Below are 72,089 nucleotides of genomic sequence, written 5' to 3' on the forward strand. Positions count from 1 at the left end.
TACAATGGTTTAAAAAATTTAAGTGCACTCAGATTTCTTCCTGAAGAGGAGTAGTAAAGCCCACAGCACCTGTCACCATTTTAGATATGATTATCTAGAAGAACAGTAGGTGCAGACAACACATCAATCCATAGGCATTGGTCAGAACTAACTTCACATGAAGCCACACTGTTGTTCATGGTATTTGTATTTGCTTGGGGTGGCACATGTGGCAGTAGGAAAGAGAGATGTCCCAGGCCTTTTGTGAGGACTTGCAGACAATTTCTGGGCTGTCATTCACAGGCCAGAAGAAATGAATGTAAAACAGTCATTAAACAGTTTTAGTCTTTTCCCTCCATTTGACTGTCTTGTAGGCTTAATCAGTGCTCTGTAGACTCATGTCATGGCACACTGATTCTCCAGGATGCCCATGCAATTCTCTGCTTAACAGTGGAGTTGAATGCTTCCAACAACAGTAGTGCTTTTTTCCCAAAACTTGTTTGTAACATTTTCATTATTATTGTAATCACTTAATTTAAGTTAAATGCTTCCAAATATTGCACAAAAAGAAAAATTAAATGTAAGATGACCACAAAAGATTAGGGAAAGTGATGGTATTTATATTTATCAAGTCCTTTTAAAATATATTTAAGTTAATCTTGTAATTTAAAGAAATCAAAACTGATAACATAAGTGCCCTGAGAACACAGGTTAGATAAGAAAAAGCTGAAATTAAATTAGTTAAAGACCTATCTTGGTATTTTAACAAATAAATAAATATGATGTATTTTAAGTTAAATATTTATGGAAATACATATTTATTCTTTCTAACATTACTTTTTACATTAACCATTTTAAGTTTTTCAGTGTCTGTCAGTTTAATTTAATGAAATAAATGGAGTATGACATAAATATACTCATTATAAGGTTTGTGTGTTTCAGGGTGAAGGTAACACATCATATCAGGCCTTTCTCTACCTACTACCTTATAAAGTTCTGCCCTTTGTTCCACAATCAGAGTCATTGCAACTAGAGACCACAACCCATCTTGGTAGGGTTTGAGTTTACCACAATGGACTTTGATTTCTTTTTTGACAAGGAAAAATGAAGGAAGGAAGGAAGGAAGGAAGGAAGGAAGGAAGGAAGGAAGGAAAAAAAGGAAGGAAAAGAAAGAAAGAAAGAAAGAAAGAAAGAAAGAAAGAAAGAAAGAAAAAGAAAGAAAGAAAGAAAGAAAGAAAGAAAGAAAGAAAGAAAGAAAGAAAGAAAGAAAGAAAAAGGAGAGAGGGAGGGAGGAGAGAGGGAGGGAGGAAGAAAGAAGGAAAGAAAGGAAGAGGAAGGAAGAGGATATTTACCCTGTTACATAGAAACTTTAACAAATTCTTATGTTTCAGAATTTGCAAAACTGAAACCTGATACCTTTGTGGATTATGCTTTATTACATTTTAAAATGAAAGGGAAATATATTTTTCTCAAGAAAATTGAGGCCTTATGGTGTGATTTTGTATGAGAAGGAAATAATTGCAGGACGTTGAGCTTTGTATTATAGCCTCCTTATAATCCAAAGGTGACACTCGTGTTTGGAAAATGCCAAAATAATTTAATGATCTATAAGGTACTCTTACAAAAATAAATGCAACGAATTTAAAGGTAGACTTTATACTATGAAAGAATTGCTATCATTATGAAAAATATCCAACCTATCAGAAGAGCAATTTATACTTTCAGAAAACTTGTCTCAATTATAAAGCAAATATGTTAATGTATAAAGTATTGCTTGTGGCACCTGGGTGGCTCAGTGAGTTAAACATCTGACTCTTGATCTCAGCATTGGTCACGATCTCACATTTTGTGAGTTTGAGCCGCACATCACGCTCTGTGCTGATGGTGCAGAGCCTTCTTGGGATTCTGTCTCTCCTTCTCTCTGCCCCTCCCTGGCTTATGCTCGCTCTCTCTCTCTCTCTCAAAATAAATAAATTAACTTAAAAAAAGTTAAAGTATTTCTCAAGACTTTTGAGACACTGGTGACATATTATTTATACATTGTCACAGGAAAAGAGCCAGTATTGCTTTCCCTGGTTAAGTACTTTGAAAGTAATCTCCCACATTGGATCAAGTATTATAACGTCATACAAATCAGTTTTTTTTTATCATTATATATCTTAATTAAGCCATGTTGTATATAAGACATTATTTCATTGCTTCTTTTTTGTTTTCCTTACTGTGTATAATTTACACGTATATTTTGTTTTCATTTGGGTGTAACATCCAACATTCATTTCCCATTATCCATAACACTCCATGTAAATTACTCATGTGAAGTATCAAGAAAATGGTCTTTAATATCTGAAAGCACAGATTCAAATTCTGTGCTTTGCCACTTACTTTATTCCAGCAGTCTACATAGAAAATTCAAGGCATCAACAAGCATCCTAGAATAAGTGATTCAGCAACATTGCAGGATACAAGGTAACACACAAAAATCAATTATATTTCTGTATTATGTTACTATATATTAGTAAGGAATAAGTGGGGAATGAAATTTAAAACAAGATACCATTTATAAATTGAATAGAAATGACATACTTAGGTTTAATTCTAAATTAAAAAGAACAGTGAGGGTGGTTTGCATGCTAAAAACTATACAACACTATTTAAATAAATCAAGGATTATTAAAAATGGGGAGTCATACCATGACAATCAGCTGGAAATCTCAACATAGTAAAGAACTCCACTCTCCTCAGACTGGCATACAGATTTAACAAAATTCCCATCCCAGAAAAATATTTGCACATATAGAAAAACTTATTTCAAAATTTTTATGGAAAGGCATCAGAAATATAATAACTAAAACAATGTTTAAAAAATAAGAATGTGAGAGGAATCATTCTACCCAATTCCAATACTTACTCTGGAGTACCATTAATCAAGTCTATGTGGTATTGGCAGAAAGGTAAACAAATAGATCAATAGAGGACATAGAAAACCCAGAAACAAAACCACACAAATAATGCTGAGCTGACATCTGGCAAAGTTGCCAAGGTAATGCAATGGAAGAGAGTCTTTCAACAGTGGGCTGGAGCAATTGGACACCCATAATAAATAAAAATAGAAGAGTGAACCCTGACATAAGTCGCACACATTACAGCCATTAATCAGAATGGATCATAAACTTAAATGTAAAAGGTAAATGAGAAATATTTTAGAAATAACACATAGGAGAAAAACTTTAGGATCTAGCATTAAGCAAAAAATCTTAAACTTGCAGGAGGTTAGATGGTGGAGTTGTAGGAGGACCCTAAGTCTTGTCTTGTCTCGTGAACACAGCTAGATAACTATCAAATCATTCTCAATACTCAATAAATTGATCTGAGGACTGATAGAACAAATTTCACAACTAGAGAAAGAGAAGAGGCCACTTTGAGGAAGGTAGGAAGAGATGCAGAGATATGGTTTTAGGTAGAAATAGATCATGGTGCTGCAGAAGAGAGGGAGCCCTGATCACAGAGAAAGATGAGAGAAAGTGGAATATACAGAGATAAGCAAAAGGAGAACACTTCCCCAAAGCCATTTCCTGGGAAAAAAGAGAGGGGCTGAATTTTATTTTTACAACAAACATGGCTCAAACACTGGAGTTTCAGAGGTCCCTAGGCTTGGCTATGATAGAGACCTGAGGACATTGTTCTATTCCTAGAGTGGAGGCAGACAGACAATCCAGAGCAGACTGAATGATATAAGGATCACCTAACGGGCACCACAAGAGACTGTTAATACTTTTGGAGTGCATCTATAAGAGGTGGCATTGCTTCTCCAGGGGAAAAAAAAATGTCAGGTGCCATTCCCCCCCCCCCCACCCTTCACCATAGGTGCAGAGACATCTACTGAAGACAACTAACCTAGCCTGCTTGTTCTAAATCCCATGCCCCTGCACTCTGGCACAGCTGCCTTTCTGGGTCAAACTTGCATTAGTCCCAGTGCAGGGAGACCTTTCTTAGAGGATCAGTGCAATTCTCTGCCACACCAGGTCCCTGAGTTTGGAATTTTAAAGCAATAAGACTGGCTAGGGTACAGCCCAATGTGAGATGTGTTGCTCCAGGCAGGTAAGTGGCTGAGAGACAGACAATGTGAAATCAGAAATCTGAAAAATGCCTGTGATGCACCAAGGGAAACTATTAACTCCTCTGAAAGTGCTTCCCCAAGAGTAGTAAGCACGGCCTCCTGTCTCCAGGGACAAAAGAACAGGATGGCATTATTTCCCTTCCATGCTCCTCAGCATAAACCAACTTGAGGAAATAGCACAGTGCCAACACTGCTGCCTAACCTGCTTACACCAAGCTCTGCTCTCTTCCACTCCACTGGTACTACTTTTCTAGGGCAAGTGTACCTAACAACCAGCACAGTGGGCCCCTCCCCGAGAAGACCAGCATAAACCCACACACGCACCATGTCTACTGACCATAGGGTTCTGCATAGCTTCAGTTCTAGTAGAAATAACATCAGGTCTCTTTAAGCAAGGTGAGCAGAAGAAAACCTCACTAAAATTCACCACACTCTTGCCAAGGTCCAAACACTCTTCACTGCAGGCAATGAGAAACTCTCCAGAGGACTGACATGAAGGACAGAGCAGCTATAATGCAGGAGGAGAATGTATGCAGCACACACCAGAGACACTTCCTGAAGTGCCAGACCCTGGACATTGTATGACCTCTTCTTCATAAAGCCACTACTTTTGGGAGCAGGGAACATAACAGGCTTTCCTAACACACAGAAGAAGACAGAGACCTAGACAAAATGACAAGATGGAGAAATTTATCACAAAAGAAAGAATAAGAAAAGGTCACAGCCAGGGATCTAATTGAAACCAATATAAATAATATGTCTGATCTAGAATTTAAAGCAACAACCATAAGGATACTAGATGGGCTTAAGAAAAACATGGCAGACATCAGGGAGACCCTTATCACAGAGATAAAAGAGCAAAAATGAATCAGGCCAAGTGAAAAATGCAATAACCAAGATTTGAAACCGGTGTAATTACCACAAGGATGGAATAAGCAAAGGAATGAATAAGTGATATGGAAGACAGAATTATGGAAAATAAAGAAGCTGAAGAAAAGAGCGAATGAAAAATACTGGATCATGAAAGTAGACTTAGGCAACTCAGTGACCCATCAAACATAATATCATTCATATCCTCGGAGCCCCAGAAGGGAAGGGAAAAGGGACAAAGGTTTATTTGGGGAAATTATAGCTGAAAACTTCCCTAAACTTGGGAAAAAATAAACATCAAATGCATGAGGCACACAGAACTCCCATTAAAGTCAACAAAAGCAGGCCAACACCAAGACGTATCATTGTTAAATTTGCAAAATATAGATATAAAGAAAAAAATCCTAAGGGCACCAAGACAAAAGAATTCCCTAACTTACAAGGGAAGACAAATAAGGTTAGCAACAGAACTCTCCACAGAAGCTTGGCAAGAAAGAAGAGAGTGGCATGATATATTCATATGCTGAGTGGAAAAAATCTGCAGCTGAGAATACTCTATCTACCAAGGCTATCATTCAGAGCAGGAGAGGGTAAAGAGTTTTCCAGACAGACAAAACCTAAAGGAGTTCATGATTACTAAACCAGCCCTGCAAGAAATATTAAAGGGGATTCTATGAATGGGAAAGAAAGACCGAAAGTGGCAGATCAGGAAGGAACAGAGAATTTCCAGAAACAACAACAAAACAAGTAAAATCACACTGAATTTGAATCTATCAGTAAATCACTCTGAATTTAAATGGACTAAATGCTCCAGTCAAAAGACATAGGTGTCAGAATGAATTTAAGACAAAAACAAAAACAAAAAACCCATCAGGGCACCTGGCTGGTGCAGTCAGTGGAACATGTGACTCTAGATCTTGGGGTTCTGAGTTCAAGCCCAACTTTGGATATAGAGATTAATTAGAAATAATTTATTTTTAAAAAAGACCTGTCTATATGGTGCTTACAAGAGACTCATTTTAGTCTGAAAGACATCTTCTGATTAAAAGTAAGGGATGGAGAACCATTTATCATGCAAATGGACATAAAAACAAAGCCAGAGTAGCAATACTTCCATCAGACAAACTAGATTTTAAACCAAAGACTGTAACAAGAGATGAAGAATGTCATTATATCATAATAAAGAGGAATATCCAACAAGAAGACCTAACAATTATAAATATTTATACCCCCAACTTTGAAAAACCCAAATATATAAAACAATTAATAGCAAACATAAAGGAACTTACTGGTAATAATATAATAATAGTACAATAATAATACAAGGATACAATAACACCCCCACTTACATCAATGGACAGATCATCTAAGCAGAAAATCAACAAGGGAACAATGCCTTTGAATCACTGGACCAGATAGACTTAAAAGATATATTCAAAACATTTCATCCTTTTTGAGTGCATGTGGAACACTCTTTTCGAGTGCACATGCACATTCTCCAAAATAGGTCACATAGTAAGTCACATATCAGGCCTCAGCAAGTACAATACCATTATCTTTTCTGACCACAACACTATGAAACTTGAAGTCAATCATAAGAAAAAATTTGGAAGGCCCATAAATACTCCAAGGTTAAAGAACATCCTACTAAGAATGAATAAGTCAATCAAGAAATTAAAGAAGAAATTTTTAAAAATACATGGAAACAAATGAAAATCAAAACACAGTAGTCCCAAATCTTGTGATGCAGCAAAAGTGAGAATATACAGGCCTACCTCAAGAAGACTGAACCAAAAAATTGTTAGAACTGATAACATGAATTCAGAAAAATCTCAGGATATAAAATCAATGTACAGAAATCAGTTGTGTTTCTCTACACCAATAAGGAAGCAGCAGAAAGAGAAATCCAGGAATCTATCCCATTTACAATTGCAACAATACCCATAAGATACCTAGGAATAAACCTAACCAAAGAGGTGCAAGACTTGTACTCTGAAAACTGTAAAATACTGATGAAAGAAATTAAAGATGACACAAAGAAATGGAAAAACATTCCATGCTTATGGATTGGAATAACAAATATTGTTAAAAATTTTAAACTATCCAAGGCAATCTACACATTTAGTGCAGTCCTTATCAAAATACCACCAACATTTTTCACAGAGCTAAAACAAACAATCCTAAAATTTGTATGGAACCACAAAAGACCCTGAATTAGCCAAAGCAATCTTGAAAAAGAAAAGCAGAGCAGGTGGCATCACAATTTGGGACCTCAAGTTATATTACAAACCTGTAGTCATCAAGATAGTTTGGTATTGACACAAAAACAGACACATAGATCTATCTATGGAACAGAATAGAAAACCCAGAAATGGACGCACAACTATGTGGTCAAGTCATCTTCGACAAAGGACAGAGTATCCAATGGAAAAAAAGACAGTCTCTTCAACAAATGGTGTTGGGAAAACGGGACAATAACATGCAGAAGAATAAAACTTGGCCACATTTTTTATGTCCTACACAAAAATAAATTCAAAATGGATGAAAGACCTAAATGTGAGATACGAAACCATCAAAATTCTAGAGTACAACAGAGGCAGCAATCTCTTTGACATCAGCCAGAGCAACTTCTTACTAGACATGTTTCCTGAAGCAAGGGAAACAAAAGGAAAAATGAACTACTGGGACTTGATCAAGATAAAAAATTGGGGGGGGGGGGCGCCTGGTTGGCTCAGTCAGTTAGGCATCGGACTTCAGCTCAGGTCATGATCTCACAGTTTGTGAGTTTGAGCCCTGCATGGGGCTCTGTGCTGAAAACTCAGAGCCTATAACTGCTTCGGATTCTGTGTCTCCCTCTCTTTCTGCCCCTCCCCGGCTCATGCTCTCTTTCTCTCAAAAATAAATAAGCATTAAAAAAAATTTTTTTAAAAAGATTTAAAAACTTTTGCATAGTGAAGGAAACAGTCAACAAAACTAAAGTGCAACATTCAGAATAGGAGAAGGGATTTAAAAATGATACATCTGATAAAGGGTTAGTATATAAAATCTATAAAGAACATTTGGGGCGCCTGGGTGACTCAGTTGGTTGAGCCTCCAACTTGTCTCAGGTCATGATCTCATAGTACATGGGTTGTGACATCTCAGAACCTGGAGCCTGCTTCAGATTCTGTGTCTCCCTCTCTCTCTGCCCCTCCTCCACTTGTGTGCATTCTCTCTCTCTCTGTCTCTGTCTCTCTCTCTCAAAATAAATAAACTTTAAAAAATATTTTAAAAAATAAAAACTATAAAGAACATCAAACTCAACACCCGAAAAACAAATGATCCGGTTAAGAAATAGGCATAAGACATGAATAGACATTTTTCTAAAGAAGACTCAGATGGCTAACAGACACAAGAAAAGATCCTAACATCACTCATCATAAGAGAAATACAAATAAAAACTACAATGTTACCTCACACCTGTTAGAATGGCTAGAATTAACAATGCAGGAAACAACAGATGTTGGTGAGGGTGTGGAGAAAGGGGAACCCTTTTTCCCTGTTGGTGGGAATGCAGACTGGTGCAACCACTCTGGAAACATGGAGGTTCCTCAAAAAGTTAAAAATACAGCTACCCTGTGATCCAACAATTGCATTCCCAGGTATTTACCCAAGGGATACAAAAATACTGATTTATAGGGATACATGCATCCAGATGTTTATAGCAGAATTATCAACAATAGCCAAATTATGGAAAGAGCCCAATGTCCATCAACTGATGAAAGAGCCCAATGTCCATCAACTGTAAAGAATTTGTGATATATATATATGTGTGTGTGTGTGTGTGTGTGTATACATATATATATATATACACATATAATATATATGAATAATATTACTCATCCACAAAAAAGAATGAAATCTTGCCGTTTGCAATGATGTGGATAGAGCTAGAGTGTATAATGCTAACAGAATTAAATCAGAGAGGGAGAATACTATATGATTTCACTTATATGTGGAATTTAAGAAACAAAACAGGTGAACATGGTGTGGGGGAGAAGAGAGAGGCAAACCATAAAGCCAACTGTTAGTATAGAGAACAAATTGAGGGGTGGGGGGATGGGTTAAATGGGAAATAGCTATTAAGGAGGGCATTTGTTGTAATGAACACTGGGTGTTGTATGTAAGTGATGAATCACTAAATCCTACAGCTGAAACTAATATTACACTGTATGTTAACTAACTGAAATTTGAGTAAAAACTTGAAAAAAGAAAATTAACAAAAGCTTACACTTGATATCAAAAGCATGATCTAGGGCACCTGAGTAGCTCAGGTGGTCAAGTGTCCAACTCTTGAAAGCAGCTCTGGTCTTGATCTCAGGGTCATGAGTTCAAGATCTGCATTGGGCTCCATGCTGGGTGCAGAGCCTACTAAAAAAAAAAAAAAAAAAAAAAAAAAAAGAAGGAAAGAAAAAAAAAGGAAAAAAAAAAAGCATGATCCATAAAGGGAAAAATGATAAACTGGACTTCATCGTAAATGAAAAATTTTGCTTTCTGAAAGATCTTGTTAAGATGATGAATAGACAAGCTAAAGACCAGGAGAAAATATTTGGAAACCATACATTTGACAAGGGAATAGTGTCTAGAGCACATAATGAATGACGTCTCCAAACTCAACATTAAAAAAAAGAAAGAAAAAACTGAAAAAATGGCCAAAAGACATATGCAAACATTTCCCTGAAGAAGATATGCAAATGGAAAATTATTACATAAAAATAGTCAATAATATTAGCCATTGATTGAATGGAAATGAAAACCACATATCACTACATACTTAAAAAAATGGCCAAAATTAAAAATAAAAAAGTGGTAACACCAAATGCTGGGAAGGATGAGGATAAACTGACCTACCCATTCATATATTTGTAGTGGGAAAATAAGATATGGCCAATCTATAAAATACTTGGCACTTTCCTAAAATATTAAACATGCAACTTTCATATGATCAGCAGTTGCAATTTTGTGAATTTTTCTCAGAGAAGAGAAATGTATGTTTATACACACACAAACTTAATGATATTTATGGTATATTTATTTATAATAGCGATAAAGGGGGAAAAACACAATTGGATGCTCTTCAATGGGTAAATGATTACATTGTGGTACATGGATACCACAGAACACAGTAATGAACTACAGATATTTGCAACCCACTTCAGATCGTCTGTCCCCATATCTCTGCCCCTCCCCTGTTTGTGTTCTGTCTCTCTCTCAAAATAAACAATTTAAAAATTATAAATAATAAAAATAAATTAATAAATAAAAATGAAAAACCAGTGCAGAGAGAATATAAGTAACTTGCTCAAGTCATGAGAATTAGAAATGGGACTCTATCTAGATTGTTAGGCCCCTCTATCTGTGCCCTAAACCACCTTATTAAATGTGTTAAAAATTCAATCTTGGTAATATGGAGACTAATATTAATATATCTTTGCTTTACCATGTGTTATTGCTTTAAACCTACTAAAAAACAATCGATGAGATTCTACAATACCTTTAAATGGTATATATAACAACTGACATTTTGGCTTAAAGATTACCTTTCTTAATAATTTGATAATAACAGAATAACAACAGCTCTTCATTGCATATCTATCATGTGCAAAACAGGTGCTAGGCACATCACTTACATGATTTCTTTAATCTTTGTAATAACTTCATGAGGTAACTATCATCATCCTCATTTTATCTCATTTCATCTGAGTACACTGAGATGAGTTCAAGTTATTGTGTGTAGTAAGTGTAAGAGCTGAGAATTTATCCAATTCTGCCTGATTTCAAAGCTCATGAGCTTTTCTTTATAACTTATTGTCTCTAATCACTTGTGTTAAGCCTTCTGTTAATACCGATTCTGGTAATTCTAATTTGTCATTTGAAATACTAGAAGGAGAAAATAATCCATATATTTTTCACTTTTGAATAATGTTAAGTCTACTATCAGTTCTCACACTTTAATCTATATACTTCTTATTAGAAAATAAAACAAAATATTTTAATACTAGTAGTTTTCGGCCAGCAAAAACTATTTGCATAAATTAGTAAACACACAAGATGCAGCACCATGAGCAACGGGCAGCAGAGAATTAAAAAAGCAAATCTAACCTTTTAAATATTAGAATGATCAGATACACAATATAAAAAAAGAATATACTTCAAAAAATAAAAGGCTTAAATATGAAAAAGAAGAACTATTTGGAAGAAGGACCAAGCAAAACTACTAGAAATAAAAATATGATAGTGGCAATTTAAACTTAGTGGATTATTTTTAGTAAAGTATCATTTACTCCTGTAGAGAATAGTAAGAAAACAAGAAGACAGACTGAAAGAAATTATTCAGAAACTATTCCAAAGAGACACAGCCATGTGCATTCAATGAAAGGTAAAGGATATGGATGATAAAATAAGAAATTCTAATTGGAGCTTCAGAAGAAGAGATGAGGCCAAGTTACAAAAGATAATAATTGAGATTTTTCCAAAACTGATTCAGAGTATTATCTACATTGTATAAAGCCCGCAAACAGCAAAGCTACTTCTAGCCGGGACAAAGTCAAAGTACAGAGCGCCATCCTGCTAGGTTGCTTTCTGTTCTGATTATTTCGTGCCTGTGTGATTTTATTGCTAAATGTTTTTTTGTTTTTTTTTTTAAGATTTTAGTTTAAATTCCAGTTAGTTAACATGCATTGTAATACCAGTTTCAGGAGTAGAATTTAGTGATGCAATACTTACTGTGGTACTTACCACAAGTGTACTCCTTAATCTCTATCACCTATTTAAGCCATACCACTTGAGTATCATAATTTAATGACTGTTTAATGAGTCATCCCTGAGAAGTTTCCAGTTGTAATGAATTGATGATACACTGAACAATGATCAGTTCAAACATGGACTGTTGTAGTTTTAAAATATAGCCACAAACTCTGGCCCCTTGGTGGCTCAGTCTGCTAAATGTCCAAATTTGATGCAGGTGATGATTTCACAGTTCGTGGGTTCAAGCCCTGAGTAGGGCTCTGTGCTGACAGCTCACAGCCTGGAGCCTGATTCAGATTCTGTGTCTCCTTCTCTCTCTGCCCAACCCTGCTTGTGCTCTGTTTCTCTTTCTCTCAAAAATAAACAAACAAAATAAAATATATATATATCTCCACAAATTCTTTTCCACTGTTACCTTCTAAATGTAAAGCCAAATCTCCTACCTCTGGAATGTTTATCAGGTTTAGAGACTAACAGACAAAATATGGCCAAGGTGATGCTATGCTCAGACCTCTTAGACTAGGTCATAAATAGTATGTACCTTTTGCTTGGCTCTTTCTCAGATTGCTTGCTTTGGGGAAGGCAGGAGGCCATGTTGTAAAGACATTCAAACAGCCCTATGGAGGGTCCTACAAAGAGTGAAATTGAGGCTTCTTGCCAACTTGCTAGTACTAACTTGCTGGGCAAGTGAATGAGCCACATTGGAAATGGATCTTGTATCCCTAATTAACCTTCAACACCTGAGATTTTTTTGGACCATTTAATTGCAATCTCATTATGAATACTGAGACACAATCTCCCAGCAAAGCCACTGACAAATTACTCTACATAGTGGGAAAGATAAAATGTTTATTATGGTTTTGCTCCACTAAGCTTTGTGGTAACTTGTTACATAGCAATAACTAATTAATATAATAAAGTGAATGGCTCTTTATGAAAGAAGCTAGTTAAAAGAATTGAGCTAGTTCATCCAACACCACAGTGTGGAGGATTGGGAAAAGGGGCTGTAACAAAAGTGGAAAAATAATAATAACTGATTATTAGTAACATTATGAGAAGGATATTAGGATAATCATTTTTTTAAGTTTATTTATTTATTTTGAGAGGGAGAGAGAGAATGAATGAATGAATATAAGTGAGGGAGGGGCAGAGAGATAGGGAGAGAGAGAGATCCCAAGCAGGCTCTGTGCTGTCAGAGCACAGCTAGATGTGCAGGGCTCGATATGCAGGGATGGATCTTGCAAACAGTGAAATCAAGACCTGAGCCAAGATCAAGAGTCAGAGGCTTAAGTGACTGAGCCTCCCAGGTGCCCCAAGAATAGATCTTTTAAAAACTGTTAGAGTTTCCATGGAACTTAGAAAAAGAGAAAAATTCTAACCTAGCATCATTCATAGATATAAATTTACTGTCCTAAGTTCACACATCGCTTATTTTGGGGAAGTAGGATATAAATTAGTTGTCCTGTGTTTATTCAGTCTCTTTAATCAGAGGTAACAAAATAAAGGAGATGACCCAATCTATCCTCCTCATAAATAAATCAGTGATATTTTCGAGGAACAGTAGTCTTTATTTCTGGAATGGTCTTAGGAGGATGTACTTGACTAAGTATGAGGTAGAGTAAATGAACTCAAAATCTATGGTTTCTGAGACATAAATAACTGGAAAATGTCACATTATCTATGGTATAAAGTGGAGATATTTCAAAACCTAAATTCTTCCTGTCTTGATAAAGTTACTTGCTAATCTCCCCTATTTTTCTGAGCCAAATTATTTGTGTCCAATAAGGGAAAAAAGACCTAGATACTTATGTGTGATGTCTTAGGTCTGCTTTGTCCATCATCTTAATTACCTATATCTTTGAAATTATCAGTAAAGTTTGATATTGGGTAAGACCTAAGTTTTTTATGAGTCTTATCTGAGAATACAATCTTTCATGTTGTTCAGCCTAGAGAATGCATTTTTATATGTGTTGTGTGTTTGAGGGTTCCTGAGAACCCCCAATGGTTAGGAACCCTCTTGGGCTCAATGACTTGCTAGAAAGGCTTTTAGTACTCAAAAACTGTTATACTCATAGTTATGGTTTATTACAGTAAAAGACTAAAATCAGAAATAGAAAAAGGCATGTAGAATCCAGTAGAGACCAGATACAAGCTTCCATTTGTCCTCTCTCAGTGAAGTCATGTGGAAAGTACTTAATTTTTCTAGCAATGATGCATGACAACATGCAAGGAGTGTTACCAAATGGGGAAGAAGCTTACACAACCCTTGGTGTCCAGTAATTTTATTGAGGGATGGTAGTGTAGGAATGTCTGACCTTCAGATTTTATTGGGGGTTGGTCATGTAGGAATGGCCAACATGTGGTACTTACCACGTGGTCATGGCTGACTTTAGTTTTCATTCCCTCTAGAGATTAAGCTGATGACACATGTCCCAAGGTTTCCACCATAAATCACATGTTTAACATAAATTGTATGGTTTGGCCCACAGATTCAGATAAACAAACACACTCTGTGCAAAGCACGATATTCGAAACAAACACACTCTGTACAGACAGGATAAGGACTTAGGGGTTATCTCCCGGGAGATGAGAAAGAACCAAACATTTCTTTAGAATGGTAAAATTTGGGCAGCGTAGTCTTGCTAGGTTAATCCTTTACTGTATAATCTGTATATAATATAATCATAATTTCTTATGTTTTAAACTGGAACCTTATAATTGACAAAGATAGGTAGGAGACTAAAATCGACAGAGCCGACCTTCAATAAAGAAATTCCTATGGGTGCCTGGGTGGCTCACTTGGTTAAGCACTGACACTTGGTTTCGGGTCAGGTCATGATCTCATGGGTGGTGAGTTTAAGCCCTGCTTCAGGCTCTGTGCTGGCACCCTGGAGCCTGCTTGGGATTCTCTCTCTCCCCCTCCCCTACTTGCTTGCTTCCTCTTTCTCTCTCAAAATAAATAAATAAACATAAAAAATTAAAATATAAAATAAAAATAAATTCTTAAATGTTTTTCTTCTAGAAGAAAAAGGATCTAAGATGGAAGGTTTGAGACATAAGAAGAAAAGAAAGAAAAGAGACACATCTATAGGTAGATTTAAACAAGTGACTATAGAGAATAATAACAGTAAATATTTGGGGGCTAAAGAAAAATGAGAACCAAAATGTATGAGAATAATAGTTTAAGAGTTTGGTTAATAAGAATTTAAGTGTTCTAACCTCTGTTTTTTGTGTGGAAGAAGGAGAGTAAAAGTATCAATCAACCTTTATTTTTTTTTAAATGCCAATGGTTAAATAAATTCTCAAGCATCTCAACCAAAATGGGTAGGAAGGAATAAGCTAATTTAAAAGAAACATAAAAGAAGAAGAAAAAGAATGGGATGTCTGTGTGGCTCAGTCAGTTAAGCATCTGACTCTTGGTTTGGGCTGAGGTCATGATCTCACAGTCCCTGAGTTTGAGCCCTGCATGAAGCTCTATGCTGACAGCATGGAGCTTGCTTGGGATTCTTTCTCTCTCTGCCTCTCCATCTGCCTCTCCCCAGCTCATGCACACATGTTCTCTTTCTCTCCCTCTCTCTCCCTCAAAATAAATAAACTTAAAAAAAAGAAGAAGCGGAGGAGGAGGAGGAGGAGGAGGAGGAGAAAAAGAATATAGATAAGATATATCTATTACTCTCACCCCCTTATTCTCCCTCTCTCTGTGGACTGCAGAGACAGTCCATATTGGACCAATCATTATGCTCATTTTATGATGGCACATCATTCTCATCATAGGTCTGTGAATACCTCACTTTAAACAATTCACTTACCCATCTCAAGAGTGTAATGAACACCTTCAAAACTACAACCCCTAAACAAACAAACAAACAAACCCCTAGGACGTACACTACAATCTATGGAGAAAGGTATGATCCCTACCTCATATCCACTCCCATCTTCTTCAAACAAGAGGAATATTTCCCTGAACTCCTTCATCAACTTTTCCTCACTTTCTTTCCTATTTTCCCCTAAGTGGTTTAACATAATCTCATTATAATTTGTCTGTGTGCTTGTTTATGCTTCATAACATAATCTCTTTACAATCAGGAAACATGTCAATCTTGTTGACTGTAGATTCAACAGCACCTAGAACAACATGAGATACATCATAAGAATTTAAAGTAGTTTTTTGTTGAATAGATGAATAAATTCATACTTTATTTTTTTAATTCCCAGTATTCAACCCTATGCTTATTAGACATACCATGAACACTTGTTAAAATGAACACGTATGCATGCATTAAATCATTTTTCTTTTTCTCATACTACATTAAATTCTGAGTGGTCTTGACTAAATACTATGTAATTTTTGTTACTGTTTCATATTACCTAGATCAAATTTTTACACAGAGTAGTTATTGAATAATGAAAATAATGGGAAGGAAAATGCCTTATTTGAAAATCAGAGTTATATTGGCACTTTAAAACATCAAATATTTTAAAAATATACACAAAGAAGTAGTTCATCTTTGATGAATGGTTTATAGATCTATTTTATTTAAATTGCTCTATTTCCTTTCCATACTTTAGTAAGGGACAGTTAGGTTTTTCCATCTTCCTAATTGTCTTTTAAAGCAAGTGTACAGCTGGTATAAATGCAAAAAAGATAATAACTTTTTATACTATTACTTAGCTTTGCTATATACAAATATGAGATTGCTTCTTAGCTAACCCATGCAGAAGTCATTTCTATCCATTTATTTCTAGGGTACTTATTACTACTGAATCTAAAATAAATATATGCTACTCACATTTTTCAGATAGAATCTTTAGGAAATATGTTACATATAATATTGTCTTTTCTCAGAGGAAGCCTTATAAGGCCCAGGTGGGCTATTTTTATATACGGGCACATTAAAAATAAATTACTAAGAAGTTCTGTCCTGTGAATGAATAAAAAATGTAATCGCAGCAGCTTATAAATGTAAACTACTACTTGTAGAAATTTCAGAATGTAAGGCATGCCAAAGGCCAAGTATTAATCTCACAAGATTTTAGGAAGCCTGTGTGCTGTATGTAGAAAAGGATCACAGCAAAGCATTCAGTTGCCCGAGTTCTACAATCAGTAGATGGGGGTTCAACCTCAGGACTCGGTTTGACACTATAATCCATTGATCCAATGACTCTTTCACTACTAATCAACAGCCTCATATTCACATTACCTTCATCGCCAAGCTTAAGTTTCACAATCCATTATTATCATTATTCTCCTGAAAAAAATTTAACTGCCTTACCTCTTTCTTGATTTGTGATACTAGCCTGTCACATCCAATTCTTTTAGAGCCATTTCTCTACCCATTACATAGATCCACAAGTGATCCTTGCTTGTTTCTTGGAATAATTGTTTTAATGATTTCACCACTCACTGATAATTCATCTAATTTCATTAGTTTTCTTGGTTTTCATTATGTGGAGACTCTCCTTTATTTTTTATATATATAAACTTCTAATTTTGAGATAATTGTGGATTCACATGCAGCTGTTAGAAATAATTCAGTGAGATTCTATGTACGTATTACCTAGTTTACCATCTTGAAACTCTAGTACAATTTAACAACCAGAATATGGATATTAATACAGTCAAGATTCAGAATAGTTCCATGACTGCTAAGATTCCATGGGTGACTCTTTCATAACCATGCACACCTTTCCTTGATGCATGGTAAACACCTTCTATTCTTCATTTGATTCAGCATAACTACCTGGTGATTCATCCAATTTGTGTGTGTAAAATAGTTTGTTACTTTTTATTGCTGAATAGAATTTCATGGTATAGATGTAACACAATTTTTCAACTATTATTTTTTTAATTTTAGCATGATAATATCCAAAATGATATAAATAAAGAATAAGTGTAGATTTTTAATATGCTTTTTAAAGAGGCAAATATGAGTAAGTATTTTAATAAATTTTAAAAAATAGTTTAGATTTACAGAAAAATTAAGATTGTAATCTAGAGAATCACCATATACAACATACCTAGTTTCCTCTTTATTAATGTCTTACCTTAATTAGTATGGTATATTTGTCAAAATTGAGGAACCAAATTGATATATTATTATTAACTAAAGACCGTAGTTCAAATTTCTTACGTTTTATATCATGTTCTTGTACTGTTTCAGGATTCCATTTAAGATACCATGTTACATTTATTTGTAATGTGTACTGAGTTTCTTCTGGACTATGACAATTTCTCTGACTTTGCTTGTTTTGATGTCCTTGACATTTTTTAGGAGCACTGGTCAGATATATTATACATTTATGCATTTTGTTTTAACATATGTTAACACACTTGTAAAATGTCCATCAGATGAAATGTATCTGTTGTCTTTCTCATGATTATACTGAGGCTATGGGTTTTTAAGAGGAAGAATACAGAGGTAAAGTGCTAGTTTCGTCACATCATAACTAGGGTACATGATATCAATACGACATCACTATTGATATTAACAATGATCACCTGATAAAGAGGTTTCTCCATTGTAAAATTGCCATTCAAACACAGTTTGCAGTTAAGGTGTGAGGGGCTAGTATCTTTGTGAGGGGGAAATATCTACATAAATTATTTTAATTCTACACTGAAGTTTGGTGTCTGTACCTCAGTTTAATATTTCATTCAATAATTTATTTATATCAGTATTAACTCATGGATATGCATTTTATGCTTTAGGATATAATCCAATATGACTATTTTGTGGTTCAAATTGTTTCAATATCGGCCATCGGGAGCTCTTTCAGTTGTTTCTTAGTACACTTTTTTCTTGTTTCTTAGTTGAATCACATCAGATTTCTTGCTTGGTTTGGTTTCTTATTTGTTTTTAGCACTTCTTGAATTACTGACATTACAAGGTGGTCCAGGCTCTTTTGTGTATTCTCCATTGCAGTCCTAGAACTGGTCATTCCTCCAAGGATCCCTGGTTTATTTTATGGGAGAATGGTGTTAGAAATCAAGATGTAAGCTCTGGGTATGGATATTGCTAGGTGGTCTCATTGCTTTTATGCCTTCTCAACTGATAGAACAAGGAACTATGTGTGTATACTAACCCTTTCATGTGCGCATATGTATAAATATTTCTGCATGCAAACAACTGTGTCTGTATTAAAGTCAACTGATGGTTGCATACTGATACTGATGTATCCATCTCTAACCCAGCACCATATGGGTCATTCTAGTCCCCCATCCCCACCTTGCTTGTCGTTAACCTGCCACTCCAATAGTGAGAAAATTGGCTCCCATTATCTGCATTCATGTACATAATTGTTTATTTCCAGTATATATGTGGTATACTGTTTTTCAGATTCAGTATATAGATGGCATACACTTGATAATGGTTTCAGAATTGTTAACTTGTGACCCCATAGAAACAACTTTAGCTATTAGAATTCAGTGCTTATGTGCAGGGTTTTTTTTTTTTTTAACCTTAAAAGTTTTCAGACATTTCCAGTGTTTCTTAGCACATTTTTCGCCTGCTCGTTAAGTGAGTCTAGTTTATACACTTTTTGTAGTTACATTCTTTTGTCACAGTCTGCGTACCATTCTGGGATTCCTCAATCTCTTATATTATCTTTTAATTTTCACACATTGACATTTGTTCTTTGAGCTGGAAACTTACTATTTGTTTTGGCAAATGCATAATGTCATGTATTCAACATCACAGTATCCATTCTATGGATTTAACACAGTTTATTCATCCATGAATCTATTGAAGGACATCTTAATTGCTTGCAGATTTTGTCAGTTATTAATAAATATCCTCAAACATGTCCACATTGAGCATTTTGTGTGTATATAGTTTATCAAACATGCTAGATAGATGCCTGGGAATATGACTGCTGAATTGCATGGTAAGACCTCGGTTAGCTTTGTAGGAAACTCTCTTACTAAGTGGTTGTACAATTTGTATTCCTGCCAGCAATGATGAGTTTCTGTTGCTCCATATCCTCACTAGCTATTAGTATAGCAGTCTTTCTTTAATTCTAACCATCACACTACATGTGTAGCAATATCTCATAATTGTTCTGTAGTGTGTTTCCCTAGTGACAAATTATATTAACCACCTTTGCATATGTTTATTTTCCATCTGTATATCTTCTTTGATAAAGTACCTGTGTATATCCTTTACCATTTTGAATTGGGATATTTTCTTAATGGTCAGTTTTAAGTCTCCTTTGTACATCTTGGATTCAAGTCTTTTATCAAATCTATGAGTAGCAAATATTTTCTCCTGATCAGCGATTTATTTTTCTACTCACTTAAAAATGTCTTGCATAGAGCAGAGGCTTTTAACTTTATTAAAACCAACTTATCATTTTTGTCTTTCAACAGTGTTTTCCATTTTGTCTAAAATGTCACCACAAAAACCAAGGTCATATAGGTTTTCCCCTACATTTTCTTGTAGAAATTTTAGTTTTGCCTTTTACATTTCGATGTGTGATGCATTTTCAGTTAATTTTTGTGGAAATCATAAAATCATCATCTCTGTTTATTTTTTTGCACATGGATGATGAGTTGTTTCATCACCTTTTGTTGAAATGAACTATCTATTCTCCATTGAAAAGTCTTTACACCTTTGTTAAAAATCAATGTAGTGTATTTATGTTATCCTTGGCTATTATGCTTCATTGATCTATGTGTCTATTCTTTCATCATTACATGTCTTGATTACTTTGACTTTATACTGTCTTAAAATAAGGTAATGTGATTCCCTCAACATTGTTTATGTTGTTATTGTTCTCCTATTCAGCTTCCTCCTTCTCCTGTTCCACTTCTCCTTCCCCTGTTCCACTTCTCTTTCCTCCTCCTCCTTATTCTACTTTCCCTCAAACATTTTACCGGATATTATGTCCTTTATCTTTTGATGTGAACTTTAGAGTAGGTAGCTTGATATCCACAAAAAAAGCTTGCTGGGCTTTTAATTGGGATTGTATTAAATCTATAAGTCAGGTTGGGAATAATTGCACTCAACAATATTGAGAATTCCAGTGAATGAACACTGAATATCTCCCATTAATTTAGATCATATCTGATTTTTTATCTTTTTTTATAGTTTTCCACATATACATCTACACATATATGACAAGATCGTAGTCAAGTATCCAAATTTTGGGTGGTATTTTGAACAGCGTTTTTAAAATAATACCAAATTCAGGGGTGCCTGGCCAGCTCGAAGGGAGGAGAGTGCAACTCTTGATCTTGGGGCTGTGATTTTGGAATAGGGAGGATTCTGGGAAGATGGCGGCGTAGGAGGACGCTGGGCTCACAGCGCGTCCTGCTGATCACTTAGATTCCACCTACACCTGCCTAAATAACCCAGAAAACCGCCAGAGGATTAGCAGAACAGAGTTACCAGACCCAAGTGCAGACGAGAGGCCCACGGAAGAGGGTAGGAAGGGCGGCGAGGCAGTGCGCGCTCCACGGACTGGCGGGAGGGAGCCGGGGCGGAGGGGCGGCTCGCCGGCCAAGCAGAGCCCCCGAGTCCGGCTTGCAAAAGCGGAGGGGCCTGACGGACTGTGTTCCGACAGCAAGCGCGACTTAGCGTCTGGGAGGTCATAAGTTAACAGCTCTGCTCGGAAAGCGGGAAGGCTGGAGGACAAAGGGAGGGTGAGCTGCGGAGCCCCCGGACGACAGAGCTCAGTTTGGCGGGGAACAAAGGCGCTCGCCAGCGCCATCTCCCCCGCCCATCCCCCAGCCAAAATCCCAAAGGGAACCGGCTCCGGCCAGGGAAATTGCTCCCTCCGCGCGAACACCCAACTCTGTGCTTCTGCGGAGCCAAACCTCCGGCAGCGATCTGACTCCCTCCGGCTGCCACAGGGCCCCTCCTGAAGTGGATCACCTAAGGAGAAGCGAGCTAAGCCTGCCCCCCCTGCCGCCGTGCACCTTGCCTTCCCACCCCAGCTAATACGCCAGATCCCCAGCATCACAAGCCTGGCAGTGTGCAAGTAGCCCAGACGAGCCACGCCACCCCACAGTGAATCCCGCCCCTAGGAGAGGGGAAGAGAAGGCACACACCAGTCTGACTGTGGCCCCAGCGGTGGGCTGGGGGCAGACATCAGGTCGGACTGCGGCCCCGCCCACCAACTCCAGTTATACACCACAGCACAGGGGAAGTGCCCTGCAGGCCCTCACCACACCAGGGACTATCCAAAATGACCAAGCGGAAGAATTCCCCTCAGAAGAATCTCCAGGAAATAACAACAGCTAATGAGCTGATCAAAAAGGATTTAAATAATATAACAGAAAGTGAATTTAGAATAATAGTCATAAAATTAATCGCTGGGCTGGAAAACAGCATACAGGACAGCAGAGAATCTCTTGCTACAGACATCAGGGGACTAAGGAACAGTCACGAGGAGCTGAAAAACGCTTTAAAGGAAATGCAAAACAAAATGCAAACCACCACGGCTCGGATGGAAGAGGCAGAGGAGAGAATAGGTGAACTAGAAGATAAAGTTATGGAAAAAGAGGAAGCTGAGAAAAAGAGGGATAAAAAAATCCAGGAGTATGAGGGGAAAATTAGAGAACTAAGTGATACACTAAAAAGAAATAATATACGCATAATTGGTATCCCAGAGGAGGAAGAGAGAGGGAAAGGTGCTGAAGGGGTACTTGAAGAAATAATAGCTGAGAACTTCCCTGAACTGGGGAAGGAAAAAGGCATTGAAATCCAAGAGGCACAGAGAACTCCCTTCAGACGTAACTTGAATCGATCTTCTGCACGACATATCATAGTGAAACTGGCAAAATACAAGGATAAAGAGAAAATTCTGAAAGCAGCAAGGGGTAAACGTGCCCTCACATATAAAGGGAGACCTATAAGACTCGTGACTGATCTCTCTTTTGAAACTTGGCAGGCCAGAAAGAATTGGCACGAGATTTTCAGGGTGCTAGACAGCAAAAATATGCAGCCGAGAATCCTTTATCCAGCAAGTCTGTCATTTAGAATAGAAGGAGAGATAAAGGTCTTCCCAAACAAACAAAAACTGAAGGAATTTGTCACCACTAAACCAGCCCTACAAGAGATCCTAAGGGGGACCCTGTGAGACAAAGTACCAGAGACATCACTACAAGCATAAAACAGACAGACATCACAATGACTCTAAACCCGTATTTTTCTATAATAACACTGAATGTAAATGGATTAAATGCGCCAACCAAAAGACATAGGGTATCAGAATGGATAAAAAAACAAGACCCATCTATTTGCTGTCTACAAGAGACTCATTTTAGACCTGAGGACACCTTCAGATTGAGAGTGAGGGGATGGAGAACTATTTATCATGCTACTGGAAGCCAGAAGAAAGCTGGAATAGCCATACTTATATCAGACAAACTAGACTTTAAATTAAAGGCTGTAACAAGAGATGAAGAAGGACATTATATAATAGTTACAGGGTCTATCCATCAGGAAGAGCTAACAATTATAAATGTCTATGCGCCGAATACCGGAGCCCCCAAATATATAAAACAATTACTCATAAACAGAAGCAACCTTATTGATAAGAATGTGGTAATTACAGGGGACTTTAACACCCCACTTACAGAAATGGATAGATCATCTAGACACACGGTCAATAAAGAAACAAGGGCCCTGAATGAGACACTGGATCAGATGGACTTGACAGATATATTTAGAACTCTGCATCCCAAAGCAACAGAATATACTTTCTTCTCGAGTGCACATGGAACATTCTCCAAGATAGATCATATACTGGGTCACAAAACAGCCCTTCATAAGTTTACAAGAATTGAAATTATACCATGCATACTTTCAGACCACAATGCTATGAAGCTTGAAATCAACCACAGGAAAAAGTCTGGAAAACCTCCAAAAGCATGGAGGTTAAAGAACACCCTACTAACGAATGAGTGGGTCAACCAGGCAATTAGAGAAGAAATCAAAAAATATATGGAAACAAACGAAAATGAAAATACAACAATCCAAACGCTTTGGGACGCAGCGAAGGCAGTCCTGAGAGGAAAATACATTGCAATCCAGGCCTATCTCAAGAAACAAGAAAAATCCCAAATACAAAATCTAACAGCACACCTAAAGGAAATAGAAGCAGAACAGCAAAGGCAGCCTAAACCCAGCAGAAGAAGAGAAATAATGAAGATCAGAGCAGAAATAAACAATATAGAATCTAAAAAAACTGTAGAGCAGATCAACGAAACCAAGAGTTGGTTTTTTGAAAAAATTAACAAAATTGACAAACCTCTAGCCAGGCTTCTCAAAAAGAAAAGGGAGATGACCCAAATAGATAAAATCATGAATGAAAATGGAATTATTACAACCAATCCCTCAGAGATACAAACAATTATCAGGGAATACTATGAAAAATTATATGCCAACAAATTGGACAACCTGGAAGAAATTGGGGCTGTGATTTTGAGGCCCAGTTGGATGTAGAGATTGTTTAAATAAATAAAACTTTAAAATAAAAAAATAATGTCAAATTCAAAGTATTTATTCTTCAGATATGTAAAAACAATTGACTTTTGACCAATGACCTAGTATCTTGTCATGCTGTCCTGTTTGTTTACTAGTTTCAAGTTGTCTATTTTAATCAATTCTTTGGGGATTACTATATAGAAAATCATGTCATCTATGAATAAAAACAGTTTTGTTTATTTATTACTAATCTTAACACATTTTATTTATTCTTCTTGTTAGGAAGAACATATTTTGTTCAAAATCTTAGGGAGCAAATGGTTAGTTCTCTACCTATTAAGTATGATGTTAGCTGGAGGGTTTTCATTTATAACTTTTATTAGATTAAGGAAGTTCCTTTCTCTTCCTTGTATTTTTTTAAATTTTTAACATGAATGGGTTTTGAATTTTGCCAAATATTTTTCCTGCATCTATTGATACGAAGATATAGTTTTTCTTTTTTTTTAATTTTTAAATGTTTTATTTATTTTTGAGACAGAGAGAGACAGAGCTTGACAGGGGAGATGCAGAAAGAGAAGGAGACACAGAATCCAAAGCAGGTTCCAGGCTCTGAGCTGTCAGCACAGAGCCCAACAAGGGGCTCGAACTCATAAACCACAAGATCGTGACCTCAGCTGAAGTCAGACGCTTAACCAACTTTGCCACCCAGGCGCCCCTAGTTTTTCTTATTCCATCTATTAATGTGATGCAGTGCATTGACTGATTTTTGAATGTTGAAACAGCTTGCATTCCTTGTATGAACCCCAACTGGTCATCATGTGTTTTCCTTTTTATATATCGTGACATTTATTTGTTAAATATTTTTGTTTAGTTTATTTATTTTCTGAGAGAGAACACAGGCATAAGTGGGGGAGGGGCAGAGAGGGAGGGAAAGAGAGAAACCCAAGCAGGTTCTGCCATGTCAGCACCCAGGCAATGCAGGCTCCAACGCATGAACCATGAGATCATAACCTGAGCTGAAATCAAGAGTTGGATGCCTAACTGACTTAGCCACCCAGGCCCCCTATTTGTTAATTATTTTTATAATTACAGTCATGAGAAATATTGGCCCATAGCTTTCTTTTATTGTAAAGTATCTATGTGGTTTTCATATTTTAATAATTTTGGCCTCATGAAATTGGTCAATAGATATTCCATATATTTCTATTATCTGGAAAATATTTTGTTACCATTTCACCTTTAAAATTTTGATAGAATTCATTAATGAACCATCTGAACTTGATGGTTTCTTTTTCAAAAGATTATTCATTATTACTTAAATTTCTTTAATAGATCTAAGACTATTCAGGTTACCTATTTCTCTTTGCATCAATTGTGTTAGTTTGTGTCTTTCAAACAATTGGTCCACTTCATCTAAATTATCAAATGTATAGAGATAGAGTTATTTGTATTATTCCCTTATTACCCTCATACTGTCTATGGAATCAGTAGTGATATCTTTTTCCTTTCTGACACTGATAATCTGTATCTTCTTTTTATTTGATTAGCCTGGATAAAAATTTATCAATTTTATTGAACTTTTCAGAGTGCCAATTTTTGGGTTAATTTTCTTTCTCTGCTGTTTTCTTGTTTTCAACTTTTTTGATATGTGCCCTAATTTTAGTATTTCCTTATTCTTGCATTAAATTTATATTTCTGTTTTTCCTATATTTTCCAAAAGTATGTGCTTAGGTTAAAAATTTTAGACCTTCCTTATATTACAATATATTAATTTAATGCTTTAAATATCTCTTTAAGAATTATTTTAGCTGTATCACAAAAATCTGGCTAAGTTCTATTTTCATGAACTTTCATGATATTTAAAGTTACTTTTGAGACTTTTTTTAACCAGGCTCATTCAGAAATGTGTTATTTAATGTCTATTTTGGTTCTTCCAGCTTTCCATTATTAATTTCCAATTTCATTACATTTTGGTCTGAGAATGTTCTTTGTGTGATTTTTAGTCTTTTAACTTTGTTAAGCTATGTTTCATGGTACAGAACATGGCCTATCTAGGTAAATGTTCCCTCTGAGCTTGACAAGAATGTGTATTTTTCTGTTGTTGGATTTAGTCTATAAATATCATTTAACTTAGGTCGAGTAATGGTGTTATTCAGGTCTTATATATCTTTACTGATTTCTGTCTACTTGCTGTATCCATTATTGATAATGGGGTGGTCAAGTACTCAAATAAAATAGTGGACTTTTTCTATTTTTCCTCATCCTCCTTGTGGGCCCCAGGTTTCCTTGGGTTCTTGGATTCTCACTATAAAAACTTGGTGGAATACCTATAAGAAAAGCCCAGGAAAATGTGAGGGCTCCCTTAAGACTGTAACCTCCAGGATTTTTCTCACTCTTATGTTAATCTATGCTCAGCTTCCAGCAGTTCATCAAAGGTACTGTTAAAATGCCCTTACCAATTTATATCTCCAGCAGCTTCTGCTCTAGATAAGCAGATATCAGTTTTTGTGTCTCTCTGCTTGTGCCTTTTTCTCCAGATTTTCAGTGGCTATTTGCTTTAAGACTTCAGTTCTCTATAGGTTCCAAGAAATGTCATTGACTCAATTTTTCCAGATTTATCTTGTTGTAAGGATGGGAGTGATCACTCCCAATTTCCTTACATGTTAGATCTGAAACCAGGAGTTCTCTCCACATACCTTTATGAATGAACTTCCAGTTATTTTTAGTATAGTACAAAGGACTTGTATCACTTCAAAGACTTATTGTAGGGTTTACATGTATCAATGACCTACAAGAATCCTGTACTTGCCTCCAGCAACTTGCTGTATCCAGAGAAACAGAAAAAGAAAAACGAGAGAAAGAGAGACAGAGGAAGAAAGACAGAAAGTTCTGAAGGAAAAAAAAAAAAAAGTATTGATATGAGACTTCAATGTTTGCAATTTATGGTTGAAAATAATGTTAAATATTTATTTTAACAATTAAAAAATGTTATAAAAAAGTGACTCAGATTATCTAATCCAACCATCTGTAAGAAGATACATTTAGTATAATCTTTAATATCATGTAAAATAATTTGTTAAATTAATTCTGGTGACAATTAATTAACATACCTCCAAACAGTTACAGATATATTTTCCCCAGTTTTACCTTTACAACAAGAACCAACCACGATATTTTAAACTCTGTAGAATAAAAATTTTATACCTTTCAGATATTATCATTATTATGACATGTTTTTCAAGCAGCATTTCAAGTAGTGTAATTAATCAGAGACCACACACACATAAAAAGATTACCAATGGAAGCCTTAGCATTCTTAAGTAAGCATGTGGGGCAATAATAGGAAATTTTATAATGTTTTGGGTTCTGAAATCCTGTTATACTTGGTCTCCAGCTGTGCCTTGCAAGTGCCTGCTTTTCATAGTGAGTCCTAACAGCAGGAAAGCTAGCCAAGAAAAGATTTAATAAGCAAAAATGTCCTAGCTTTTAAGGAGGCTATGTTCTGCAAGCATTACAGTTACTGCTTCTACTGTAGGTTTTATTTATTTTCAGATTTTTAAACATTTGTTAAATGACAATTGAGCCTTTGATGACTGATTTTCAACTAATCAGAGTATACAACTTTAGCCTTTAAACCAAGCCTTTTTTCACACCATCCTCAACTATTTGCCTCAGTTGAGAGCACAAATGATAGACATTCAAATACACAGTGACAAATGGCTTTGGATGTTAGAGATCTTCTTTTTCTGTTCTGCTTACTAGTTTATTTTACAATTATAAATACATACCTTTCCTTGATCTACCAGCTATGTGTAGAAAAACAGAAATAATTGTCTTCTGTATGCCTACAAAATACACCAGGGATTTTTTTTCTTTAATTTGACACTTTTAATGTTACAAACAATAAAATAGATTTTTTTGAAACCTAGAAAACTGCTATTTTAGAAACCTAGAAATTTCTGGGGGTTTTTATTAAAAATTTTAAATGTTTATTTTTGAGAGAGAGAGAGAGAGAGAGTCAGGGCATGAGCAGGGAAAGAGCAGAGAGGGAGACACAGAATGTGAACCAGGCTCCAGGCTCTGAACTCTGTCAGCACAGAGCCCGACCAGGGGCCCGAACTCACAAACCATGAGATCATGACCTGAGCTGAAATCTAGAGTCGGAAACTTGACTGACTGAGCCACCCAGATGCCCCTAGAAATTTCTGTTTTTAAAAAAGGTAGCACTTAAAGTAGATTAAGAGAAAATATATACATTAAATGTCAAAGACAAATGAAACTTACCTAAAAAAAAAAAAAAAGGAAAATTCAATACGGATTGTTTACCTCTCTTAAACTTTGAAAGAATATGGAATTCTGTCTAAAGGATAATAACTTCCTGTCCTAATTAGGGAACAATGAAAAAACAATGAAAGTTATGAAAAGTTCATGTAAAAGTATAACCTCTCCAAATAAACAAAGAAACAAACAATAAGACCACCTAGGGTCATGACTGTTACAAAGAAATTTCAATGTAATTAAGTTCAACTGCAAATCTACTTGATTTCTTGCTGTGATATCTTTGTCAGTTGGAGGTCCAATCTCTTTATATAAATAACTTCTTTAATGGGAATCTCACTAATAATCAATTTTAAAAACATCAGTAGAAACTCTGAGGTATCCTGCTGAAATTCAGGTGTATTTTGACTAAATCAGTCTTTCTTTAGATTTCCTAGGAAATTACTTCTAAAGGTAGAAGAATTAGTTTGATTATCTCAGAGGTTCTGTAGACATCATCCAAACATCCTTTCACATGCCCAAATCATCTTAAATCTTTGGGTTTATCTTTGAATTTTAAGGATATTTTGCATTCTGTCACAAAATGTACAGTATTTGGTTTTGAACCAATCTCTTAGTGATTGAGATTCATATATCAAATAAAAATAACTAACTATACCACAGTTCATATATCATATATTCATATTCTTGTATCATATTCACATTCAGTTCATATTCATATATCAAATAAAAATAAATAATTGTGCCAACTTTGGTTTTGTTTTCTGGGAAATTCTCTCCTTTGTCTCCTTGTCAGAGTATTCTCAGAAATCGGCCTCCACAATAACATTGAATTTGAAGAGTAGCTTTTCTTGTGCAGTGAAACACATTCTTAAGCATAAATATTTTTTTTCTTATAGATGAGAGAAATTTCCATAAGTTCTATGTTAAACCAGAAAAGGAGGTAGGGGAGTATAACAGATCTCTAAAAAGTGAGACAAAGGAGGACATTTGTAAAAATAAGCACAAAGAACAGGAAAAATCAGTTTCATGATGACAAAAAAAAAAAAAAACAGGAAAAAAATTTTAACTGACAGAAATCAAGATAGATTCTTTGAAGTTCAGGCTTAACTCTAGGTATCTTAATTAAGAAAAAAAGTGGAAATGAAAATGTAGTTTAGCCAAAGTATGACATTATCCTAAGCAGAAATGAATATCACATATCCTTTTCCCAACTTACTCATTTGAAATTATGAATAAAACAACCTTTTATAAAAATATAGTCATGTGGGACAATAAATTTCAAAAAAAAATATTCAGGTATTCTAAGGCAACAGTGTAAGCTTGTGGCAGTGGTACAACTCACGCAATGATAACATTTTTGTGCATGTTCCATGCTGAGGGCATTTTTCAGCAAATGATCCAATGCATTCTTTCTAAGCCTGTTTTCTTGGGTTTAAAAGATAAATAGCCTCAAGGAAAGTAAATTATTGTCATCTAATTTTGGGCTTGAAAATAAATACATACATAGTTGTGACAATTTGCTCAATTCAGTGGTGCTAGCATAGCCTCAGTAGCAAATGGAGATTTAGATGTGTAGTTTGGGCCATTGGCATTCACTGGTGCCCATTAAACGTGAAAGGAAGATGCTAAGTGCTCCCTCAGGTATAAAGATGATTTGATTTGCTATTGCTGGGGTGGCATGTGCTAAGATAGAAAAGTGATTCCATTTCACATGTGAGCTAACTCCTAATGTTGAGAGAAGTAAGTTACATGAGGGACTTTCAGAGATCATAGTTTAGGAACTGAAGGAGAATAAACAACTACACGTATAACCCAGAGGGAAGGTGTTGTAATAGACTGTAGGTATCTGAGGTGGGTGGAAATCAAAGAATGTAAGTAATGACACCAGTGAAAGCAACAAATTGTCAGGCTTAGGTTCTCCTGGTCATCAGTTAACATCTTATACTCCCTGCAGGATACTGATCCTTTTGTGTGTTTTCACAGTTGCCAGAGGCTGCTTTGCTTTTCTGGGCTACCTGGGCCTTGTACTTGTCACTGAGCCAAGGATGCTTCGTGTTGCCCTGGGCCTGATGCTACATCTCAGGGTTCATGCCAGGCCCTCTCTCTCTTCCTTGCTCCTGGGAATCAAGACAGGGGTTGCTGTTCCTCATTAGGCGGTTTTATCAGTCCCTCACTTATGTTTGTTTTAACAAATGCATTAGTTGCAAACCAAAATATATTTTTGTGAGAATCCAAAAAAAAAAGCTGGGAGAGGGCCTAACATTTTTACCTATACAGGTAATTTTTTTGTTGTTGTTTCCTTTTACTTGAGTCTACTTGATACACAAAGTTACATTAGTTTCAGGTGTACAACATAGGGATTCGCCTTCTCTATACATTAGACTGTGCTCATGGCAAGGGTAGTTGCCATCTGTAACCATACAGCACTGTTATAATATCACAGATCATATTCCCTGTGCTGTGCCTTTTGTTCTTATGACCTATTCATTCCATAACTGAAAGTGTGTATCTACCACTCCCCTTCACCCTTTTTGCCCGTCTTCCCACATGCCTTCGCTCTGGCAACCGTCAGGTTGCTCTCTGTATTTATAGATCTGATTCTGTTTGTCTGTTTATTTATTTGTTTCTTGTTGCTTTCATTAACATATAGTATTATATTAGTTTCATGTGTACAGTATAGTGATTCAACACTTCCATACATTACTCAGTGCTCATCATGATATGTGTAGTCTTACTCTCTTTTACCTATTTCACCGATCCCCTCCCACCTCCCCCCTGGTAACCATCAGGTTGTTCTCTATACTTACAGTTAAGAGTTTGTTTTTTGGTTTATCTCTTTTTTACTTCATTTGTTTGTTTTGCTTTTTAGATTCACATATGACTGAAATCATATGCAATTTGTCTTTCTCAGTCTGGCTTATTTCACTTAGCTTAATACCCTCTAGATCCATTATATGGATAAAATTCTTGTACTGAACATGTCTCTTAAGTGAGGAAAACATATTTTTAAAAATCAGAACAACCTTGAAGGAGAAGAACTAAGTTGGAGCACTGACACTACCCAACTTCAAGACTTTCTATAAAACCACAGTATTATCCACATGCAAAAAAAAAAAAAAAAAAAAAAAAAAAGAATATAGACTTTGACCTTACACGCTTCACAGAAATTAACTTAAAATGAATCCTAGACCTGAAGGGTACAGAATATGCCAGCCCAGAACACACCTCTTTGGCATTAGAATTATTTTGAGTTGATTATTTTTAAAAGCAACAGACAGGAGAAGCTCTGAAAACAGTAGAAGTTACTTTTGTGTGAGGGAAATTTACATATTTGAAGGAAATCTTTATTTGAAAGGCTGGCTCCCTCCCTGTACAAGGAAAATAAGGATGACTAAATCATAAGTAGCTATTATCTATGAAGAAGGCAGCAACTCAAATCTGCATAAAAATCCTTACTTTTGTTTACCTTACTTTTCCTGGTCACCTCATAACTGGTCTCCCCACACCCTTCTTTCTTTGATTTCCTGAAGATGATACTTAAGCCAAAATTCTAAGCCACCTCTTTGAGAGATACTCATTTTCCTCTGGTTATCTATCTCCCATGGTATATATGAGATATGCATGTTAATAAGCTTCTGTTTATTTTTCTCTTATTTATCTTTTTGAGCTTAGAAGGATAAAGGGATTATTATTTTTCCTCCACTACAGACCTACTGTAAAACACAAAGCTATAAAATTCCTAGAATATAACATAGGAGAAAACCTAGATGACCTTGTGTAGGGTAATAAGATTTTATTTTATTTATTTCTTTTACATTTATTTATTTTTGAGACAGAGAGAGACAGAGCATGAACGGGGGAGGGGCAGAGAGAGAGGGAGACACAGAATCTGAAGCAGGCCCTGGGCTCTGAGCTGTCAGCACAGAGCCCGACGTGGGGCTCGAACGCACAGACTGTGAGATCATGACCCAAGCTGAAGTCGGAAGCTCAACCGACTGAGCCACCCAGGCGCCCCAGGTAATAAGTTTTTAAATAAAACATCAAAGACAAGATTCATTAAAGAAAGAGTTGATAAGCTGGACCTTATTAAATAAATTTTTAATTTTTGCTCTGCAATAGAAAACATCAAAAGAATGAGAAGATATGCCACAGATGAGGAGAATATATTTGTAAAAGACGCATCTGATAAATGGCTGTATCCAAATTATACAAAAAACTCCTAAAACCCCACAATAAGAAAACAGTGCAATTTTAAAATGGGCTAAAGACACTAACAGATGCCCCAATAAAAAGATACAAATCTAAATTAAGCATAAGGAAGGTATTCTTCATCATCTGTTATCAGAGGAATACATATTAAAATGAGACACTACTACATACCTATTATATTGGTCAAAATCCAGAACACTGATACCACCAAATGCTGACAAGGATGCACAGCAATATGTATGCTTATTCATTGCTGGTGGGCATGCAAAATGGTATAGCCATTTTGGAATACAGTTTAGCAGTTTCTTGGAAAATTAAACACATATTTACCATTTAATTCAGCAATTGCACCCCTTGCTATTTACTCAGAGGAACTGAAAACATGTTCATACAAACATCTGCATAAAGATGCTTATAGCAGCTCTGTTCATAATTGCCCAATCTTGGAAGCAACCAATATGTCCAATAGTAGGTGAATGGATAGTAAACTGTGCTACATTCAAACAATGGAATATTATTCAGAATGAAGGGAACTATCAAGCCATGAAAAGACATGGAGGAAGCTTAAATGCATATTGCTAAGTGAAAGAAGCCAATCTGAAATTCTACAAACCATATGATTCTTACTATTTGACACATTCTAGGAAAGGCGAAACTATGGAGACAATAAATAGATCAGTAGTTGTCAGCGATTAGAGAAAATGAGGGATGAACAAGCAGAGCACAGAGGAATTTTAGGGCAGTGAAAATACTTTGTATGATATCATAATAAAGGGTATATATCATTATACATTTGTCCAAACCCATAGGATGTACAACATTAAAATGAACTCTAACGTAAACTATGTACTTTGGGTGATAATGTGTTCATATAGGTTAATCAGTTGTAACAAATATACCCATCTGATGGGGGATGCTGATAATGGGAGAGGCAATGCATCATGGGCATATGTGATGTATGGGAAATATCTGTCTTTCTCTTCATTTTGCAGTGAATTTACAACTCCAAAAAATAGGTCTTTAAAAAAATATTAATGTTTTCAAATTCAGCTAATTAGCAAATGTCTATTTTCCAACACCCTGTTGGAAGATAAGAGAGGAGGGGAAATTACTTTTCCCTTTGTGAAAAGGTACTTCTGTATCTTTTACATATTGTTATTATTGTTCAAAATAATAAATGCAAAGCAGATTTAAAATTAGATACAGCATCATTCATATGGAAAAAGGGAGTATGTCATAAGAAAAGCCTGTTTTATTCATTGACCAGGAAAGTCCTTCTGAGTATTGGTTATTAACCTTGGTAAAATAATTCTGCTAATATAATATTTAGTATCATATATAATCTTCTTTCCTTCCTTCCATGGCTACTGCCTAGCAAAGTATGGTGCCTCAACTCTTTCAGGAAATTTTGGCTTCCTTCTTGATATTTTGATGAGGCAAGAATTTTAGGACTTCCCTCTGTCAGAAGCATCCCTGTGCTGAGCTACAGTGAACTTCATGGAAGTGCAGAAACTGTGAGCAAATCTCACATGGTATTGCCACATACTGATATTTCCAACTTGCCATTAAAATTAAGTAACCTTCATTACTCCCATTCTATATAAGAAATCTTAGATGGGACATGGTTTTAATAGTAGTTCAGAGCCTTGTGAGGAGATAGGTATTTGCTAGCAGAATTGGAACAAGAAAGTCTCAAGGATAAATACAGGGCAGATATTGACAGTGAAGAAGTTCTCTTTCAGATCCTTTTCTTTTTAAATAGAATCTAAGTGATTACATAGAAGCCACATATTATAAGAGCAAGGAAGACATTAGAGTAAATTTAGAAAACAGTAAATGCATAGAAGATTATCAGCATCAAATTAGATATCCATGTTATTGACTCTAATTATATGCTAGGGAAATTTGTGACAACTGGCATTGTTTTCCAAATTTACATGCCTCCAAAAATAAATGGGTGATACACATTTTTTATATTCATCTGAACCTTTGCATGAATAAAATGCATCTCAAATATGGTGTCATTTGCTGTGCCTAACTTTGTGTTGTGTTTTGTTATTTTAAATCAATGTAATTTTGCCCTTGATTTGTGTGTAACACAATACAAAAGCAAGTACGTGCATTGAAAATGAAGACATTTTTTCATAGAATATTTCCCAATAGAATACAAGAATGTTGGTGTTATTCTCCTATTTTTATTATTTGATAGCTAATAAAAGGGTGTATAAGATTTGGAATCTTCAAATATGCTAAGCATTGATTGAGATCTATATAACACAAAGTAGTCTGTGTAGCACAAAATCTCCAAATAAAAATACATGGTCAAATAAAAACAAACCTTTCCCTGATTTAAAAATGTAAGGTTAACATTGCCCCCTTCTGGCTCCATATTCAAATAAGAGCAACTACTACAATGTCTAATAGCACATTCCATCCCATAAAGCAGCAAGTCTGAAACTGAAAAACAATCTGTAATACCATAGTCAAGAAAGAATAGGAAGAAGATCTATTTCACCTGAAGGTTCCAGGTCAGATTTAGAGAGAGTTCTATTAGCATTTAGCTCACATAGACACGTTATGAAGACCTATCACTGAGCAGAAATACATGATGTTAAGATTATTGTCACATAATTTTATTTCTAACTACTTTCTTTTCCTTTTTCTCAGTCATGCCCCCTCCAGCTGTCACAAACACAAAGGTAATAGAACTCAAGAGAGGACTTAAACCCATATCCAAAACTAAATATTCAAGATGTAATCCATAAGGAAGAAGTTCCAGAGATGGTTCACCACTGCTACTTCCAAACATGTGGCCTTAGTTCCTAGAAAACTCAAGAAAATCAAGTTCATGCTGGTTAACCTAGAGACCATGGCACAAATTCATCTCTGTAATATCAGAGACTTGATGAAATATTGTTAGTTCCCATACACCCCTCAGAAAATAATAAAAAGGAAAACATATACACACATTTGAGTAAAAATTTTAAAATCCTAATAGATCTTGTGACAGTCCAATATTTTGGTCCCTTAATTCCTAGAAAAGCAATCAGAAATGTTCTTTCTGTCATCCTTAAATTCTAGAAGAGGCAAAGAGGAAAATCAATCCTAGAGTCATTGTTAAAGACTCTGAGGCCTGCTCTAGCAGGGATGAGGTATAATTACCAATATAAATATGTCAGACTAGTTCTTATTGTGAAATACACGGGTCAGTCTGAACATTTTGGTAAATCTATGTGAGTTTTATTTATTGTTACTCTAGAGATATGGAACAGTGTAAGCTTTGCCACTGGAGGGTCCATCTCACCTTGCATGGGGGAGAAAGTGCTACAGAATAGTGTTCAGGATTATATGCCTATAGCAACGGCATCATTGTGTAAAGGTGATTCCAATCCCAAAATGCTTTCTACCTGTGGGCCTCCCTAAGGGTCATGAGAGCATCACATCCTGTGCAATGTGAGTTTATTGCCCAAGTCTAGGTCCCAAAATAGTTACTAGGGAGGTGTTCAGAGATTAGCAAGGTACCAGTCCTCTCTCAGCCCATTTCTGTCTCGTTGCCTCTTTAAAGTAGAGGCACTTGACCACACAGCTCTCAGAAAATTGAGAGAAACTATCCATCTTCAATTCTCTCTTGTAGAAAGAGGTAAGATTAATTACTAGCAACAAGAAACCCTGCATCAAGTGACTTAAATTATTGGAAGATACACTGTCAAAAGCCCATTCTTCATTCCTGTTTTGTTTTTTTTTTTTAAGAAATTCATATGATAAAAAGCATTGTGTATGCACTCAAGTCATATGTTACTAGCTTACTCTGCCTTAAAATTCACATGCACTTGGGGCACCTGGATGGCTCAGTTGGTTAGGCCACTGACTTCGGCTCAGGTCATGATCTTACAGTTTGTGAGTTCGAGCCCCGTGTCGGGCCTGCTTTGGATTCTGTGTCTGCCCCCTCCTCTGCTCACACTCTGTCTCTCTGTCTCTCAATAATAAATAAGCATTAAAAAAATTAAAAAATAAATAAAACCAATTCGCATGCACTAACTATCAAATTTGTATTTGTCATTATAAAACATAAAACTGCATGGCCTTGGGCTATGAGGATAAGCAGCTCTTATCAGGTAAAATTTATTTTTACTTTGGTAATTGCCAGGACAAAGGAGGAGTGCTAGACTCTACCTGTTCTGGGAAGCACTCCACATCATCAGTCTTGAAATGGGGAGTACACACTTTCCATGATTTCCTACTGTGTGTTTCACTAAATGTTCGACATCAAAGTTCTTGGGACTCTTAAGCTGTACTTAGCATCTCTTGACCAGACAGGCTTGGACAGAGCTCATCCTACACATGTCCGGGTCAGGGGAGATATAATAAAAGCAAAGGGTAGTTAATGTTTAAAATGAATATACAACCCTAAAAAAGAGACTTCCCTTTTCTAACACCTGATAGATTTAGCATAAAGAAGTTCATCATTACAATATGTTCATGTTGTAAAGCTCAGGAACATATCATTTAAAGTGCAGATGCTGGCTAGTGGTTTTGTCCCAAACCACCTCATGTGCAAATTCAAGGGTTTGCTTTTTCTTTTCTTGTTTTTGTTTTGTTTTGTTTTTTGTTTGTTTTGTTTTTTTTTAGTAGTTTACTTACTGTGTATATTCTGAAGGGCAGTAAATTAAGACAGTATATAGAATGATAGAATGACGGATATCAACGACACTTCAGGAACTCTAGAGAGTTTGCCGACTAAGCAATCATTTAGAATCTCTCAACAACTTCTGTCTACGCATAACTAAATCCAAAAGTATAAGAAAGGGAATGAAGACAATAGAGTCATCTCTGTTTCACAAGTTCAGAGCCACAGAAATAGTGATGGCTTTGGGGAAGAAAGGACAGCATAATGGGTCGTCAATCACTATCTCTCTGTTTCTGAACAAAACGGTTTCTGACTTAATAGAATATTATATACTCTTGTTACTAAGAAAATGTGTAAGAAACACAAGATTCAGAAACTGTTAAACCTAGCATTTCACTTCACTCAGCAAAGAGACATTGCAATACTGAATTGCAATGTGATTTAAATAGTTTCAGTTTAACTGATAGCTTCAGTTTTCTTCATATAATTTCATTTGCCATAAAGCAATAGGAAATACTGACTAACCACTATGATGACCAATGAAATCCATGATTTCATCAGGTTGTTTTTATCAGATAATTATGAAAATAAAACAACATGCTGACTTTGTATAACAACTGTGATATGTTTATGATAGCTACTTATCTACTGTTTAGGATGTATTTTGTATGAAATATATATAAACATATATCATAGATATTGTATATTTTCATTCATATGTGGAATTTGTGAAACTAACAGAAGACCATGGGAAAAGGGAAGGAAAAAAAATAGTAACAGAGAGGGAGGCAAACCATAAGAGACTCTTAAATACAGAGAACAAATGTAGAGTTGATGGGAATGGTGATGAGCATTGAGGAGAGCACTTGTTGGGATAAGCATTGGGTGTTGTATGTAAGTGATGAATCACGGGAATCTACTACAGAAGCCAAGAACACGTTGTATACACTGTATGTTAGGTAATGACAATAAATTACATTAAAAAATTAAAACAAAACTTTTGATGACAATATCTGACTTTTCAAGGGGTGAGCTAATTTGAAAAGAAGGAGATAAAAAGAAAAGCCAAATTACAAAATGGAAAGAAATTATTTTCTGATGTTATCATTTGAGATCCTGAATCCAGACTCACAAAAGTTAGCCACATCCATCACTATGAACTCTAGAGTTATGTTAGTCCCAAATTCCAATTTAAAAATAGCATCTAAATTAGTATTTTATCCTGTACAGTTGGAATAGCCCCAAATAACAGGATCTTAAATACAATTATATGCACAGAGATTATATTATTTATATAATCTATATAAATCAGTTCCGTTCCTATACTTTGCTTAGTTTTTTAATGAAAATATACTACTATTACCTGGCTCATAAATCATGTATTTCATCAGAGAGACATGATTTTCTGTCCACATTCCACATCTGTACATGTTGACTTTATTTATAAATCTTATGTGTCTGATCTTGCAATAAGTTACCTTATCTAAATCATTTTACCCCCTTAGTCAATAAACTTTCTCATATAATCCCAGTTTTCCAGATAACTAATAGAGTTTAGCACCTTTCTCTTAATTTCTAATTTACCTAATAAATTATCTCACATGCAAATTGTTCTTCTTATAAACAGTTGGTCTCATTCCTTGTTGGAGATCTTTCATGCATTCAAGCAGTTAGCTCTGTGTGTCAGTCTCAAGTCCCAGTTTTGGATCTATACTCTCCAAAATCTTAAGTTCATCATAGAAACAAATGATTATGAACCATTCTTTTTGTTGATTTTGGATTGGCTAAATATGAACAAATTTCTAAGATAAAGGATGGCACCTGAATGAATGGAAGATAGGAAAAATAGAAGAACTGGACAGATAAAAGGTTATAGGCAGTTAGGAAGATAGATATGTGAGAGTAGCTACAGGAATTACAGAAAAGATTCAAGGAGGGAAAAATAAAAGAATGTCTCAATGGCATCAAGGGCTGAATTGAAGTCTTGAATCCAAACATCTTTAAAATATCCTAATCATCTTAGTTACTGGGTTATCTAAACTATGAGCAGTAGAACACATTATACCAGCTACAACCCTTTTACTGAGGAGATGAGACAAGGATCCCTAGACAGGGGAAGCCATAGGCTCTTCAACAACTGAAAGCATGATCTGATATAAAAACAGAATCAAAATTAATTTATCTAGTCCAAATTATTTTAGGGAAACCTGAAAAAAAGCACTAAAAATTTAAGGTCCTAAGAAAGCTAAAATTGAAAGGTGTCAGAGACACCATGACCTAAAACTATGCATACAAGGGGGTGCTTAGGTAGTTCAGTTGGTTAAGCATCTGACTCTTGGTTTAGACTCAGGTCATGATCTCACAGTTTCATGAGTTAGAGCCCCATGTCAGGCTCTGGGCTGGCATCAGGGATCCTGCTTGGGATTCTTTCTCTCTGCCCTTCCCCCACTTGCCCTGCCTCTATCTTTCTCAAGATAAATAAATACACTTTTAAAAAATAACAGAAAACTATGCCAACATAAAATAATCATCTTAATGGTAGAACAGAGGCTTTGGCATAAACTCAGAGGGAAGTGTTTCCTTCACTCCATCTACACCAACTTGTTATTCTAAAGATCAGGATGCCCAGTTACAGAAGCAATAGCAGCAATGCAAGAGGCTCCATACCAAATTCTTTGAAAGCAAGACACTGGAAGTGACAAGCATTAAAACAGACCCAAGTTCTAAACCATGTAATAACTTAAACCAGAAACTATCAGTAGCATGAACGGGTTTCTTTAGCTTGCAACCAGAGGTGTTAAACACATATACCCAAGTGAAAAAAGTAATAAGGCAGCAAAATTCATTACATAATCACTGTTCTTTTTTACAAGTTCATATAAGCATATAGCAAACCTGTTAAAATACTTGCCTCTCAATGAGCATAATTATAAAGGAAAGTTGGATGTGAGTTACAACTGTATATTAATAATACTATGGCATAGGCATTATCAATAAGCATTATAAGGAGCAACACAAATATATTCTGTACTTGACATACAAATATCTTATGATAGTTTTTGATATGTCATCACTCAATGTTACTTATATGAGGTCCCATGTAAAAATTAGTGCAAAGGAAGCTATACTCTATCTAGAAGAGTTTGTGTGTTCTTCTATTCTGATAAGATAGAAGTTCTTTAAGGGAGACTCTACTAAGAGGGATGGTGACAGCCTAAGATAATATAAGTCAGACTAATAACATTACCCTCTTATGGTATGTATGTTTCATTCCTTCTCTTTTTGGGTAGCCTTGGTTTGCTCAGTCTATATATATTTAAACACCTTCATTTTAAATATATCTTTTATTATAAATAAATCTAAATACATTTTGGATAGAAATTAAATATAAACAAATATATAATATTTGATTATACTAAGTTGCTATTTTCAGATATACATGGAATAGCACATTTTTCCCTAGATAACACAGAAATGTTTTTCAAATAATCACTGCTGCATTCTATAGGTTTTCTTCTTTGCCTCTTGCTATATATTAAGAATAGCATTTCTATACTTATTTTGCCTTATTTTCTGAATTACGTAAAAGGGGATATATATGAAATCTGTTATGTAAAAACATAGTAATTAGTAAAATAATGTGAATAATAGCCATTGTTGAAACATGCTTACTTTCTATTTTTTTCCATGTTTTAAAGTTTTATTTTGTCATTGCAAACATTTTTGTAGTAAGGATCCCCCCTTGGGTTTTGGTGTTTTCCAATTTCATTAAGTTTGGGATGGAAAAAAGCTCATTCTTCCCCCAAATACGTAATGCGGTTTCCACCATGTATTAGGTACTTGGCTAGAGTGAAACGGTATTCCATATAATTTGGTGAATAGCTATGAGATCAACTATTTTTTACAGCTTAACTAGCATAGGAAAAAGAAGTATACTGAGAGGTAGGAAGACAAAATGTTAACTCAATATAATTCCGCAACTAAAAAATGACAGCTTATCCTTGTTTCCTACAAACTTTGCATCAGCCTACTGAAAACAAAGTGAGAAAAGTTCTCTGAACAATTTGAAATTTTAGATAAATTAATAGTATCTTAGTAGGAAAAAAAAGTAGAGACAGATGTCAAGGTTTTTTTTTCCATCTACCATCAAATGATTCTGCAATCTAATTTTGGGTTCTAAGTAAAATGATCATCTTTGCTGCAATAATAGTGTAATTTTAAGATATTTAGTTTAGATTCTGAACTATTCATACTAATAGTTTACACAGTTGACATTTTAGTATATAATGATTCTATCTTGTTTAAGTTATTGTTTTGTGGCCCCCAAGTTATTCAGGTCATCTAAAAATAAATATATCACATGTTCCTAAAAAATGGTGTGAAAGAAAAAAATAGTGGCTTCATTTTGCTTTATTTTTCAAGTGAACATTTTCATGTATTAAACCCTAACATAAAAATAAAGCTCCTCATTTTTTTAAATGCCCTTTACATGAAAGACAATTACAAATATATCAGCTTAAAATGGAAACATTTTATATGGTGTGACATTAGTTTTTGGTCTCTGTAACATCCCCAATAGATAAATGTTGATATATCATAGTCTCTGCTACCATCAATAATAAGTCACCAGCTGTCATGAACCTCCTAAACCCTATGTTGAACCAATGAACTGGATGAACGTGTAAAGCAAGAGCCAAGGTAGAAGCTGTAGCCATTTATCTGCTTTCTCAATGCTCTGTTTTTCATTAAGTTTGATGCACATATTGAGATCAACTCCAATATATTGTGTTTGGTAATTAAAGGAGATTAGAGATTGTGAAGGATACTGAACAACTCATATACACACAATCACACACACTATCACACAATCATGGAGTATCAAAATATTAATTTGGGGGGTACCTGAGTGGCTCAGTCAGTTGATCATCAGACTTTGGCTCAGGTTATGATCTCATTGTTTGTGCTTCAAGTCTCACATTGGGCTCACTGCTGTCAGCACAGAGCCCACTTCACATGCTCTGTCCCCTTCTCTTGCCTCTCCTCAGTTCTCTCTCTCTCTCTCTCAAAAATAAATAAAAATTAAAAAGTAAAAAATATACATATTAATTTTGGCTATATTGAATTGTAAAATGGAAATGATACTATAAGGACTATAAATAAGCCATTCATTTTGCCAGAGACATGGGTTTAAGAGAGCTGTCACTGAGAAGCATTACAAAAAATTTCATATAGCAATTTCTTGAGAATTCAGGAGCAGTGATTTTAAAATCTCTGTTGGGAAGCACATACCATACTTTCAAATTAAGCCTGACGATTGTGCTTGGAAACATTGTCACACAGAACTGGTTTTGTAGATTAGAGTTTCCAAGTAGAAGACAGAAGCATATTGTTCTTATGTATGCCCGTTCTGAAATCAAGCAAAGCTGGGCCATTCACTATAATTTCTTTAAGTAATAAAGGCTTTACAATTAACCGTAACTTATAAAAGAAATCTCTAGGATCTACAACTCTGGTTTGTCTGAATCAATGGTTTTCACAATATTCAAACATGACTTGGCAAAAGTATAAATACATCTTGGGAAGCTTGGATAGGATATTTTCAACTGTCATGGAGATTTTTGTCTGAGGCAGCAATTCTTACCAGCATGGGCAATGAGTTTTTAGTCCACACACTTCTTCAAGGTTTACTAAACAGTTATCAAAAATAGCCCAGCTACCACTATGCAGGCTAAATAAAAGAAGGCCAGAGATTCATTGAGGAGGAAAAAACATTATTCTTTGTAGCAATTAGTGGGAGTAGAGAGTGCAGGGTCATATTCTCTTACACACCACACCTCAAGGCAAGTGAGCATCAAGGGAATTTGATGAGACTGTGACCCAGGTGGTGGCATTGGGTTGGTTTCCAGAGGACAGACCAGGATTTTATTTCTGGCTGGACAATTGCTAGTCTGTAAAAAATATCTAACCCTGTCATGGCACATCACTAAGTACAATGAAAGAATATTTGGTAAATGTGGTATTGTCCTCTATTTGGGTTGGACATACAGATTTGGATTTGACTCCCCTCTGAATTCTCAAGTTGAGTAGTTGGTTGTGACTGCTTATGGAACAGGACAAGGAAAGAGGAGAGTAATGAATGTGACTTGTGCTTCCAGGATTTACTAGGGCAACAATACCTGAATTTCAGTTGCCTTTGCTCTTTGATATGTATATTTATCTCCTAGAGAGTTGACCCAGAATATCTGCTTTCCAGGCCCAGGTATTCTAGTAGAAAGACTGGAGGGGTAGTGTTGGAGGGCATGAGTTTGGGAGAATGTAAAGAGGTTTTTGAATAGAGTATTATGGATAGCAGGTAATAGTTCAGTGCAGCAGTCCCCAAAGGAAGGGTCTCAAAATTACACAAAAGAGTCTCATGCAAGAGACAGCCAGAATTTGGTCATGCACCATATAGTGCTAGATTATATTAGCACCAAGCAAAGAGGAATTTGACTTTCCTGTCTTATTCACCCTTACTCTGTCCCTGCCCTGGATCCCATAAAAGCCAGAAATAGCAAAAGGAGTAGAAAAGTAAGATAATAAGGAGATGAAAAAACAGACCATGTCCCCTTTCCTATTGTTGGTCTGAGAAGCCTATGGATGACCTGAGTAACAAAGGGTATTAAATGTGAATTGGATGAGAGGTTAAAGTTTTGATTCAAACTTGTTAGGACTTTTAAATAACTGAAATAAAACTGCTCTAAGCCCTGAAAATGAATAGAAAATTTAGGGAATATGTTTCACATGTTCACAAACAATAGGGAAGAGAAATTTAGGAAAGTGAGTTTGAAGACTATGGAGGAAATAAAATAAAGCTATTTTCATATTGTGTCCTACTTAAAATATTTTTTTTCATGATTAGTAAGATTGCAAAATGTGTTCAAACCATTGGCTGAGATCAGGTGTTCCCAGACCCATCCACTGACCAGAGTCAGTTACTGTTAACCTTTTGCTTTTCCATCAGGAGACAATAGAAATAAGAAAAGTGTAGCAAGTTTATGCAACTTAATATATGCAACTTAAGTCACAGTGCTTTATTGTAAGATCAGGTACTTGACATTATTTAAATTTTTTTTAAGTTTATTTATTTTGACAGAGCATAAGTGGAGCAGAAAGAAAGGGGAGAGAGAGCATGCCAAGCAGAACACAGATGTTCTATGGGGCTCAAACTCATGAACCATGAGATCATGACCTGAGCCAAAATCAAGAGTTAGACGATTAACTGACTGAGCCACCCAGGTGTCCCAGATCATGTACTTTACATTATGCTGAAAAAAATATGGGAAGGAAGAGTCCAAGTGTTTTTCTTTTATTATATATTCTTTCTTGGAAAAAAATGAAGGGATGTCAACCTTATGTCCACACCCAAAGTGTTTTTTAATCAAATATTTACTCCATTGCTCTAGAACAAGTTATTTAATCTGAAAAACCTAGGTAATATTTTTTTTTCTATTCTGACTTCATGGACCTAAAAATAACTTTTTAAAAAATTTGGTTTCATGAAATTAAAAAAAGTAGAGATGGATGAGTCTATCTATTTTTAGGATTTCTACAGTAAGACAAATGAGTTACTTAATGTCTCACAGATGAACCTGAAATTTTAATCTTGTCCTGCATTGAACTGTTCTTCACTGCATTAGTCTCCTTTTCATAACATTGTGTGGCATTTTCCTCTTCACCTCTGCTGAAGCAAGTGAAGGGGACAGAGCATTGCACCAAATCAAGAGTGGTCACTCCAGGAAAAATGTTTTGCATCAAGGAAAAACTTACTGAAAATGCCCACATCTTTGTCCTATTGCCCACTTCATTTTGCCATTATTTCCCAGATACACATTTTTATTCTTTGAATGTGCTTAGCTATTCAAGTCATGTAGCTAATCATTTTAGACTGATAAAATAAAATCATACAGAGTTGAATGAGTCATTTTCAAGAATAAGTTCCAAATAGCTTACTCTCCTCAGTTTGTTTCCACCAGCAATTTATTTCACAACATAGCGATTTCTGCAAAAGTATCTTGTTGGGTTGGGCTATAGAAGGAGTGGGGAGGGTGGCCTCAAGCAATTTTGAATTGAGTTGAATTCTGCTAATACACTTTAATCAAATGCAGTCTTATGAATACATTATGTTCTATGTCTTGTTTCATGTATTTTTCTAAATTGGAATTCTCTTTTCCCACCATCCCCATCATCTTTAACACCAACAAGTAGATGCCATGCATTTTCAGTGGTCAAAACATCCACCAAAAAGCTTTTCCTGATCAGTCTAGTGACTTCCTTCTTCCCTTTATCCCACTGTATAGACTGTCATATAAAGACCTGTATCTCATCATTTACTGTTGTGAATTTTGGGGTTATCTCCACCACAAGAAGATCCAAGATTTATATTTTACTTAATCTCATGGGGCACTTTAGGGATTAGCACATGGACTTTTAAGTCAGTAAGCATCAACTTGGAGTCCACCCCACCGCATATTGTTAAAGAGTATTTAACAGAGGGGTTGGCAACCAGGAAGCATGTAATAAATACTGCTCCTGCTGCTGCTACTGCTAGTTTCCATGGAGTTAAGATTAACAGCATTGACCATTTGCTAAGAACTTAACAGATAATTGTCATTTCTATGAAAACTCCTGGAGCTCTTTAATTCATTCATTCTTTGTTTCCCCTTCAAAGCTACCAGTGTTTTCACATCCCCATATTTTTGACAATAGGACCTCATTTTCATTAATCTAGCTGTGGTAGTATGGGGCTGTATGGACTTTCTTTACTCCACCCCTTCAAAAAAATTATAAAATTGCATTATATATTTTATGTAGATATATCTTTTAGACCTTTATGTCTGGTTTTTAATAATATGAACTCCTTAAAAATAAGTATTAAAAGGGGCGCCTGGGTGGCGCAGTCGGTTAAGCGTCCGACTTCAGCCAGGTCACGATCTCACGGTCCGTGAGTTCGAGCCCCGCGTCAGGCTCTGGGCTGATGGCTCAGAGCCTGGAGCCTGTTTCCGATTCTGTGTCTCCCTCTCTCTCTGCCACTCCCCCGTTCATGCTCTGTCTCTCTCTGTCCCAAAAATAAATAAACGTTGAAAAAAAATTAAAAAAAAAATAAGTATTAAAAGACCATGTTGACTATGCTTGCTTCATTAAGGACTTTCAAAAGATTTTTTAAAATTTTTTTAATGTTTATTTATTTTTGAGAGAAAGAGACAGAACATGAGGGGGAAAGAGACAGAGAGAGAGGGAGACACAGAATCAGAAGCAGGGTCCAGACTCTGAGTTGTCAGCACAAAGCCCAACACCAGGCTCGAACCCACGAACCGTGAGATCATGACCTGAACTGAATTTGGATGCTTAACTGACTGAGCCACCCAGGTGCCCCCAAAATATTTTAAATAAGAAGAGTAATGTAAAATCTCAAAAAGAAAATGATAGTATATTTCTTAAATTATAATATTTTCGTAACCTACTCAGTCTTAGGATTGGACACCTATCTCCACACTATTCTTTTCCAAACAGAACTAATTTTTCTTCTCAACAGTATAATGACCTCTTAAGCAATTGTAATTAGTAGTTTCTTTTAAAAAGTAAAATTTTCAATTAAAAAAGTGTTAAATTTTGTAAATTCTAAACATTAAGAAATAACTACAGTCATTCATGTCAGGCTGGGCATTAGACATCTGGTCTCAAATGCAAAGGAGTCTTTTTAAGGATCTGTGGTCCTAGAGATGGAGAACACAAAACAAAACAAGAAAATCATGTCTCATTTTCTCAGCAAGATAACCTCTACCTGGTGATCAGAGTTGCCCTTTTATCTAGGTTCCCTGAATGTCTTTCTTCTTTTCTAATTTATTTGAACATCCTTTCAAATAGATTTTCTTATCCTAGCAGATATAATGCAACTATCTATTCTGAAGTTCAAACTAAGATTCTGAAGTAAGAATAAAGGAAAACAACAAGAGATAGAGATATCTCTTTCTCTTTTAATGTATGTTGTTTAAGATAACAGAAGGCTTACAGTATGGGAGATGTTTTTCCTCCTATTTCCATGCATCATTTGCCACATGAGCTCCACTGATGGTTTCCAGGGTGAGTGCAGAAACACACTGGCCCTACGCCCCAGGAAACTGCTGAGCACCTGCTGGTAGGTGCAGATGCTCCTTAGGTTAGTAAACATAAGGCCAAAGTACAGGGTGGCTGGTCCTGTCTTCTTTTGGAGGAAGTACATTTATTATTTGTTTTATTTTCAGAAATAGAGCAGACCCACTGAATAGATAAAGAGCAATCTTGTCTGTAGTATGATGGTACATGAAGTACTAATTTTTTCTAAGATAAAGTCACCAGTTGATTTCACTGGAATATCTGTAAAACTTTTTCTCAATGATTACTTTGTGTTTCTGCATGATTTCAAATATTTACAGATGGCTTTTCAGTTCAACATTCAGATATTTCTGCTGTCATCCCTTGGATTTTTACTCCTTAAACAAGAACATACACAATGGGTAATATCCGCAGCTTATTACCTTTCCTAATAAATCTATTCACATGTTGTTAGCTTCACATTTGCATCCCTTAATCTGTGGACATAGGAAAGCATTACTTTAAAACCTCATAGTGTTTTAATGACTCACAACAAAACAGGAAGAAAAGTACTTCACTGATATTTATAAGAGACCCACAGAGAGAGAGAATAAGAATGAGTAGAAAATGCATTAAAGAAGCCTCTCTCCTTACTTTCCTCTTACAGATATGTTCTCAAATAGTGAAGTGAATAACTGAAAAATATGCATGGTGACACCCCTTTTACTGAATATGCAGTCCCCGGTCCTCCTGAAGAAACAGCAAATGCCAATGCAAAAGCTTCATCTAAGAAATCGGAAAGACATTTTTATTTACCTTGTTCTCCTGGTTGGTGCTAAAAACACTAAAATAAATAGTAAAGGCATTAATTAAACCATAGACACTAAAATTTCCGTGAGACATATGTATAATTTAATACTTAGGCTATTATTCTAAAACTACATCAGATAGAGAATTCAATTTACCCAAAAACAAAACAGCCTTCATGTACATCTGACCTCATAGACATGTAAATACTTGTACTCTATAAGCCACACCTACGGAACATATCATTGTTGATTTTAATAGACAAATTCAAATATGTTTTCCAAGTCCTCTACTTCATACAGATACCAATGCCAGGTTCAAAATATAGACAAATAGTACTTACATTTGAAGAGCACAGCTGTTATTATAGATGCATATTTTTGCCAGAAAACATGAAATTAAATTCGAACAGAAGCCCAAAATCATAAACATTACTTGAATAATACAAAGTGTATATAATCAAATTTTAGTATATTGGAATTTTATTGTTATTTCTCCTCCTTTTTTATGTTTTGAAATCAGAGATCTTGCATGAATATTCATTAAGAACTTTTCTGGAATCTTATTTGCCCTCTCTGAATCAGTATCAATGGTAAAAAATAACAACAACAACTTTGGGGAGCCTGGGTGGCTCAGGTGGTTAAGCCTGCAACTCTTGATTTTGGCTAAGGTCATGATCTCACAGTTTGTAGGATTGAGCCCCCAGCCAAGGCTCTGCATTGATAGCACCAGGCCTGCTTGGCATTTTCTCTCTCCCTCTCTGCCCTTCCCTGCTCATTTGCGCTCTCTCTCTCTCTCTCTCTCTCTCTCTCTCTCATACACACAAAATAAATAAACTTTTAAAGAAACAAGTTTTAACTTAAGTAACTTATTAGTTAGTTTCGAAGTATGACTTACTCTGGTTTTTTTTTAATGTTTATTTTTGAGAGGGACATATACAGCGTAAGTGAGAGATGGGCAGAGAAAGAGAGGGAGACACAGAATCTGAAGCAGGCTCCAGGCTGTGAGCTACCAGCACAGAGCTTGACACAGGGCTTGAACTCACAAACTGTGAGATCATGACCTGAGCCAAAGTCAGATGCTTATACGACTGAGCCATCCAGGTGCCCCAAAGTAAATGTGACTTATTCTTAAAATGTGATTGTTGTGAAAAAGCCAGGGCTGATTTAAGAGTATACCAAATTCCAACCTACAGACTTAAATGCTGTTCCAGCAATATTCATGTTTACCAAATGTTTATAAAGCACCTACCTTGTGTCAAGTTGTATGACTATGGACCAATGAAACAAATGTAAATACTCCATTTGTTATCCTTTAGAAAATTCAGACTAGTGGATCCTCAAGAAAATTCAACATGTAGAGATAATTGTAATATATCATAGTAACATAACATACAGAGGTATATGTTTGCAAAGATGGCTCAAAGAAAGTACAGTTTACCTGTGGAGGAGATCATTCAACTGATCTTCAATAAGCAACAACTAGATCACCAAATAGATGAAGCATTCTAGGAACAGAGATCAATAAACGTAGATGTGGAACATCTCAGATTGTTAGCGGACTGCCACAGATTTGATATGTCAGATATGTACTAAGTGAGGTTAGTAAATGTAGGCAATGTGGTTTAGAAAAGCAGAAGCAGAAAAGAAATAAGGAAAAAAAAGATATTGTGTGTAAAGGAGTGACATAATTAGATAATAAAATAGACATTTTAAAAAGATATTTCAGATTGAGTGTTTCCAGTAGAATTATGAATGTAAGGAGACCTGTTAGGAAGTCATTGTGACAATTTGTCTGAAATATTTTGAAGGCTTTAAGTACAAAAGTTCTTATATCAAAGGAGGCAACAGATTCAAAAGACACCAATGTGGCCTTATTTATAAACCCAGGTCTTTGATTATATAGAATGGAATTTTAGGGCATACTGCTAAAAATTTTAGATGTGTAACCCAAAGGAAAACAGGAGTAAAAGTATAAAACAAACATATCTAGAAAGAAGTTGTTATGGCTGATGTCAAAAAGGTTACTTCCTGTGTTCTCCTCTCAGATTTTTATGGTTTCAAGTCTCACATTTAGATCTTTAATCCATTTTGGATTTATTTTTGTGTATGGTATAAGAAAGTGGCCCAGTTTCATTCTTTTGTATGTTTCTGTCCAGTTTTCCCAATACCATTTGATGAAGAAACTATCTTTCCTATTGGGTATTCTTTCCTACTTTGCCAAAAATTAACTGTCCGTATAATTATGGGTTGATAGCAACATTATCTACCAAAGCTTAATTGTGGAAACAGCCTGGGTGTCCGTGGACTGTTGAATGAATAAAGAAGAAGTGTGTGTGTGTGTGTGTGTGTGTGTGTGTGTGTATGTACATATATATATATATAAAATGGCATATTAATCAGCCATAAAAAAGAATGAAATCTTTTCATTTGCAACAACATGGCTGGAGCTAGAAAGTATTATGCTAAGTTAAGTAAGTCAGAGAAAGATGAATACCATAAGATTTCATGCATATGTGGAGTTTAAGAAACAAACAAACAAAAACAATCAAAGGGAAAAAAGAGAAAAAGGGAGGCAAACCAAGAAACAGACTCTTAACTATAGAGACCGAACTGATGGTTACCAGTGGGAAGGTGGGGGGTAGGGGGTGGCTTAAATAGGTGATGAGGATTAAGAAGTGCACTTGTAGTGAGCACTGGATGCTGTACGGAAGTGTTGAATCACTATATTGTACAACGGAAACTAATATTACACTGTATATTATCTAACTGAAATTTAAATAAAAACTTAAAAAAGGGAAAATTCTGAAAAAAAATAATTAGAAAAATTTCCTGATAATACAAATTAAGGTGAACATGGCAATTAAAACACAATGATCCATTATCCTATTAATTTCGTGAAGACTATAGTGCAAGCTAAAATTAGAAGAGTAATGTGTGCCCTAGTCTTGACTCTATGACAATTATCTGGTAAAAGTCAGTCACTTACTCTCTTGCTGCTTCTGTTATTCTGTACATATTAGAAACAGATTACTATAAAATGAGCAAAAGAAATTAATGAAGCAATTATATTAAAACATTATTACAATCATTCTGTGTATAATTTTATTTCTAAAATTATACACATACATTAAAGACGTATTCCTACATACTAAGTTTCTTAAATAGTAAGAATAGAAATACAAATAAAAATTCTGGTGTAGTAAGATGATCTCAGTAATGTTAGCTGTTTTCCTCAATTTGTTAGTAAGAAAGAACATTATGCAGACACAAAGAGCTATTAATTTTTTAAAAGCCACTTAAAATAACAATTGTTATTTCTTCAAGGGTCTCTTTCCTTCTATCATATAAAAATCATGTAAATAAGCTACACTAACAATGGAAACTGCCTATCATATTTAAAGCAATTAAACCATTTGGTAACAGAAAGTTAAAATGTTCAGGCCAAGATAAATAAAAGTATTCAAATCTTGTCATGAGAGAATTGAGAGTTTATAAAGATTATTCATTAGGAGATGAAATGTGAATGTTTTATGAGCTATGATTACTAATATGAACCACATGGGCTTAATCTGCATTTCGCTTTGTGACACTCTTTGTGAAAATGTGTCACTTAGAAAATGTTTTGATAAAGAGCAACAACAGTACTATAAGCACCTAGTCTGTGTGTTGTGTGAGAAATACATATTGGCTATCAAATTGAATATCGTTTTATATTTGAAAGAATGCCACCCTAGAAATGCTGGTCTTTTGGTAATTGTTCTCTGTGTTTGAGCTGCTTAAGGATCTTGTATCTACAGCCATTTTGAAATGTTCCATCATTACATTAAAACTACTGCATTTGTAACTTTCAAATAATCCAAAGTTTCTTGTACTACCTCTACTGCTACCACCACTACCACACCATGTTTCTCTTAACATTCATTTGATACTTTGAGGCAGGCAAGTGAGACTGATTAAAAGGATTATAGCTGTTTCTGAGTTATCTTTTAAATTGTTCCCTAGAAGGTTAAATTACAAACTTTTTGAAAAAAAATCGCATGTAAGTGAGCAATTCAAAAGTCATGCTTTTATTTGTATTTGCATCATAAAATGTACTACTTGGCAATCAAATAAATTTTAGTTTTTAAAGACATGCATTGATAGGAAGAAAATTACAAAACTCTCATAAATGAAGTAAAATAAGAACTAAATAAATGAGGCGACATTCCATGTTCATGGATAAGGAGATTCAATATCATCAAGATATCAATTCTTCCCAACTTGATTGATAGATTCAGTGCAGTATCAGTCAAAAATCTCAACAAGTTATTTTATAGATATTCACATGAACATGTGTCTCTTCCATCTGGATGTTCTTCTGTGTCCTTTATCATATCCTTTATTACATAATAAACCAGAAGTCATAAGTTAAGTTTTCCCTGAGTTCTGTGAGCCATTCTAACAAAATACTTAACCCAAGAAATGGGACATTAGAGTCCCTATTTATAGCCAGTCCGTCAGAAATACAGGTGAGAACCTAGGGTTTGCAATTCACATCTGAAGTTGGGAGTGGGGGACAGTCTTGTGGAATTGAGCTCTCAACTTGTGGAATCTGATGCTATGCCAGGTAGATAGTGTCAGAATTGAATTGAATTATAGGACACCCGGCTGGTGTTGTAGATAATTGGTTGGTGGGAGGAAAAAAGCCACACATTTGGTGACAGAAATGTCAGAAGTCAAGTCTTCTGAGTGAGTAGTAAAGGAAAAACACAGAGGAGCAGAAGTTTTTCCTACATAATGGGTCAAAGACTTTAAAAGATGCCTTATCAAAGAGGATAGACAGATAGCAAATCAGCATATGAAAAAATGCTCCACATCTTATGTCATCAAGGAAATGCAAATAAAACAACGAGATACCACCACAAACTTATTAAAATGGTCAAAATCCAGAACACTAACAACACCAAATGCTGGTGAGGATGTGAAGCACCAGGGACTTACATACTTTGTTAGTGGAAATGCAAACTGGTATAGTCACTTTGGAAAACAGTTCAGTGGTTTCTGATAAAACTAAACATAGTCAAACCTATGATCCAACAACCACACTCCTTGGTATTTATCCAAAGGAGTTGAAAATTCACATCCATACAAAAATCTGTACATGGATATTTATACAGTTTTATTCATAATTGCCAGAACTTGGAAGCAACCAAGATGTCCTTCAGTAAGTGAATTGGTAAATAAACTGTGGTATACCTGAACAATGGAATATTATTTGGCAATCAGAAGAAATGAGCTGTCAAGCCAGGAAGACATGGAAGAAAAAATTGCACATTACTAATTGAAAAAGAAACCAATCTGATAAGGCCGTATATTGTATGATTCCAACTATATAACATTCTGGAAAGGCAAAACTATGGAAACAAAAAGCTCAGTAATTTCCAGGGGTGGGGAGTTAGCAGGAGATGAATAGCCATTGCACAGAAGATTATTAAGGCAGTGAAAATTCTCTGTAGAATATTATAACGGTGGATATAGTCATTATGCATTTGTCCAAACCCACTCAACATACAACACTAAGAGTGAACCCTTAGGAAAACTATGGATTTTGAGTGATTGTAATGTGTCAACATAGGTTTATTCTTGGTAAGCAATTACCATTTTGCCAATGAAGTTAACAATGGGGGGAAGGCTATTCTTGTGTGGGAACAGCAGGTATATGAAAAATTTCTGCACCCGCCTCTCAATTTATTGTGAACCTAAAAATGTTCTTAAAAAGGAGAGTATTTTTTTAAATAAAGATACAGTAGGCATTTTTCTGGTAGAATATCAAGACATTATCAATGTTCCAGCCTCTATCCTCTACACGTTTTATCTTAGCACCCGGTTGTACAACTGTGCAGAGATCTCAGTTTTCAGTTTTTCTGTTAGTACAGCAAAATGAGTGGAGATTACCTTCCCCTTTCTATTAAGGCAGAAATGCAGAAGGACAAGATAAGATTTGTAGGTGGTGAAAAGGGGTCATCCATTGCAATTATTAAAAAGCATTTGCATCTGAGGCATCTAGTTGATGCAGTCCATTAAGTGTCCAACTTTTGATTTCTGCTCAGGTCATGATCTCACAGTTTGTGGCTTTGAGCCCTGTGTCTCACTGACAATGTGGAGCCTGCTTAGGATTTTCTCTCTTCCTCTCTCTCTGCTCCTCCTTCATTTGCACCCACACACTCTCTCTCCCTCTCTCTCAAAATAAATAAATAAACTTAAAAAATTTAAAAAGCATTTGCATCTAATGTGGAGACCCTATGTAATGAGAATATTCTCATAAAGATACCATCTCATTTTCAGTACAGGAATGCCAGGGGTAATTTTCACAAGAAAGAAGTGTAACACCTGTTAATATAATGAGTATGTTAACATTATGTGTAACTCCCTTGGGCTTACTCTTTAAGAATATTAATAAGTTTTAAACGGAATTTTATTTACTCTTAGCTAATGAGGAAAACAGCCCAATGCAACAGTATTTTCAAGATGAAAGGAAGAACGAAGGACAGATGATTCTTTCTCATGGGATAAGCAGGGGAGATTCCTGAGAAAGGCTAGTGGGACGTGGAAGGGCGATTGGGAATAGGACAACAGGAGCTATGGAGATAGAATGGTCCCAATCAAGTGACACCAGTATTTCCATGGTACAACCCTCACAAATATGAAACTGGAGCCTTGTCTCTTGATCCTACTCGATATTTCTTATACATTTATTGGTGAAAGTTTCAATTCACAGTCCTCCTACTGGGGATTCAGTTTGTTTGACCATTAAATGAAGAACTTACCAAATTTGAAGATTGGCAGAATGTAAAAGTATATAGCCCATACACAAAATGACAATTTGAAGGGAGCTACTCAACCAAGAACATCTGTGATGGACCATTATGTAATCAGGAAATGAAATAAAATTATATTATATTTGGCCTCTTAATTTATGAGGTTGCTTGTTTTGGCACTTAGCCTACTCTGACAAACACAGTGGCTAAAGATATATATATATTATGTATAATTATTAAATGTTATATAAAACATATTTTATAAAACTTGCATATATTAATAACATCACATCAATATATTAATATTGATATTATATTTTGTATAATAATAATATATTAATAATATGTGATTTTAACAGTATACAATTATATGTAATTACATGATATTATATGGTATATGGTATGTAATACATATATACATTTTTTCAAAATATGAAATTTATTGTCAAATTGGTTTCCATACAACACCCAGTGCTCATTCCAAAATGGGCCCTCCTCAATACCCATCACCCACCCTCCCCTCCCTCCCACCCTCAATCAACCCTGTCTATTCTCAGTTTTTAAGAGTCTCTTATGCTTTCGTTCTCTCCCACTCTAACCTCCTTTTTTTTTTTCCTTCCTCTCCCCCAGGGGTTTCTGTTGAGTTTCTCAGATCCACATAAGAGTGAAAACATATGGTATCTGTCTTTCTCTGTATGGCTTATTTCACTTAGCATCACACTCTCCAGTTCCATCCACGTTGCTACAAAGGGCCATATTTCATTCTTTCTCATTGCCACGTAGTACTCCATTGTGTATATAAACCACAATTTCTTTATCCATTCATCAGTTGATGGACATTTAGGCTCTTTCCATAATTTGGCTATTGTTGAGAGTGCTGCTATAAACATTGGGGTACAAGTGCCCCTATGCATCAGCACCCCTGTATCCCTTGGATAAATTCCTAGCAGTGCTATTGCTGGGTCATAGGGTAGGTCTATTTTTAATTTTGGGGCGAACCTCCACCCTGTTTTCCAGAGTGGCTGCACCAATTTGCATTCCCACCGACAGTGCAAGAGGGTTCCCATGTCTCCACATCCTCTCCAGCATCTATAGTCTCCTGATTTGTTCATTTTAGCCACTCTGACTGGCGTGAGGTGATATCTGAGTGTGGTTTTGATTTGTATTTCCCTGATGAGGAACGACGTTGAGCATCTTTTCATGTGCCTGTTGGCTATGTGGATGTCTTCTTTAGAGAAGTATCTATTCATCTTTTCTGCCCATTTCTTCACTGGATTATTTGTTTTTCGGGTGTGGAGTTTGGTGAGCTCTTTATAGATTTTGGATAGTAGCCCTCTGTCCGATATGTCATTTGCAAATATCTTTTCCCATTCCATTGGTTGCCTTTTAGTTTTGTTGGTTGTTTCCTTTGCTGTGCAGAAGCTTTTTATCTTCATGAGGTCCCAGTAGTTCATTTTTGCTTTTAATTCCCTTGCCTTTGGGGATGTGTCAAGTAAGAAATTGCTACGACTGAGGTCAGAGAGGTCTTTTCCTGCTTTCTCCTCTAGGGTTTTGATGGTTTCCTGTCTCACATTCAGGTCCTTTATCCATTTTGAGTTTGTTTTTGTGAATGGTGTGAGAAAGTGGTCTAGTTTCAATCTTCTGCATGTTGCTGTCCAGTTCTCCCAGCACCATTTGTTAAAGAGACTGTCTTTTTTCCATTGGATGTTCTTTCCTGCTTTGTCAAAGATTAGTTGGCCATATGTTTGTGGGTCTAGTTCTGGGGTTTCTATTCTATTCCATTGGTCTGTGTGTCTGTTTTTGTGCCAATACCATGCTGTCTTGATGATGACAGCTTTGTAGTAGAAGCTAAAGTCTGGGATTGTGATGCCTCCTGCTTTGGGCTTCTTCTTCAAAATTACTTTGGCTATGTGGGGCCTTTTGTGGTTCCATATGAATTTTAGGATTGCTTGTTCTAGTTTTGAGAAGAATGCTGGTGCAATTTTGATGGGGATTGCATTGAATGTGTAGATAGCTTTGGGTAGTATTGACATTTTGACAATATTTCTTCTTCCAATCCATGAGCATGGAATGTTTTTCCATTTCTTCATATCTTTTTCAATTTCTTTCATAAACTTTCTATAGTTTTCAGCATACAGATCTTTTACATCTTTGGTTAGATTTATCCCTAGGTATTTTATGCTTCTTGGTGCAATTGTGAATGGGATTAGTTTCTTTGTCTTTCTGTTGCTTCATTATTAGTGTTTAAGAATGCAACTGATTTCTGTACATTGAATTTGTATCCTGCAACTTTGCTGAACTCATGTATCAGTTCTAGCAGACTTTTGGTGGAGTCTACCAGATTTTCCATGTATAATATCATGTCATCTGCAAAAAGTGAAAGCTTAACTTCATCTTTGCTGATTTTGATGCCTTTGATTTCCTTTTGTTGTCTGATTGCTGATGCTAGCACTTCCAACACTATGTTAAACAACAGCGGGGAGAGTGGACATCCCTGTCGTGTTCCTGATCTCAGGGAAAAAGCTCTCACTTTTTCCCCATTGAGGATGATGTTAGCTGTGGGCTTTTCATAAATGACTTTTATGATCTTTATGTTCCTTCTATCCCAACTTTCTCGAGGGTTTTTGTTAAGAAAGGATGCTGAATTTTGTCAAATGCGTTTTCTGCATCGATTGACAGGATCATATGGTTCTTATCTTTTCTTTTATTAATGTGATGTATCACATTGATTGATTTGCGAATGTTGAACCAGCCCTGCAGCCCAGGAATGAATCCCATTTCATCATGGTAAATAATTCTTTTTATATGCTGTTGAATTCGATTTGCTAGTATCTTATTGAGAATTTTTACATCCATATTCATCAGGGATATTGGCCTGTAGTTCTCTTTTTTTACTGGGTCTCTGTCTGGTTTAGGAATCAAAGTAATACTGGCTTCATAGAATGAGTGTGGAAGTTTTCATTCCCTTTCTATTTTTTGGAATAGCTTGGGAAGGATAGGTATTATTTGTGCTTTAAAAGTCTGGTAGATGGGGCGCCTGGGTGGCGCAGTTGGTTAAGCGTCCGACTTCAGCCGGGTCACGATCTCGCGGTCCGGGAGTTCGAGCCCCGTGTCGGGCTCTGGGCTGATGGCTCAGAGCCTGGAGCCTGTTTCCGATTCTGTGTCTCCCTCTCTCTCTGCCCCTCCCCCGTTCATGCTCTGTCTCTCTCTGTCCCAAAAATAAAGAAATGTTGAAAAAAAAATTAAAAAAAAAACAAAAAAAAAAAAAACGTCTGGTAGAACTCCCTTGGGAAGCCATCTGGTCCTGGACTCTTATTTTTTGGGAGATTTTTGATAACTGATTCAATTTCTTTGCTGGTTATGGGTCTGTTCAAGCTTTCTATTTCCTCCTGATTGAGTTTTGGAAGTGTGTGGGTGTCTAGGAATTTGCCCATTTCTTCCAGGTTGTCCAGTTTGTTGGCATATAATTTTTCATAGTATTCCCTGATAATTGCTTGTATGTCTGAGGGATTGGTTGTAATAATTCCATTTTCATTCATGATTTTATCTATTTGGGTCATTTCCCTTTTCTTTTTGAGAAGCCTGGCTAGAGGTTTATCAATTTTGTTTATTTTTTCAAAAAAACAACTCTTGGTTTCATTGATCTGCTCTGCAGTTTTTTTTAGATTCTATATTGTTTATTTCTGCTCTGATCTTTATTATTTCTCTTCTTCTGCTGGGTTTAGGCTGCCTTTGCTGTTCTGCTTCTATTTCCTTTAGGTGTGCTGTTAGATTTTGTATTTGGGATTTTTCTTATTTCTTGAGATAGGCCTGGATTGCAATGTATTTTCCTCTCAGGACTGCCTTCGCTGCATCCCAAAGCATTTGGATTGTTGTATTTTCATTTTCGTTTGTTTCCATATATTTTTTTAATTTCTTCTCTAGTTGCCTGGTTGACCCACTCATTCTTTAGTAGGGTGTTCTTTAACCTCCATGCTTTTGGAGGTTTTCCAGACTTTTTCCTGTGGTTGATTTCAAGCTTCATGGCATTGTGGTGTGAAAGGATGCATGGTATGATTTCAATTCTTGTATACTTATGAAGGCTGTTTTGTGACCCAGTATGTGATCTATCTTGGAGAATGTTCCATGTGCACTCGAGAAGAAAGTATATTCTGTTGCTTTGGCATGCAGAGTTCTAGAAATATCTGTCAAGTCCATCTGATCCAATGTATCATTTAGTGCCCTTATTTTTTTATTGACCATGTGTCTAGATGATCTGTCCATTTCTGTAAGTGGAGTGTTAAAGTCCCCTGCATTTACCACATTCTTATCAATAAGGTTGCTTATGGTTGTGAGTAATTATTTTATATATTTGGGGGCTTCCGTATTTGGTGCATAGACATTTATAATTGTTAGCTCTTCCTGATGGATAGACCCTGTAATTATTATATAATGCCCTTCTTCATCTCTTGTTACAGCCTTTAAATTTTTTTTTTCAACGTTTATTTATTTTTGGGACAGAGAGAGACAGAGCATGAACGGGGGAGGGACAGAGAGAGAGGGAGACACAGAATCGGAAACAGGCTCCAGGCTCTGAGCCATCAGCCCAGAGCCCGACGCGGGGCTCAAACTCAACGGACCGCGAGATCGTGACCTGTCTGAAGTCGGACGCTTAACCGACTGCGCCACCCAGGCGCCCCACTTGTTACAGCCTTTAATTTAAAGTCTAGTTTGTCTGATATAAGTATGGCTACTCCAGCTTTCTTTTTACTTCCAGTAGCATGATAAATAGTTCTCCAACCGCTCACTCAATCTGAAGGTGTCTTCAGGTCTAAAATGAGTCTCTTGTAGACAGGAAATAGATGGGTCTTGTTTTTTATATGGTATATGGTATGTAATACATATAATGTATATTTTTAAACCAAAGTCAATGTTCTAACTGACACCATCCATATTGGTTTCTAGTGAGTCAACTTAATTCCTATCTTGCCTAACTTTGACATCCTCTTTAAAGACAACCAAAGTAAAAAAAAAAAAAAAAAAATACTGTCCATTGTTGAAGCCTTTTATATATTAAGCCACAAACCTCAGGATTCTAGAAAACACTGAACACCAACAATAAATACTTTTTACTATTCTTCCAACCATAGTGTTGGTGACGCCAAAATAAAACATTTCAAAATCCTTAGAAAGCAGATGCATTTCTTTTTCTTTCTTTCTTTCTTTCTTTCTTTCTTTCTTTCTTTCTTTCTTTTCTTTTCTTTTCTTTTCTTTTCTTTTCTCTTCTTTAACCTTATTTACTTATTTTGAGAGAGAGAGAAAAAGCGAGCAGGGAGGGGCAGAGAGAGAGGGAGAGAGAATCTCAAGCAGGCTCTGCACTGCCAGCACAGAGCCCCACGCAGGGCTCAAAATCACCAATAGTGAGATCATGGACTTGAGTGGAAATCAAGAGTTGAATGCATAACTGACTGGGCCACCCAGGTGCCCCTTTTTTTCTGTTTTAATATATGATGTGAAATATCAATAGCTGCTGGATAATTTGCTAAATAAATACTGCTTTGCCTTTTCCTGTTTATTTTTATAATTATTTTCAGGAACCATTTGACATGCACAAAGGAGGAGAGTGGATGTCAAATATGAAAATTATATAGTATTCAACACTAGAAAGTTAACTTGCCTGTCAAAATGATTTTAAAATGTTAATTCCTCTGCATTTTTATTTCATTGAAGGTATGGCTGCTGCATGGCACATGGACATATTTGATATATTCTTAAATGTTTGTTTTTAGTTTTATATTGACTTTATAATCAAGGCAGTTGTTTGATTTAAAAACTTAAAGTCTGCATTTAATTTGGCAAAAGTGAGTTGTTATATTTCATCTTTATAGAGCCCATATTGCAGTATATGCTGTAATAGAGTTTAAGAGAATCTGTTCAAAGATTTGCTACAGATTTTAGAAATGAATGTTGCAATTATTTGCTGTTGGGGTATGCGAGATTGTTCTCTGCCCTTGGGTTTATTCATTCCTGATTGCTGCTCAACTGTCATAAGTCTCCTGAAAGAGGAAATACTGAGTTGTTCCTTAAGACCAATTACCAGTCACATCTGAGAAAGCAAAATTGAGAAATCAGATTCATTTGTAACATATTTCTAACTTTACATTAATGTCGGTCTGTTTATACAAAGAACCCATCAATTATGTTGTTTTACAAACACACAGAATCACACTAAATCTTTCAAAGACCTCAAAGATGTGCACAGAAAAGGAAGTTGGAGATTCAAAGGGTACAATTAAAAAAATTAATGACTGAAATATGAGGAATGCCCATATCCCTCATTTTACCTAATCCTTTGATCCTCCAGTTCTATTGATGAGAATCTAATTATGGTAAAATCATATTTTTCTATCTTCAGAAATTTGTGTTTTGTTCATATATATTTCCATTTATACTTTCAAAAATGTCTTAGCTCTTTTAAAATGAAGAAGCAGATATGTGAGGGAGCAATAGACCTGATAGAGCCAGTGACAAGGTTTTATAATACAGAAATGGAGAACAAGTTTATTTTTATCTTGGTAAGGTGTTGAATTTGGTGAGGTACCAGATAGTGCCGAGCGGAATGGAGATGAGCAGGACTGGAATGCAGCGCAGGCAGTGGGAAGGGAAGCCCCTGTTTTTGAGGCTCAGTCAGAGATCTTATGCTGTCTTACTTGTCTTGGTTCTGCCATTAACAGGCTGGGTCACTGCCCATCAGAGCAGAAGCCAGATATTTTTCTTCGTGCGCGCACACACACACATATACACATAACTTTTTTAGCTAGACAAGTAGTGCACCAGCAAGGTAATTCTGAGAGCACATTTTTTCTAATTTTCATAAAGAAGGCATACATTTAAGCAGATGTACTGAGATAACCCTGGAACAATTCCAGTTCGACAATTCTAGGGTTAGCATGAGCACAGGATGGGTGTGACAGGCTCTGTAGCAACAATGTGAAGAACATCAAAATTAGTTACTAGATATGGATTCCAGTTTCAGCTCTACCACTCACTAAGCAATCTAAACTTCAGCCTCCCTATCTACACACAATGTAGAGATGCTAACTTTTTAACTCACCCCCAGGGTAGTTGTGTACATCAAACGGAGAGCTATCATCACTTCATAAACTGAAAAGTACCAGAGATATGTGAGCTGTTATTGATAGGTCTTACCATAGCATTGGAGAGAATGGTGGACATGGAAGGAAAAAGGCAGGGTATTTTGTGGGGGACAATGCAATATTTACCCCGAGAGGAAGAAGACTGGTAAAAAAAAAAAACAAAAGTTTTTGACTCACACATCTCTGAAGTTTCACAAAGCCAACTTTGTGAATAAGCCTGAAAATTTTTGATGCTGAAAAGGTTTATTGTAAGTGAGAAGTTTGTATAATTTTTAAGACTTAGCATCCGCACATTCAATTTACATATTCAGGAGAGAGGGAAGGGCAGAGAGAGAAAATGACAGAAAATAATTTAAATCATATGTGAAACTTGGCCATCTGGAGAATATAGAAAGTTTGTTATCAACAGGCCATCTCCTCTTTTGTCCCTAAACAATTTGCTAATCTCAGGATATCAATACCTCACACCATCTTATTTCATAATTCTTACCTAAAGTAGAGACATCCTGTAAATAGTCCAACCCCAATTTAAAAATCCTACAATATGCCACACCTAAAATCATTGTCAGTAAAACTATGTTTTTTTTTAATGGTCTTTTTGATTAAAAGGTATAAGCAGGACCAAGTTTAGCTATAATGTTTTTGATCCAGTAGCTGCCCATGAAACAAACATGAACCTGTGACTTTGGAATTTTAATTGGGGATATTCTCACAAATTCTGTTAAATGGGAGAAATACCAAAATATAACATGGTAGGAAAAAGTTGTTAGAAATATTATGTTAATAAATTGTGAGCTATACCATTATTCAATACCAATGCATTAAACATGTGTCAGCATTTCAGTATTATGTCCCTGAATGAGTCTAGAATAGATTGTCATTTTCCATTCCATGTTATTTGTCCTAAAGAATTAAGTGTTTACAGGCCATGAAAGTAGAGGATCAAACTGGGGCACAGTCACAAATATATGGCAACTCTTCTAACCTTTAAGTCAGTGCTTTATTACTAAGAGCTCTGTAGGATGTGCTTATGGAATATGCAAAAAGCATTTAGGATCTTTTTATAGCAAAAAAAAAAAGCATGCATATTGTCAAGGCATAAACAATATTCATGCAACCCAATTTTAAATGAGAACATGCCTATGCATAACATAGCTACAGTAGTATATCATAAAAATAATTTATGTGACAACAAGTTATTTTATGTTCTAATTTTCCCTATTTAAATGTTGATTGTTTCCTAAATCACAGCTTTTAGCACCAAGTCTAGAAACCAGTGTAAGCATGTTTATTGCCTGTATGATCTTACAACAAAAATGTAAATACCCAGAGGTTTAGAAGTCTGGTCTTTTTTTTTTTTTTTTTTGAGGAAAATAGAATTGATAACAAAACTGCTAAATAAATCACCCAAGTACATGGAATTACTTATCTTTATTCCACATTCCATTATTCTTCCTAGTGGAATATTTGACATTCCAACCACTGGATGCTGTCTTTCAAACACTTCTGTTGTAGACCAAATCACAAATAAGCACATAAATAAGTAAATTCTAAGCACAAACATGGATGGTGTTCCGAGTTTCCTTGAGATTCTAGGTCATACAGAACTTATAATTCTTACAGAAGTCACTGAAAGATTATAGGTACGTTGCTCAAGACTTCCACACAAGTGGATCAATAGTAGTTTTCAATATCATGATTCTGACATCGTTCTTACGTGCAGGCATTTCCACATCACTGATTCAACCATCAAAGCAGTTTGGAATTTCAAATATTCTGTCTTTAGGTCCTTCATAAAAAAGAAATGAGCCATGTTCCACAGAGACCTTACTTTTGAGAGATCTTTATCTGCAACTCTCCCTAATAAGGTGAAGATATCAAGATTTGATAAATACATACACACACACACACACACACACACACACACACAAATGTGTGTGTGTGTGTGTGTGTGTGTGTGTGTGGTAAGAACCATAAGTATAGTATTTAAGTAAGTTTATAAACTGTTTCGTTCTATGACCTATTAATCCGAGAAGGTTAATCTGTGCAAAATCAAACAACAATAACAGCAAAACTGGAAAGAAGAGATTTTTTGTTTTTGTTTTCATTTTGTTTTTGTTTTTTTGGCTTGTATTTTTGTTTGATTTTAGTTTTCATGTTTGGTTGTTTGATATTAAGAAAGAATAAGATGTGATTTTTCTTGTCTACAGACTAGCAGGATGTAACAAGCACAAAAATTCTCTACATGATGGATGCTGGACATATTAGTTTTTTATTTAAAAAAGCGAAAACCGGGGCGCCTGGGTGGCTCAGTCGATTAAGCCTCCGACTTCAGCCCGGGTCACGATCTCGCGGTCCGTGAGTTTGAGCTCCGCGTCGGGCTCTGGGCTGATGGCTCAGAGCCTGGAGCCTGTTTCCGATTCTGTGTCTCCCTCTCTCTCTGCCCCTCCCCCGTTTATGCTCTGTCTCTCTCTGTCCCAAAAATAAATAATCGTTGAAAAAAAAATTAAAAAAAAAATACCATGTGTTAATTTCCAAATTATAAAAATGGTGATAAATTTAAATATAAACTTAAATTACTAACAAATGTAAAGCATATGTAGATCATGTTGTCTTGTTATTCCCATAGCTCTTTATAATCAAGAAAAGAGTCTAGAAGAATATATATTAAAACAATACGTTGAATTAGGAGAAAATATTGATTTATGTTAACTTTGGTATCATCAACAGAATTATCTTTGCCCTAAACATTTTAAGTTGGGCATGTGTTAGAAATTTCTGGACATTAAATACTAAATTCATGAAGTAATTTCTAATTCTCTTTTTCTAAAATAATCTTTCCTCCTTATTTTCTGCAATATCATCTTGCCATAACAATTATTTTTATTTTATTGTCATAACAATTATTTTTGAATTATTTTCATTATGATGCACACATTTCTTTTTCCCACTAATTTAAAAGTACTCCATCAGCAAGCACCACATGGTATTTCATTTTTGTGTCCATGGCACTAAACCTGTTCCTGGGATTAGAGTAAGTATTTATCAATGTTTGTTGAGCAAAACAGGCCATCTTTCCTCATCTTATTCTCTGTGAAGTCATGACTAAATGAAATCACTTAAAATTGGTGTTAGTTCAGAAATATGATGTGCTCAAGGGATTAAAGATGGGGAAATTAGAAGTATCTATTTCTGTATATTATATGTAAATATTTGTTTTGTAATTATGTTGCAAATTAAATTGTCTGGGTAGGGTGTATATGTTTATTGGGTAGTTTTCAGCCTCCCCCAATCTCACTTACACAGGTTTCTCTTTTCTGAAATTGAGTGAAGAAGGAAGATTTGTTTCTGGCCCATAAGAAATGGTTAACTTCTTAAAATACTGAAGATTTATAAAAGATGCCTTAGAACAAAACCAATTTGCAAAATACAAGGCATTTCCTAATGGTACTAATCTTGAGATATTTTTTTTTAAAAAGGAATTTGCTTCTATTGCAATAAAGACGTAACAAAATCTCAGCAGGCAAAGCCTCGGCTTATAGTAAATTCCCAAGCAAGATTTCCCAACTATAAACAAAACATATGAGTCCTTCATGTCTTCATATTTACTGACAAAAATTGTTTACCAAAAGGAAAGGCATATAAATAATTTCTGCTGTATCTCAAAATGCTAATACTCTCAATAGAATATTTTATGAAGTATTTATATAGCATTGCTGGAGACTCTGGTGAACTGTAAATCATGCCACTCTTCAGTGCAAGACTCTCAAAAATAAACTCCATGATTTTAGAAATAACTAGCAGGCCACATTTAGATTTTTCTGCCTAGGATTTGTCACTTGATTTTGTACACATGTACGGGGACACATACACACCAAAGGCCTTTAGTTCTGTGTTAAATTTCCTCCAATATGTCCACTTTTAAAACTGTTAGAGTATAATACAGCTAATGAAATAACTGTAACAATGTAACAAAGAGTAAGATAACTAGGCTCCTTAAAAGGAGCATGTTCTCATGTTTTCTTTCCAGATCACCTTTGTAAACATTAATGATTTATCTTGTATTTCCTTGCTGGAGAGCCTAGAGTATGTGTAGAAATTATTTGACATGTTCTTAGAGAAAGCAGAAGGTGGAAAAGAACTTGATAGGGAGAGTTAAAGAAAAAACAAGAGAACAGATAAATACACAGATAGTCAACTTGTAGTTACTTTTTCCACAGGAACTTATAGCAGCCGATTACACGTATTCACCAAGTCAGGTAAAGGAAATCAAGGATCCAGGTCCATATGACGGTCCAGTGTTAAAATTTACATAGGCCCTAGAGAAATAGGTTTATTAGATGAAACTAGGTAAGTAGACTTCTAAGGTGTTAGTTGAAACATGAATGAGTGAATCAAATAGAAACACTGAATTTTCTAGGCACAAATTGTCACATTCCTTTACCTTAATTCACTTGGTATATAATACAGTAGAATCTGTTGATTTGTTTTCACAGACACTTCTGACATCTAGACAGTTTAATGTTAATAAAAAATGTTTTATAATTAAAACGGAGAGGCTTTGTTGGAACTATTTTACTCCAGCGAAATTTTTAATATTCAACACATAAATTGATAGATAGTATTATATCATTTAAAGTACTACTGTGAAGTTATCTGAGTAGCATTTAATTTAGGTGGAATAATTCACTTTGGGTCAGATTTGAAATATATTTATTTTTTTACGTATGAAAGAAGCAACAGTGAGAAATGAGAAATGACAAATTTGCAACAACCAATATCCTAAGCAATTAAGTTGGGTACAGTAAATTAGCAAAATCTGGGAAATACACTTTCAGGGACTTATTATTAATGGTTAGATGTCTTGAAGTTAACTTATTACAGGGTGGTGATTCAGAGCCCAAGTTCAAGAGAATGGTCTTCAGAAAGTCGTGCAAGCATTTTCTGCCTGTTTCCTTATGTCTAACAGGTAGACAATAATAGCATTTGCCTCATTGTGTGTTGAAAGCAAGATATTAATATATAATTTAATTTGTGTAGGCATTTAAAGTGATACATAACACATGCAGAATATTGCTACAATGTCTTGATTTAACCAGCTACGAAAAAAAATGATCATGGTTTAGTATTTATTGATGGGATAATAGAAATCTACTCTAAGCCTTTCTTTATTCTTTCTACTTGTTCAAGCCCATGATGTAGGAAATAGAGAAGAAACAAATAACACATCTAATGCTTGTAGCTAAGCATATCCATGCAAATATTAAACACAGAGTTATTAGAGAGTATGAAGAATCTTACATGTTTTTGAAAGAAAGGAGGACAAATAATTACTTGACAGATATAGAAGTACAGATTGTTGCAAGGACAAAAAATATTACAAGAGAAATCGTAATATATAAAAACTACATAAAAATCGGCTTAGGTGAAATTTAAAATGTTTATATCAGTAAAATTTTTTAAATTGTCACATTCTTGAATTATAATAATATTTTTTCAGCATATCGACCTAGAATCAGGATAACTAGGTCAGAAGCAATGTTAAGTGTAATCAAATCCAATTCCACACTCAACAAGTTAAAAATTGAACCTATGTGTACTAATGGCATAAGTATTGGAAGCCATTCTTAAATGAATACTGTGTCATTCAATCTCACGTGCAAAACTAGGCACGGACATTAAAAAATAACTTGTTACAATGAAGGGTGTTCATGGCTAACAGAAATGATGATGAAATGTTTAGAGCTGATGAAATCGAAATCAGATCTGGGTGCTAATAAAGGAATATCTCATTTTTCCTTTTTTAAAGAAGATTCTGTGATGAAAAAATGCAGACCCAAACTACAGATATGTCAACACCATATAATTCAAAAATATTAATTAAGCCTATACCCACTTCATTACATTCAATTAGCGCTGAGGGATTTGTGGCTCCAAAAGGACCTATAAAAACTGATGTGATTATAAGGAGGTCTTTAGTGTATCCTTTTTTAATTATTGAAAAAAAAATTCTCTAATTATAAGATTTATATTAGGCAAAACTTATTAAGCTATTTAAGTAGTATTGGCTAATACCAGGCTTAATGACCCATTTAGAGTGCAGGGAAATATTACTTAAAATTAGAATTATTAAAGAAAATCTAACATGCATAGTGCTAACATATACAGGAAGCATCTCTATGTAACTATTGCTATGAAATAAAATATTGATCTATTACAAAATGATATATAGTATCAGAAAAGATTGCTTGTGTAAAATAGTATAAAGATCTCAATATATATAATCATATATTTAATTTATACAATTAAAGCTATATAAAATATACATTTTTTAACTTGATATAGTTTTTAAAATAATGTAGCTAGAGAAAATAATTGTTAACTAAATGTTCCATATTTAGTCAGGTAGGGACATGCATGTGTCTCTTCACTTTTCAGTACAAAAATGTTGCTAAATATTACATTTATTGTTGTTGGTCAGGAAAAATAATAGTAATTTTTTTTTGGCTAAAAGCTAAATTATTCCAAATTTGAAGGAGCATGGTTTTATATATAAGTGTGTGTGTGTATAATTTTGTATATATTTTATAATATTTACATAAATATTATATATTTCATGAAAATATATTACTTGGCTTATGATATTTAAGAGAACAGAACAATGTCTAACAAGCCGTTTTTCAATAAAAGTCAGAAATTATTTAGTTTAAAATATTTTGTAAGATAATAGATACCATGTATATCTTCTTTCCTATTCTCTCAGATAGCGTTCTCTTCAATTGAAAGGAACCTGGCTAGAATCCTGTTGTAAAAATAAATGTCATCAAACAACAAAAAAGCATTAAGCAAATCCTTTGATAATAGGTAATACATATACAATTGTATTCCCCACACTGTCCTGGCTTACTTCCTATTCCCCAAGGCTATTTCAGTCAAAGTGGATCTGGGTGTCGTCATACAGCTCTCTGTCTGATGAAGACATCTGCCACACTGTTCACCATTTCCTCCAATTTCCCCATGTCCTGACAGAGATCCTCATTTTCTATAATATTATGCAATGCCATCTCATTAATCGGAATATCTAGTTGATGTATCTTGTAGGGATTCATTCAGGGACAGAGCTTTAAATAGCAGCTATTTATATGTTAATTAATAAAGTGACATGCACAGCCCTGTGATTAGACCATGCACATAACCTATTGAGCATATTGCTATTTTCGATTTTCCTCCCACATGAAGATTTAGAGCTGCCCTCTCTAGCTCCCTTTTAGTATGCTTATGCAAATGAGCTGTTTCTATAATCTTGTTAATAAAGGGCATTCTCATCATTAAGAATAATTTTTAAGGGAAAATAGCAACTGCTTATGTATCATCATATCGATCTTATTTTGTGAAGATGTGACAGGCTTTGCTAAAAGCTTCCTTTAACCACAAAATCTCCCTTAAAATTGGATGGAAGGAAAGGAAGAGATTGAATCATTTGGAATTAAAAGACCAATATAAAGATGAAATATGTTCTAAGTTATCAAAGAAAACACTTTGGTAGCCAAAGCATCATACCAGTATCTAAACAAATTAGAGGCTGATTACAATGAGTTTTTCTTCACTAAATATGTATTAAGGACCTACTGTGGGTAGGCTTTATGCAAACAGTAGTAAGAAGGAAATATAGTAGTGTGGAAATCTCACATCCTTATAGTATTTTTAACATGAATTCCAACTAGCAACAGATTATCTGTGAATAATTATTTAATGATTATATTATCCCACAATTTAGTGGCTTAACACAGCAATCACTTATTTTGCTCAAAAGTTTGTATATAGGTTATTCTTGAATATAAGTATTCAAGTTATTCTTCTTACATAATTATTTAATGATTATATTATCCCAATGGCTTAACACAGCAGTGATTATTTTGTTCAAAGGTTTGTATGGAGGTTAATATTCAAGTTATTCTTCTGCCATTGTTGAATAGGTACACTCATGCTTCTGTGTTTAGCTGTTACTTCTGCTTCTCAGTTGCTTCTGCTTCTGGGGGTTGACTCATCAGCTGAGATCATGAGAGTGACCTGGTCCCACCTCTTCCTCCTCCAGTAGGCCAGTGAAGCCATCTCTACAAGGTGGAAATGTAGAGGGTCAAAGAGCATCAAGAGAGGGCAAGCCCCAATAGGCAAGCTTTCTTCAATTATTTGTTTATATCAAGTAGACTCGCTATTGTGCCATTGGCCAAAATAAGCCATGAAGATGGCCCAAAATTCAGTGTTAGAGTAGACCACTGCAGGCATGAAGAGGCAGGCATGAATAAACAAGGAACCACAACTGTAACGATATCTACCACAGTGTGCCCTGAGATCCCCAGTGCTCCACTTTTCTCACAATGCAAAAGACATCTATCTTACCAAAAAACCCACAGAGGTCTCATTGGATAATCATGGAATCAGTCTCAAAATCTAAGAGCATAAAGTCTATAATCAAATTTGATGGAGATTTTTAAAATACAGTTATGCTTAATTCTGAAACCTATGAAATAAGAAGCCAAGTTATGTGACCTCCTCATACCAACGCCCCATGAGGAAATACGAATGGGATAGTCACAAAAGATTCTGTAGTCCCAAAAGGGGGAAAACAAAAGGTATGTACAGTCTGTTGCTGTATAACTTTTTGAAACCCTACCTGTTGCTAAGGCCCTTATACACTAGAAGCAAGGAATGTTCCTTTATGAGGGACACATTCTATTCCCTAGGAGTGAATCCCCATTCCATTATCTATCCTTATTATTGACTTTTCTCTCTGGCCTCTTGGATTCACACACTCACACATTATATATATATATATATATATATATATATATATATATATACACACACACATACACACACACACACATGTGTGTATATATATATATATATATATATACACACACATACACACACACACATGTGTGTATATATATATATATATATATATATATATATATATATATGATCCTCTATGTATTCCTATAGTGTAGTGGCTTTCTTAGCCTGGTACTTGCTTATAAAAAGGCCCAAGAGTCTTTTAGAAACTCGAGCAGTGTCATCACATTTTTATCTAATCTGGTTTGGTCGTTTGTTAATAAAACTCCTTAAAAATTTGTGGAATTTCTACATATCAGCTTGAGACCCACTTTATTCCAGCAGAAATACACCAACAGTTCTTTTTGAGATCAGCCTTTCTCCACTCTGGGCATTTCAGGCTTCTGTGGCCAGTGTTTTAAAGATCCTTAGAATCTCTTTTGTCTGACTCAACTGCTCTCAGTGGAGGGTGCTTTTGCTCTTCAGGAGACATTTTAAAATGTCAGGAGACATGTTTTGGTTGTCACAATTAGAGTGAGGGTGGTGTTCTGTCATTTAGTGGGTAAAGGCCAAGGATATTCCTAAACATCTTTCAATGCACAAGACACTCCCCACAATGAAGAATTATCTAGTCCAAAATGTCAATAGTACTGAGTTTGAGAAACCCTGGTCTGGTTTGTAGGATCTTTTCAGCACTGATTTAGTTTGGAAGTTTTAAGAGAAGTTTGTGGTTCTTTTCTTTTAATGTTTATTTTTGAGAGACAGACTGTGAGTGGGGGAGGGATGGAGAGAAGGAGACACAGAATCTGCAGCAGGCTCCAGGTTCTGAGCCATCAGCACAGAACCCGATGTGGGGCTTGAACTCATGAACTGAGAGATCATGCCCTGACCATGCTCAGACCTGTGTCAGGATGCTCAACCGACTGAGCCACCAAGGCACCCAGAGAAGTTTGTAGTCCTTACAGTCATACCCTTGCCTGAATACTCTCCCCAGACAGCATTTTCTTTATTTTTTCCCCTATATTTTCTTTAAAAATCACTTATAAGCTAGAGACAATGAACTAAGAGCCAAGTTTGTTTTATAACCAGCTAGTCCTATTCCTCT

The sequence above is a fragment of the Lynx rufus genome, unplaced genomic scaffold, assembly GCF_022079265.1.
Source record: "Lynx rufus isolate CCGP_SWC_20201006 ecotype Redwood Valley unplaced genomic scaffold, mLynRuf1.p SCAF_1, whole genome shotgun sequence".
Taxonomy (NCBI): domain Eukaryota; kingdom Metazoa; phylum Chordata; class Mammalia; order Carnivora; family Felidae; genus Lynx; species Lynx rufus.